We start from the raw sequence: 69,517 nt of genomic DNA, 5'->3' as shown, positions 1-69,517 counted from the left end.
ATATATCGGGGTTCCAGAAAGAATAGAATCTTGCATGGCTCTAGCAGCTGCTAATTCCATCTCCAAGTTTGAAATTGTTTTGTCTAATGTTCTGTAAAAAAACACTAATTTAACATCGAACTTTTTTATGTAACAAAGGGTATTAAAAAATATGTAAACAATGAAGCTTACTGGATGACATTACGCGTATTAGAAACTTCCCCGGTTATGTCTTTAGGGCCCTTCCTTGCATCCTTCTAATAAAAAACAACAAATCCAAAATAACTTGATTTTATATGTTCTAAATAAATCTAGGAATGGGCTGAGGTTATATGCATAATTACTCACCGATGATGTGTCACAATCATTTGCTATTAACTTTAGCTTTTCAGCTTCAATTCCAGTTAGTTTAGATACGCCTTTAGCTTCGGGCTCGGACCACATTCTATCACCACAAGACAAAAGTTAATGAATATTACATACAGATCTTAGCTTTCACTTTCACTGTTCGGGTCAAAATTACTTCGAATATATACATATTGTTTGAAAGAACCTCATTCTTTAATGGATGCAAATTCTTTAGATAACATTCATTTTGGAAGATAAAAGTAGTAAATTTTCAAGAACAACACGAAATTCACCTAAGAAATCAACACAAACAGCCTAATTTGAACTAAAACAGCTTAAACTGAACATAAATTGGCATAATTTGAAAACAAAAAGTAGCATAATTTGAACTAAAATTAGCATAACTTAACTGAAAACTGCTTAATTTGAACTAAACTTAGCATAATGTAAACTAAAATCAGCATAACTTGAACTAAAATTAGCACAGGTTGAATTAAAGTAGCATAATTGGAAGTAAAATTAGCATACCAGTTATCAAATACATAAACATTCAAATCAAGAATTATAAATTAAAATCAAATTATTAATGAAAATAAAGCCAAAATCAAGTGGTTTCAAGATTCAAGAACCTAAAGTAAAACATTATCCATCAACATTCAACACACATATTATGCAGCATAACAATAGATGATTATTAACTATATAACTTCAAATAACCAATCTTTTAATTAAAAACCTGTCAGTAAACAGCAACCCAGCAAAGAAGCAACAGATACACAGAACAACAGTCATCTTTCTTGACACTAAATTTCTTGAACTCTTCCAACCCATTGATGTAAGCTTTCTTGTATTATTACAATTTATGCTAATTTAAGAACAGACCCATCTGAGATATGAAGGGCCAGAGGTGATTGATTTGCAGAATAGAATCCAAATATTTAAAGCCTTAATAAATTAGTTAAGGATGTGTAGTCTGGCTTCTTGACTTCTGTTGTTGATTGATTACAGATGGACCTTGAGCAGTTGTTAAGTGTCAACGAAACGGATGGTTGTCTAATATTGTCGAATATATTGGGAACTGATGCACCGACACTATATTTTCGGTTTAAGACTTTATATTTGTTTCACTCAAATGTAATGGGACTTATGGAACACGATCAAATTTGTCATATGACGGTTTGTAGAATCTCTTGTTACGTGTTTTTAAAATAACAAGATTTGTCATTCTAATGATCTATTATGTCGGCTGACTGATCTATTATGTCAGTTCTTTGTTTTAAAAATTATCATTTTTTGACATGTCCGATCCAATAGATCAAGTCGGATGACAAATCTTGTTGTTTAAGAAAACATGTCAAGATCATGTTGGTTTCATTAACCGTCGGATGGTGAACGTTATTGGAATAACCATTTTTAGTATTTGTAGAACTAGGGGATAGTTAAGAATTGTTCTTGGTTATATGGGTATTTTTTGCTTTTCGTTTATAAATATTAAATTGATTAATGAGAATGTAACAAATATTGGTCACAAAGTAACAATTGAGCCGACACATATATTCACTACTACGAAAATGCAATATAAGAGTGAAGTGAATATTTGAGTAATCTATATCCCTAATATCGCTCAAATATCTCCCCTCTCTAATGGGACTATGAAATCGAGACTAGTTAAGTCAAGGACAACTATCATATTATTATTGGATTTGATACGTGAGGGTAAGTAGTTAAGTAACGAGTAGGTAGAGTTCAAATGTTCATTGTAATTTGTAAGTACATATAATACATTTTATTAGAGTAATGAGTTGTGAGTCGTCTCATATGTTCATTATATACATGATTAACCTACGTGTTAAAATCTTATTGGTTCATATTAATGTTTATAAATAATTAGAAGTAAACATTTTGATCAAAATATGTTTTTTTTGTTTTTCCTATTTACTATTCCATAATTCAATGTTTCTCAATTTTGAGTCCTGGGTTTTCTTTATCTTTTGAAAATCGTGTTTATATCAATCTATTTTAGAATCAACTTAAATATCAAATAGAAATTTAAGAACACAAAATTTTAATATGTTTTATTATCTATCTATCTATACTATATATAATACATGAGACATGGGCAAATTAAGACACCTCATTTTTAAGTAATTTACAACTTTTAAAGCCTAAGGTACACCTTATACATCATGTAAGAGAGAGACAAACTTGTCATTATAAAATATGTCTTGAAATAGTTACAACATTGTCCCTTCAACTTTAAGCAGTAAATTTTAGGAATAGTTACTATTTTTTATCTTTATCTTTACCTATATATTCATTTTAATTTTAATTGTAAATAACTTCCCACCAATGATTTTCCAACGGCCATACCTTTTTCATACGTTTATATTTTTTATATAAAATTACACCATAAAAATGAGCATTTTATTGTCTTTAATTTGGGTATGGTATTGCTATAAATTTTCAAATAAAAAATTAACATATTACGTATGGGTGTTCACAATTCGGTTTTAACCGTTGGTTCGATTTTTTGTTATTGAGAACCGAAATTGAACCGTAGAAACTTTAAACTGAATTGTTACCGTAATGGTTTTGGTTTCACGCATTGAGCTTCAATAATAAGTTTACCGTCCGGTCCGGTTTTATATGGCCAATTTTCTGTATAAACCATAAACCAAACTGTTTGCGATGGTTTGAACATTCGGAAACCGGCTTACCAAAAGTAATGATTGGTTCAAACGTTTTCAATGTTTCAAACGAACCTTGAACATCCACAATTGTTACATGATTAATATGATTTTTGTTCCCCGTCGCATCGCGGGTCCCCCACTACCAACCGGTGAACGGTCTCACAATTTCAAATGGAATAATGAACTTCCATAAATTTGTTACATGATTATCAAAGTATGTGTTTTCTGCTGCATCGCGCGGGCACTCTTCTAATAATAAAAAATACTTGATTGTGGGTAATCATGTATCGCATCAAAATTAAAAAGTTGTGTGGGTATAACCTAATATAATATCTACCGTATATAAACCATATAAAATTGTTAATTAATAACATATATGGTCTTTACCCGTCCCAAATATTTGTAAATTTTAATTTTCTCACAGGATGCAAGTTTTCACTCCATGTGATTCATCGCTTAACTAGAATATTGAAGTCAGTTTGCAAGTTTTCACTTCATGTTTTCACTTAGATCATCTGTAGTGGAGCGTTTTGGGCTCCATAACTCTCCCCAAAACGCCTCCCACACCGCCCCTCCTAAGTTTTGGTAATGCTAATTTGTGAGAGAAAATGAACTAAGTGGAAATGATTGCATGATAGTTATGAGTTTTCTATCACTAAACCATTTTTTTATAAAACTGACTAGACCGTCACGTGTTACAAAACATCCAAGTGTAAAAAGTTATGACTACACATAGTGTTAGTGTTATAATATATTGTTTCGTAGGGTCAAGAATTTTGAGGCTTATGTGTTAGCATTAGACGTAAACGTGGGTTGCACATGCTCGTGCTATAGATGTTCCATGCCAACACTATATGTTCCAATTTTCAAAGTATCAAATAATATTTTAAAGGTTAGATACAAAATATTACAAACGACTTTTAGTTCATTGATCAAGTTAGGAAGCTATAAAAAGTTTATTTCTAGAAAAGTTGTATATATTTAACATAATAATTCAAGTTGATTGTCGTTATTTATGATCAACTACAATAATGTGAAAAAAGCATTTGTAATCAAGATAAAGATTTGATAATTTTAACTACCCATACTTTTTCAGTTAAACTAATTAATTAAAAAAACCATTTTCATGAAAAAGAGACGGGTTGTTTGGCAATTGCTGAATCATTAAGTGTTGAACCATAAAGAGGTCTGAATGGTTAAGAGAGTCTGAACCAGTAAGATCTGAACAAGTTAAAGTCTGTTTGACTGGACATCTAAATAACTATACAAAATGACTATCTTACCCTCTGAATTGTTTTATGCTGAGTGAAATGTATATGTTTGTTTAGAACTCCGAATGATAAATACGTATAAAAAGAAAATACAAAACATCATAGAAAATCCAAATTACACATTATTACTCAAAAGTAAAAACGTTATAGCTAGCACCGCGATGCGGCGGGTAAGCCTGATAGTTCTATTTTAAAATTTTGATTTGGCTGTGACTTATGTATTACCTGGTTGAGGGTTGGGATGGATCGCATATGAGAAAGGCCTGTTGACCGGTAAGCAACACCGTCGATTGGAAGGGAGGGATATCTTTAACTCACATACCCATACAATAAGCTAACATTTTAGACCTGTTACACAGCCGACCAACCTGTGACTCTTGTCTGGTATGCCAAAACAAACATATGATCTTCAAAGGGCCAAATATGAAGCAAAAGTTCTCCATGGTAGTATGTATGTAGCATATCTTTACCTCACAAAGGTGTTTGATATCATAATCATAAACCAACATATTAAACACCTCATTATAATCAAGTATAATACATACATTAACATAAAAATGCTAATTTGGGATGAAGATAAATGCTTGGCATGAATTATGAAATATTTATTATATTTAATAGAAATGAAACATTTATGTTTGCAAATGTTACAGATACATAAACAAATAATAAATATACATCAGAACCATAAATAGCAAGTCATTAAATTAACAATTAAGTAATTGGGTTACGAAACTATCATACTCCGTAAACCTATAATGAACCTTCGGTCTCTTCAGATCATAAACTCCATCGGCTATAACTTGGATCACCTTCTTGAAAGCAAAGTGCAGGCAACTCGAGAATACAATCCACCAAGCACTTTCATATACAAAGTCAAAGGTTGGATCAGATGCCTAAGTTGGCAACAAATAGCACCATCTAAAGATGCATTACAAAATCCATTTTAAAGATAACAAACCTTGTCATCGGGAGACCCATAGTTAAAGTAGATATCAGGAAACGTAAGTGTGCCACTAAAATAACTAATATGACATCCACACCTGCATATACAACATGAAAAATATAAGTTAGACTGTAGAAACGAGTAAAGAAAATTAATAGATGAACACATAAACAACCAAACAAAATTAATATTCATAGCCCAAGTTCACACACAAAAATATATTATAGCTAATTAGTTTTGAGAAGGGACAGTGACCTTTGTAGTCTAAGTATTCAATAAAATTTTGTACACGAAAGCATTAAGTAAAACATCACACCCAATCAAACTATTAAAACGAGAATGTAGCGCCTAAGCGGACACATAAACAGAGCTGTTTCATTTTATACCGCCATATTTTGACCCATTTCATTTATGTATATATAGTTTGGCCCGTTTCAGCTACACATACATGTTAGACTACACCTAACCTTCATCAATCACTTAATTTCCAAATGAAAAACACCTAATCAGTAATGTATTAGTTACACATAAAATAATCTGCAGCACTAATTATGTTTATTATCAATAATCAAAAGTAAAGCATGCCTTCACATCTGTATATAATTTGGAAAGCAATTATGAAATTCAAGTCAGATTCAACATTCTAGCCTCATGAAGACAGATGTAAAACATTCTACGACACTAATTAACACTAATTATGAGAGACCAAGAATATTTTGTGGCATAAAATAAACTTTGAAAAATTTAGGTACTGCAAGCTATTTACTAAATTAGCCACTACCTATCAAATTTCTAGCAATTTCTCGGCAAACAAGTGTAATTACAACAAAACCAACACTAATTACAAAACATTTATTTCTAGTCACATATGCAAATAATCGTAATCTATGGCATTCAATTAAATATTCTAGGTTAGATCTTCTTTAATTCAAATATTAGGGTTTCAAGAAGACGTGCCTCATTTTTTTTTATCTCTAACTACATATTAGACATTCGAACCAAATTCTCAAAATAAAATCAAGATTCAACCAAAATCGAACATCAATTAGCCATTCGAACTATAAAGCCTAGGGTTTCATTCAGAGCCTTTCCAAACAGCCCCTAAAACTTGGTTTAGACAGAAAATGGTTATTTTTCTACTAAATTTCATTTATTTTATTTTTATCACAGTTAATTCTAAATTTTCATATTTTGTTTACCATCAAAGTCGAACAAACCTCATGAGAAGAGACTAAACACCCCTTTTGTTTACCGGTCGATTATCAATTCTCAGTTGATTGTCATTTAAAAATCTAGTCCATTCATTCCGTTCAAGGTTGATACTCAATACCTAGAAATTTACAACTTATTTCTTAGTTCTCCCACTGATTCACAATCAATTTAATTCTCATAATCCAACACGTGGTACTTGAAATAGTTTGGCCTTTTGGGACTTTATGATAACTAGGGTATAGGCCCGCGTGACACGTGGGTGGAATAATATGTCACTAAACATAATCAACTTAAACATCAATTTAAACAAACATATATTTCTTTAACTATTAAAACTTGATAAATTTACATTGTCACTAAACACATCACCATACCAACCAAAAATTAATAGATTTACATTGTCTTAATATTAAAACTTTCAAATTACAAGAAGTTAATTTAAGCATAACAACCAAAACACATCAACAAAATAACTAATAATGTTTTTTGCTATTAAACCATCATCAACATCTTGAAAACTTCAACCAAAAGAAAATCACTTTTCCTAACACACCTGAAAATTGTTACAACACAATAGCAGATTATATAAAATATAAACCACACAAAACAACATGTATAATAATTAGTAATATATAAACATTACTAAAGTTGTTATATGGAACCAATAAATCTTAACTTCCAAATTATAGTTATTAGAAATTGTGAAGAGGTGTTGACCATCTATTACTTTTATTAAATCTAACAACAATATCTAAGGAATTTATATTTTACCTTAAATTCTGAATATAACTGAAATCTTAAATGTTATTAAAATTATTAAATATTGTCTAAAACTTTTTACACATATAATTATAATTAAAATTATGTAGTAACAACAATTATATATTGTTGAATAAATTGTGTAAATTAATATTATTATTTACAAGACATGCATCATATCATTGATTTTAATTTGAACGGAATATTTTATTTCAATTTTGGCAGATATTTTGGGTTTGAGAAATTATTATGACTAAATTTTTAGTGCAATAATGTATGGTATAATCAGGGAATTTAAAGATAAAAAGAATATTACATGGTAAAATCTTTTGTGGCATATTATAGGGATTCATTCAACATGTATACTCTTAAAGATCAAATATGGAAGTTGTAATAATGTTAATTAAAATTGTGTAATAAAAAATAATATATTTTTTTACTGTGTTGATTTAGTTAAATCATTAGAAATTATGATTATTAAAATTAAACTCTATAATTTATGAATTAATATTATTTTGAGAATCAGAATTTGATATTCGGTTAGATATACATATTTTATTTTTCACATCTAGGAATAAATATATTAATGAATTTAGTTGAAAGTGACATTAAAATCATAATAACTTGAAATATTTTGATATGGTTATTAAAAATTATTTTTTTATTTAAGACATGAATATTGAAAAAATTATAAAATGGTTAATTATTAATTAAAATTCGATTATTTATAAACTGATGAAAGTCAAACTGTATAACATATTTTTGTAAACTTTATATAAATGGTGAGAATCCGAATTCGAATGGTAAAAATCGGTTTCTAAAATGTCATATTAAATGTGTATTATTTAAAATGTAAAGTACGATAATATTGGAAAGTATAATAATGTTTTAAATTGCGTTGACATTGATAATTGGTAGTGATATTAAATTTCAAATGAATCAAAATGATTAAAATATAATAAATGGACTTTGACCCAATAATACAAGATTGATTATATAAAAATCAAATAAATTACATAAATTGTGAAAAATACATGAATAATAACAAAAATATACATCAATATTAAACAAAAAAATAAGAAATCGTATCAACAAATTCTTAATCCATGAAATTAACTATATCAAGTTGGAGACATAACATGAAATGAGAAAATTAAATATTAATATTAATATCACAGTTAACTAAAATATTTGAAACATAAAAAAAGTTGTTAAAAGGGTAGGAGCTTACACCGTTGTAGAAAATTTTATTATGAAAAATATGATAAACGATTATGTGAAAGGTTCGTATTATATAGTAGGATGTGAAGAATATACATTTTGGTAAACGTATTATATATAGAAACTTTCTAAACATAAGTTTGAATACAATAAAATCGGTTTATTGTAAATATTTTTTTTCCTAAAATAACCGATTAATTATATTGAAAATGTATATTTAGAATTGTTTACTATATTTACGGTTAATCAAAATCAGTTAACAAAGACAATAATAAGTTGCTTAATTTAAAAATGAAATAATAATAAGAATAATATATAAACATTAAACTCTCTCCTTAATTATCGTTTTTATAGTCAAACATTATAATATATTTGAATTTCAAATTAGTGAAAAATAAAAAATTAGTGTAAAATAAAGGATTAACATTTTAGAAACTTCTAAAATATATTATATTTGGAAAAATAAAAAGATTGATCAGAAAACAAAGTATATTTAGAATCTATGATTATATACTATTATATAATTTTATTTAATATTATATAAAAACATAAATTATTTCCTTAATTATAGTTTTTTTAGTCAAAACTTTAAATATAGTACGTAATAATTTGAATTTGAATTTCAAATTATAGTCAAAAGGTCAACTAATAATGGAATCAGTTATCACCATTAATATTTGTATAAAATTCTATAATAAAATTTATTTGGAAGATGAATATTATAATTTAATATGTATCTTAAAGATCAATATTATAATTTAGTTTAGTAAGTTTAGTATATTTATAATTTACTAAATGTTAATAAAAAATTAGTAATTTTTAATTAATATTTCAGGTATTAAATTAAAAATTAAAGATCATAACCCAATAAAACGTTAAACAGTACTGAAAGAAAACCGGCCGGAAAAATATAAAAAATTGGACAGAATTTATGATTCTTAATATTTAGTAAAGAAAAAATAAAAAATTGGATGGAAAAATAACATAAATTAGACATAATTTTAAAACTGGAAAAAAAAACAATAAAAAGTTGGGCCAATTTGAAAAATAACATATTTGTGTTATAACATTGAAATTATGGAAGATTATAATTACAATTTATAGCCGGATAATTTAAATGCATCTTACCGGAGGTGATTTTTTATTTAGAACCTAGAAGAGCAACATGTAAAACAAAAAAACAGGAAAGAAAAATATAAAACTTTAAATAAATATAAAACAACAATTGTTATAGGTATAACAAACAACTGGAAAAACTTAACGGAAAAACTTACCGGAAAAATTTAACGGAAAAACTTACCGGAAAAACGTAAATACGTCCACATATTAGCTTCATCTCCGTTTTTGATTTACAACCTAAACTGATTTTAATAAAATCAGTTAACAATGAAAATAAAGATAAAATGTTAGAGGAAACAATAACCGGAAGAAAATATAATGTTGCCGAAAATATATATATCAACAATCGGAAATTTTTTATAAAATATAAAATTAACGGAAAACGATTAATACAAATATAGATCTAGATTAGTCGGAATATTTGAGAGGAAAGAAAAATATAAAACTTCAAATAAGTATAAAACAATCATTGTTATAGGTATAACACATAACCGGAAAAACGCAAATACATCCACATATTAGCTTCATCACCGTTTTTTATTTACAACCTAAACTGATTTTAATAAAAGCAGTCGACAATGAAAATAAAGATAGAAAGGTTAGAGGAAACAATAACCGAAAGAGAATTTAATTTTGCCGGAAATACATATATCAACAATCGGAAGTTTATTATAAAATATAAACTTACCGGAAAACGATTAATACAAATCTATATCTAGAGTAGCCGGAATATATTAGAGGGTGAAAAGAGATCCGGCTAATAGACTCAATGACACACCAGTTATTTTAGTAAAGTTTGGAAAAGAAGTATTAATTAACGGCGGTTACAGTCTCACACTGAAACTTATAACCTTAATTGAGTTTTTGGTTCAAACGATGATCAGTGAACCTACAAAATCTTTCAAATTGTATCTTATTAGACCTAAGTATTGTCGACATTGCATCTATCCACAACTATTTTGAAAATGTCAACTATTATATTCATCCATATCGATTACTAATAAAAATAAAAAATAATAAAAAAGAAATGTCATTTCAGCTGGCTCATTATCCATCAAACAAAATCATATACATCTAGTAATGATGAAATTTCAATTCTACAAATCCTTGACTGGAATCTAAGAGATAAGGGAAACAAAAATTGGACTTGAACTTATTTTTAGAGATGCAACGAAAATGCAATTTATAAAATAGTCATAGAACAGAATTCTACCATTTAGGTTTATGTTGCTTTGGGATTAGATGATAAAATCATTGTACTGTCATATAGTATAAGTGTACACAAGTTTTACTAACAATCTTATTTTAAGTTTTGTTGAACCGTGGAGTAATGTGTTGCAACTACGATCCTACAATTGGGCCTTGAAAGCCGACATCAGGCTGATCTTGTAACATCCTAAAATTTATAATGTTAAATAAAGAAAGTTACGTTTAGTGATTTCGCGTTATTAATTAATTAATGTCGAGTAAAGAACGGATCATGGACTTAGATTAATTAATATGGGTTAAATGAGAATGGGCCTTAGGTCCATGGGCTTTAAGGGATATAAATATCCCCTAAACCAACCTAAAACCCTAAACCCTCATTTCATTTCCATCATAATCTCTACACACTCCAAACACACACACACACACCATAAACGAGCAAGACCCGAGAGAGAGTAAACGTTAGTTGGTATTAGATCTTGTTACACGAGATCTAGAGTGCATAAACAAGCTAATCAAGATCGAACGAGCGCTAAAGGTATGTTCTTGACCTTTAAAGTTTACGTAGTATTGAACGTTTTTACTTAAAGGTCCAAGCTTTATAGTATATACGGGATATATATACGACTGAAAACGGTTAGGGAATGTAGTGGGTGATGTCGAACCATAACAAGGGTATTAAAATCGCCAAAATGCTTGATAAAAAAACTAAACCCGTAGCTGAACTAGGTAACTTCGCCTGCAAAACCATAACTTCGCCTGCAAAAGCTTAACTTCGCCTTCAAAGCATAACTTCGCCTTCAAGGCTTAACTTCGCCTTCAAAGCATAACTTCGCCTAACTGGTAACTTCGCCTAAGGCCAAGTTCGCCTAACTGGTAACTTCTCCTAAGGCCAAGTTCGCCTAACTGGTAACTTCGCCTACGGCCAAGTTCGCCTAACTGGTAACTTCGCCTAAGGCCAAGTTCGCCTAACTGGTAACTTCGCCTACGGCCAAGTTCGCCTAACTGGTAACTTCGCCTAAGGCCAAGTTTGCCTAACTGGTAACTTCGCCTAAGGCCAAGTTCGCCTAACTGATAACTTCGCCTAAGGCCAAGTTCGCCTAACTGATAACTTCGCCTAAAGCTAAGTTCGCTTAAGGTTTAACTTCGCCTAAAGTTAAGTTCGCTTAGAAAATAAATTAAAAACCTAATGGAAAATGTGTTAAGACAGTTAATGTAAATAAAATTTTTCCAAGCTGACCTGGCAGTTCGACCCCGGCCAGGGGCTCTGCCCCTTGGACCCTGCTAGGGGCTGCCACCCCTAGACCCCGCTGCCAGGGCGCTGCCCCCGGACCCCCGTTCGTTGTGGGTACTAGTTAAGGTTAGAAAGATGATATGAGTAGTGATAGTTAATTGATACGTATACTTGTTATACAGTCAGCCTGAAGAAAGGGATTACTATTAACGGTGAACGTAACCGTGTTCAGGTGAGTTTCTAGCCCCAATTATGTGTTATGTTTTCGGGGCTGTGTGCATACTCAATATGTTTGTTAATACGCTTATCCTAAGAGATAAGTGTATGCCTTATGTGGATAATGTGAAATGTACGAATGATTGCTTGATGGTACGTGAACGATCTTCGGATATTGCACGTACTGTCAGGTTATAACGCTATGTATAAGGTAAGCATGATATGTATGCTTATGTGTATGAACGTGATAAAGTTAATAAAAGAAGGAAATGATGGTTGTATGGTTGTATGGTTACGAAAAGGGTACCGAGCCCTAATAATACTCGAGGTATGATGTATGGTTGTATGGTAACGAAGAGGGAATCGAACCCTACTAATATTCGAGAACTAGGGAACCGAACCCTACTAATATTCGAGGAAAGAGGGTACCGAGCCCTAATAATACTCGAGGAAAAAGGGTACCGAGCCCTAATAATACTCGAGGAAGGAGGGTACCGAGCCCTAATAATACTCGAGGAAGGAGGGTACCGAGCCCTAATAATACTCGAGGAATGTAGGGCGTAATGCTCTTTATAACGTAAGATATGAAAACAAGTTAATACAAAAAAAAGGAAAGTAAGAAAGTATGAAATTATGAATGAAAGAATATAAGTTTATGTGTATTGTATAATGTATGATTAACTAGAACTCACTCAGCGTAGCTGACTTTTAGTATGCACGCAGGTGAGTATGATGAGGCAGCTCGCTTGAGGAGACACGTGGCACTGAATAAGAGGCTGGCATCGGAAGACTCAAGACGTTTAAGTTTATTGTTTCGTTTATTTTGAAAGACAAAATGATGTTTTAAGACAAGACGTGTTTTGTTATGAAATGTTTTATGAAAGCTTTTATATTCCGCGAATGTTTTAATTAACTATGATATTTAGAACTGCGTTTATGAGTAAATCCAACACGAAAGTAGGGCTACCGGTAACGGGGCCTTACAGATCTCTACAATTGCGAGTCTGGATTGCGTTGTAATCATAAAGGGAAGTTGTTAGAAAGTGATATGAGTCTTAGGAAACACCCTTTGATGATTAAAACTACTATCGGTACATTGTTGTACAATAATATTATGTAACGGGTATGCAACATAGAGAGTAGTTACCATTTACCAATGAAAGAGGAAGAGGCCCTCTTCAAAGAGGGTTGTCATTTGTTAAGAGAAGATTAGGCCAAGCCCAATGAATTAATTATGTTCGGGTCCAACACGTATTTAGAATTTTAGCCTATATGAAATATGATGCATTGGGTATTGTGCATCAAGTCATCAACAACGGGTATAAAGTGTAATAGTTTCACATAAATTAGTATGTTGATAAATAATAAGCCGTCAATATATAATTTATTATAATATTATTATATATTAAGTTTTGCATTTGAAATATGTTAGTTTATATATAATTTATAAAAAAAGAGAGTTCATGTGTATTTAGTCATAACATGACAATACTGTATATTTTATAACTAGTTATAACCATTTAGACTATGATTCCATGTCAGAGAATTTTCAAAGGACTGAACATTCCAAAAGTTTTTATTAATCGCCGCTATCGTGTTGTTAAGCTTTAAGTTGCTGCTTTGTAGTTTTTTTTTGTATGTTGTTTTGTGACTTTTTATTGGCTTCTTAAGTTGTCTTATGTTTATGTTAGAAGATTTACTTTATCAGTTAATATTTTGCCATCCCTACCCAATATCATCTTAATTAAGCTGTCAAGATTGAAAATTTATAAATTTAATAAACATGACAAATTTGTCATGTTTAGTAAATGGCCAAAACTATCATGTTTAGTAAACAGGTCAAAATTATAATTTTGATAAACTGGTCAAACTAATCGTTTTTAGTAATTGGTTCAAACATATCACGTTTAGTAAACGAGTCAAATGGTATCGTTTTTAGTAAATGAGTCAATATTGTAAGTTTACTAAACACGCCAAAGCTGTTATTTTAATAAAGGGGTAAAAAAATACCAGGTACGTCTGAGTCGTGATGCATATACTACTTCAACACTTCCAATTACAAACAGTTAATTGTATTTTAGTTAAATAAAATGGAATGCTATTGTTTGGAAAGAGCAGTTTCAAAATCCACTACAGGTTTTTAGTTCCGTTGTTAAAAAGGGTGTTGATACACTTTTTGTATGGATGTATTGGGCCATGGTGCCTACTAATTCTTAGTTTTATTTAATTAATACATTCGTTCAAATACAAATATAGATATAAATCTAACATCAAGATGAGTTTGATTTTTATATATCGGTGTCCCTAAAAATAATCAACATAAACATATTTTTTTTTGAGTGAAAAACTTGACTAAATGTGAAGCAATTATTTACCACTTAATTTCGAAAATATGAATCTGCTCTTTATTTCCCAAATTAAATATACAAACTGAACGTTGTTATATAGATGTGGTTTACAATATGAAATGGATTAACTGCAGAATGTCGGTGCACTAGTGTGTTATTATTGTTAAATATTAATTTCCAGTCATATGTTATGTCAGGTTTGTTAATTTTGAGTCATTTAGCAAGTTGTTTGGGTTTATTTGGGTCATCTTAAATTTAGTCAACGGGTCATAATTTATGAGCAAAATGAGCTTTGGTCAAAACGGGTCATTTAATAAAAAAACGTATTAGTTTTGTTGATGTCAACTTTTTATTATTATTATTATTTTTTACTCAAACCAAACTAATACTTCTTTAAAAGTGTCCATGTTAATGTGAACCTATTTTACCCGCAAGTGTCAAATGAGACATTATCTTGACTTTGAAATATTTGCACAGGTTTGAATTTATATTTTGTAACATTGAAGACACGATTAATGAACACTATTACATCAACAAATATGCCATATGTGATCTTTTATTTTTTTTCATACGTTTACAACCTTTTTTTTTTCATTTGATTTGTTTTTTTTTCTTGCTTTGTAAACTTATTGATTTATCTGTTTGCTATGTTCCTTTGTTTACACAATTGTTTTGTTTTATAATGTAATTAAGAAAACTACTTACACAATTGGTTCTCATATATTGAAATCTTGATTTAAAACTTTTATAAATTGACAACTTTATTACAATTAATGTAGTCGTTACATTCATGTGTTGATGTTCCCGTCCACCGGAGATGAAAAGTACTAGTTTGATATAGTTACATGTTGGAAATATTAGAATATTTGTTTTTTTTCCTTTACAAATTAATGGTACATTTACTTGATCTTTACTCAGTTTTTCATTTCTTATAGAGTCATGTCTGAGTTTCCAAACCAGTTTTCATTTGCTTATATATTTTAACCTCTTAAAGTTAACATGTTAATTAGGCTACACATAATCCAACATGGATTACATGAGTTATGCGAGTTACATTAAAAAATGAAGAAACAAGAGACTACAACAATCTGGCATCTTATATTAATATTAACCAATATTGATTGTTTTGTTCGGTAGAAGCTCACAAATTCAATTTTAGTTACTTGAGATAGAAACTTTACACAAGGTTATCCAATAGAATATTCTCATTTTAACTCATTTAAGTATTAAAGTGTAGAGTTGTGAAGAAACACTAAGTGACCCGGTACAGATTATAGATAATCTGGGGGTTAAGTAATGTTTCCCACGGATGAGGTCTAGCTGAGAAGGCTGTTCTTCAGGAGACCTGCAAAACAAACACCGTAAGCTCGTCACTGAGAAGGGGGGGGGGGGGTTCCTCCTTGTGACCACCCTCCGGCGTGAGAATCAGACTAGGTTGCTCTGAATATAAGTGTATATTAAGAGATTGCTAGATAACTGGATAGCAGATGATCTTACCATTCCAAGATGTTGGAGTATTTATAGCCGAAGGTAGGTTTCCTAGAAGGTACAGCCGGCTGAATAGTATTCCTGTTCTACCAACAGTGGACTATGCACAGGCCATACTGGTTGGTGGATAGATTACGGCCAACAGTAACTATGTCGGCTGCACTATTCCTCCAACTGTAGATTATGCACGTCCTACCTACTGTGGATTATACGCAGGCCATGCTGGTTGGTGAATAGGTTACGGCCAACAGTAACACTATTTCACCAACTGTAGGCTGCGCACGCCCTACAGTAAGGGTTGGTGAGTAGGCAGCGGCTAATAGTGACAAACAGTACTAGAGGGTGCTCCTCCTCGCACTGTTGTCGGTGAGCTGTCACCCTGTGATTGGCTCATGGGTTGTTCTGGTCAGATCGTCTGTCCTATCCATACCTTGGTAGGTATAGTACAGAAGATCTTTCAGAATCATACAGACTGGCTCATTTAGGCGGGATTGTTCCCGCCTTGCTCATTCCTTCATGTGACTACTGAAGTATCTATTGTCTTGTGCGTGTAGCCCTGCTGTCCGCGGGTAGCCTTCCCTGATGGCTTGTATCCGCAACTGCGGGAACAGGCGGGGTACTTCACCATTGGGAGGCTTTCCCTGCGTGTACAGCTTGCGTACTGCGCGTAAGGTTCTATGAGCATGGTGGGTCCTGCGGGAGCAGATGGTCTTTGCGCAGACGTCCCTGTTTAAGGTGAGTCTTGCGGGACCAACTGGGCTCTGCTGGGACCTACCTCTTCAAGTCCCCCCAGTCCAATGTTCTTCTCATGAATGTTTAATAAAGTGAGGTGAACTTTTGGACTTTAAGCAAGGGGTTTTGAAAAGGTTTTTAGTTTTAAGGTTCTCCGTGGAGATTCTTCCCGCGGATTTCCTAATGTCACTTGCAAAAATTCCCGATTTTTTTTTTTTGCTTGATCTTTGGGTATGATGCGGGTAGGTATGTAACCTTCTCGCAAGTAAGGAGCGTTGAGTCTCACTTGTGTGGATTCTCCTTGAGGTTTTAGTGGTTTTGAACATAGTGATCAATTATGTTTAAACCACCAATTCCATCATGGAGCCTCAAAACAATGTATTTCTCGACGTTCCCGCTATGCGGGGATGTTATTTCCGTTTCCACAAGCATTGCCCAAAAGATCCTTCTTGGTTTCAATTCCCTGCGGAGCGCTAGGTATGTGAAGGGTTTTGCCTTGACACTGTACCCGCGTTCGTCTTACAGTTACTTTACTTTCAAGGTACCTCTGGCGTCAATTCCCTGCGGGTGCTAGGTATGTGAAGGGTTTTGCCTTAACACTGTACCCGCATCCGTCTTATGGTTACTTGGTTGCCAAGGTAAGGGGTATTTTCCCACTTACTTTTGAATCTTTTTGAATTTTGAATTTTGAAATTCGAGAGGTTGGTAAGGATAAGAACAGTCCAGACATCTGAAACGTCGTGCGACGGTTTCTTCTGACTGTGTCAGGACGTGCAGGAAGTTATGGTGACGTGACAGAACATGGTCATTCCAGTCGCTTTTTCAGGCGCGTGGGCTCGATTTTTCGGGCGCGTGGCCGCGAAATTACTGGCACGCGTCCTGTCAACAGCTGTTGCCAGCTTGCTTTTTGCCACGTGTCATAGTTTCATTGCACCTTCGATTTCTCTCTCCTCCGCATTAAATTCACCGCATTAATTGCGATTACTATATAAAGGGGGAGAGGGTTATTTGCAATTCACACTTTCCACTCTTCTCTTCATCTTTAAGGCGATTTCCGGTGAATACTCCTTTATTTAATCGAGCATTCTCTCGAAATCGTTTTCTTCTTCCTCTGCAAGATGTCTTCACGTGATGCTGAAGCTGTGGCCGACGACAGGAGTACTGCTGGCGAGTGCCAGTGTGCTCTGCCCGGCGATCAGTACCGGTATGTTGTCAGGAAGTTCATGCTCGATCCCCTCGAGCCTGAGTTTCCTGAATCCCACCAGACCGTGTACGATGCCCCCAGAGGCAAGATCGGGGTTTATGCTGCGTTTTTTGTCTATGGGAATCTTAGATTCCCATTGACAAAATTTGTTTACCGTGTCCTTGAGAGGCACGGTGTTCATTTGACCGAGCTGCACCCCATGGCGATCGCCAAGATTCGCCATTTTGAGTGGGTGTGCCGGATTTTGGGCATCGAGCCCCATGTGGACCGCCTGATGACCTTCTATACCTGGAGGTGCATCCAGGGGTGGTACACCCTGACGACCCGCATTAAGGGTCTGAAGATTTGCGACACCGAGCGCAGTCTTCGCGCGTGGAAGCAGGAATTCTTCTACATTTCTGCCCGCGCCATCCCCCTAGCCATGAAGTTTAAAAATGGCCAAGCGATACCGAGCCTTCACGCCCCCAACTACCAGGAGGCGGAATGGTTTTCGAAGATATCCCGGATCCAATCTCCGGTTTACCGGTTTGCGGAATCCGGGATGGTTATGTTAGGGATGAGCCGGGTGTGGAAAGATGCGTCTCAGGTTCCCATCCTTCTCGAATACGGTTTGAACTCTATTCCCTATGGTATGTCTTGTCTTTCTTTTTGATACAAGTTTGTCTTCTAACTGTTTCTTTTCTTTCAGAGGGAAATAATTTGGAGTCGCTTCTGTTCCCGCGGGAAACCGACGGTCCCGCGCGGATGGGTACTCGTGCTCTGGACGAGGGCGAGTTGCCCATCCTGGAGCAAACGGCGGATCGTTTTGTGGAGGTCTATCCGCTGGGCCACGAGATCCTGAGCCACCGGCGGCCAGGTAAGGCGATATTCTTTCCTCAATCCCTTAATGCTGTACCCGCTGTTGGAATTCTTGACCTGTCTTCTTCTGAGGAATCCTCAGATGCTCCTCCACTGGTGCGGAAGAAGAAAGCTGCTGCCGGCGGGAAAGGGAAGGAGAAGGCCTCCACGGCTGGTCCGGTGGTTCTATCTGACTCGGAGTCAGATAGTGAAGAGGTGGCGGGGAAGCCCGGTGGTGAGAAGACCACTGCTCCGGAGGCTACGTCCGTTACCTCCGGAGAACCGACGAAGACGACGGTGACCGGTACCAAGAGGCCGGCTCCATCGGGTTCCTCCCCGCCCGTCCGTACGTTCAGGGTCAAGAAAACCCGTAAGTACAATCATAGTTGTCTTTGTAGATTTATTACTTCATAAATTTATCTAACACTTTCTTCTTTATGCAGGCGTGGATGTTGACGCACTCCGGGGTAAAACGCAGGGGAGTACCTCCCCGCCAATGACGGTAGGCTCGGTCAGCCTTCCTGAGGCATCGACCCAGGCGCCTGCGCCTGCATCCGCTGGTCCAGTTGCTCATTCCTTTGAGCCAACTGTTCCGGCCGAGATGACGTCACCGCCGGCCGTGAGTGCGATTTTTACAGCATCCTTCACGGAGCCGGCGGTTACTGCTGCTGATGAGGCGGCGACCGCGGCGGCGACCACAACGGCGACCACGGCGGCTGCCACCATGCCCGCGCCACCGGCACCGACGGCCGGACCATCAGGTACGCGCAGGGCTTCCCGCCGATCTTTGCCACCTTCCCGTCTGCCTGACCTGTTGGATGGATTTCCTTTAGGTTCAGGTGATGGGTTTGGCGGCTATCGGCCTGTCATTGACCCTACAGGTGCGTAGGGTTCCTTTCTTTTTCCCTTATGTTTTTTATCATCTTTTCCTTACTGCTTTTGTTTCTTTTGCAGTGTCGGATTCCAATGAAGTGTATGTTCCACGATGGAACATTCGCCGAGGAACAACCCTTCGCACACCTGTGGAGTGCGTGGACTGGGCTCGCCACGCTGCTCCCCCGGGTGCGTTGGGGGAAGCCATGGTTAGCTACCAGGAGGGTAGGCTAACCAATGAGCTTCGGGTTCTCCAGGCCCGGATGCAGCCGCGCGTCGAGCTGCTTTGTCGTGAAAACGACAAGTTGAAAGCAGCTCGCGCCAAGGACGTATCTGAGGCGCGTGCTCTTCGGGAGGAGAACCAACAGCTGGCGGCAGCTGCCGCCGACAAGGAGAAGGCCTTCAAGGCCCTCGAGGTTGAAGTTCAGGCGCGACTCGAGGCCCGCTCCAAGGCTGCCCAAGCTGTGAATGAACAGCTTCGGCTGGCCAGGGAGACTGCGCGAAACGCAACCGAGAGGGCTGGCAAGGCTGAAGCCGTTGCTGAGCCTTTGCGTGTGGAGAATGAGGAGCTCAAGGCCAAATTAGAGGCTCTCCAACGCGCTCATGATGCCTTGGCAATGGAAGATGCCAAGAAACTCCAGGAAATCCTGGACCAGAGGGGGGTGCTTGACCACACCGAACGGAAGCTTAAGGGCGTCGAAGAGGCTGCCGCAAAGGAAGTTTTACTTGCCAACCTTAACAAGAGCGAAGCCGAACGCGCCCATGACGAAGCTCAAGCTGCCCTCCAATGGCTTCTTCGAGAAGCGTTGCCTCAGGTATGTTTAGCTTTGTCCTCACGCTTCTCTGTAAGAGAAAAGGTTCTAATACGTTGTATTTTTTCTTTGTAGGTTGTGCGTCGGGTCTTTTCAGAGACCTCTTACGATGATGCTATGAGCGCAGCCCTCAACGCTTCTCATGAGGATGGGGAAAAGGCCGGCTTCTTGCTTGGTCTAGGGTTTGTTGAGAAAGGCGTCCCGCCTTCCAACTTCCCTTTGTTCAATGTGGATACCGAAGCCATTTACGACCAAGCATTGAACCAATACGCCGCTTTCCCGCATCCGGTGGTGGAAAAGGTGGACGAAGTAGCTGTTGCTGATGATGGGTTAGCTGTCCTCAAAGCTTTCCTCGAACCACCCCGTTCTTCTGACGGAGCGGGTCCAAGTGGAAGCGGCCCTGAAGCTTGACCCTGAAGATCCCTTTCCATTGCTAAGATAGACTTGTATAGATTTACTCTTTCAGGCGGGTAGTAACCCGGCCATTCTTGTAATATATCATTGAAATATAAATCTTTTTGCGGATAAGATTGTTATTTCCTTCTTTGGATTCCTTGCTTTATAAACTCATGACTTAGTTTAAGTTAGCAATTTTCCAAGTTTTTTAGAATAAGTTAACCTGTTGAACGTGGTTGATGATGGGTTAAAGTTTCGCTTCCTCTTTCGTGATTGTGCGGGTAGAACCGTCACTTGCACTTGGTAGGATGGCTAAATTTTAACCTTCATCTGACCTGCGTGTAGGTTTTCCTCATTTTTCCTCGAAATTTCTAAGTATTTAGGATAAGTTAACCTTTGAACGTGGTTGATAGTGGGTTAAAGTTTTGCTTCCTCTTTCGTGATTGTGCGGGTAGAACCGTCACTTGCACTTGGTAGGATGGCTAAACTTTACCCATACCTGACCTGCGTGTAGGTTTTCCTTATCCTTTTTTTTTTTTTTTTTTTTTTTTTTTTTAGGATAACCTTTGAACGTGGTAGATGATAGTTTGAAGTTTTGCTTCCTTATTTGTGATTGTGCGGATAAGACCGTCAGTTGCACTTACAAAGATGGCTAAACTTTACTTACATCATACCTGCGTGTAGGTTTCCCTTATTTTTAACGTTGTGTTTATGCGGGTTTTGCCGCCTTCCACACGCAACGACTTATTTCTCCCCATTTATGCGGTAAATACCGGCACCAGTGGGGAGTTCATAAGGATAAAGGTCAACACATTATGAAAGGAGAATCATTTCCATTAGAAGTGGCTCTTGGTCTTTTCTTTACAAGTTTTGGAATTGATCTACATATAACATTTGCGTAATTGAGCTCCATTCCATGTTCTTGGGATGGGAGTGCCATCGAGCCTTTCGAGCCGGTATGCGCCCTTTCCCAGAACCTGTTTGATAACGTATGGCCCTTCCCAGACCGGGGCCAACTTTCCTGGGCGTTCTTGGTTGGAAGCCTCGTTGTTACGCAGTATGTAGTCTCCTTCCTTGAAGTTGCAGAGTTTTACCCGCGTGTTGTAGTACTTTTGCATTTGTCGTTTGTAGTTCTCTTCACGCACTGCGGCTAAGTCTCTGCGTTCCTCGGTTAGCATAAGATCCAACCGTCTTTCCGCATCATTGTCTTCTGGCTGACTCAAGACCCTTGGTGAGGGTAGACCAATTTCGACCGGGACCATGGCTTCAGTGCCATAAGTGAGGCTGAACGGGGTTTCTCCCGTACTGGCCTTCTTCATCGTTCTGTTTGCCCAAAGGACGTGCGGAAGCTCGTCCACCCAGCCGGATCTGTGTTTCAAGAGTCTTTTCTTTATGCCTTCGACGATGCTTTTATTTGCTCTTTCCACCTCACCATTTCCTTGCGGGTGTGCCACTGAGGTAAAGGTGTGGGTGATTTGAAGTTCTTTTAGCCACTGTTGTAGCTTTTTGTCAGCAAAGTTGGTGCCGTTATCGCTCACCAAATTCTGTGGAAGTCCAAAACGACAAATTATAAATTCCCAAATAAATTTTTTGATATGCTTTGCGGTTGTTTGGGCTAAAGGTTTTGCTTCTATCCACTTGGTGAAGTAGTCGATGGCTACCACTAGGAACTGAACATTTCCTGCTGCTGTAGGAAATGGGCCTGTCACATCGATGGCCCACTTCTGAAATGGCCACGAAGAAGTGACTGGAACCAGTTCGTTTTTCGGGCGATGCGTGTTAGGTGCGTAAAGCTGGCAAGACCTGCATTTTCTGATGTATGCCAGTGCATCCGTATGCATCCCCGGCCAAAAGTATCCCGCGTTGTTTAGCTTGGCTACAACAGCGCGGGGACCTGCGTGTACCCCACAGATGCCTTCGTGTACTTCCCTTAGGAAGTAGTCGGCATCTTGGTTGTCCACGCATCTCAAGAGTGGGCCAAGAAAGTTACGTCTGTAAAGGATGTCATTGACGAGTTGATAATTCAGTGCTTTACAGCGTAGTTTTCTTGCCTGTGTTTTTGACTCTGGTAGTATTCCTGCTGCAAGGTAATTTATTATTGGTGTCATCCATGTTTCTGTAATGGTTTGGATGACACAAATTTCCTTGTGCGGGACTGATGGCGCTTCGAGGAGTTCAATGCGGATGTCCTTTCCCAGGTGGGTGAAGGCTAGTGATGCAAGCTTGCTTAACGCATCCGCAGATTTGTTTTTACTGCGCTTGACATGTATGACTTTACAATCACTAAAATCACGCACAAGGGTTTTTGCCTGGGCGAGGTACAGCGCCATGGTGTCGTTCACAGCCGTGTATGTTCCATTTATTTGGTTGGCCACCAGCATGGAATCCACGTGGGCTTCCAAGTTTTTCACTCCCATCTTACGCGCAATTCTCAAACCGGCCAAGAATGCTTCATATTCGGCTTCGTTATTCGTACTTGGAAAGTCCAGCCGAATAGCGTAAGTATATTCTTGGCCCGCTGGGTTGGTTAATTTTAACCCTGCGCCTGAACCCTCGTTACTGGCTGCTCCATCAGTGTAGAGTCGCCAGACATCATTGACGTCCTGTGCTGGGGAGGGTTGAGCCTCCTCCTGGCACTCTTTTTCCCGCGAAGCGGGGACTTCTGCAATAAAATCGGCCAAGACCTGGCCCTTTATGGCTGGTCTTGGCTTGTACTTAATTGCATATTCTCCCAATTCAATTGCCCATTTGGCTAGACGTCCCGATAATTCGGGTTTGCCTAGAACATTTGAGAGTTTGAAGTTGGTGAGAATGGTGATTGGGTGGCCCTGGAAATATCGTCTTAACCTGCGTGAAGCGTGTATAAGTGCTAAGACTAATTTTTCAATGGTAGAGTACCGGGTTTCTACGTCTGTTAGTACACGGCTAACATAATAGATTGGCATCTGGATGCCCTTTCGTTCTACTAGCAGGACTGCCCCGGTTGCTCTATCTGTTGCGGAAAGGTATAGGATTAACTCCTCTCCCGCTTGTGGTGCTGTAAGTGTTGGGAGTTCGATCAGGCGTGACCGAATCTCCTGAAAAGCTGCTTCCGCTTCTGGTGTCCAGCGGAAGTGCGTTTTCTTCAAGCAGTTTCTCAGTGTTGACACGAAAGGAAACGACTTATCCGCATGGTTTGCCAAGAAGCGATTAAGTGCGACTAGTCGCCCATTCAGTGTCTGAGCCTGTTTGATGGTGGTAGGTGATTCCATTTTAACAATGGCTTCGACCTTTTCAGGGTTCGCTCTAAAGCCATCTTTAGTAACAATGACTCCCAAGAACTTCCCTTCTTCCATCCCAAATGAACACTTGCTCGGGTTGAGCTTCATGTTTATCTTTCGGAGCGTGTTGAAAGTTTCTTCAATGTCTTTCAACATCGCCTCAGGCTCGAGGCTTTTGATGACCAAATCATCCATATAGACTTCCAAGTTTCTCCCGATTTGGGCATGAAACTCTTTGTCCATTAGTCGTTGGTACGTGGACCCTGCATTCTTAAGTCCGAATGGCATCATTTTATAACAAAATGTACCATCGGGCGTCCGAAATGCGGTTTTGTCCTGGTCATCAATGGCCATGTGGATTTGGTGGTACCCCTTATACGCATCCAAGAAGCATTTAAGGCGAAATGGTGCCAACGAATCCACTTTGAGATCAATTTCTGGTAACGGATAACAATCTTTGGGGCATGCTTTGTTCAAATCTTTGAAATCTATGCACATGCGCCATTGTTTGTCATTCTTCGGTACCATTACGGGATTTGCAACCCATGTTTGATATCTACTAACGCGTACGATGCCCGCGTCAAGGAGTTCCTTGACTTGGGTTCTACACGCGTTAGTTTGTTCAGGCCCCATTACTCTGCGCTTTTGTACGATTGGCGTAACAGCCGGATCGCATTTGAGCTTATGCTCCGCCTTACTTCGGGGTACACCAGTCATGTCAGCTGGTGCCCACGCAAAGATGTCAGCGTTTTTCTGCAGTAAGCGCTTGAGTAAGGTGCGGATGGGATCAACAATTGTTGGTCCAATGGTAACGGCCTGGTCGGGGTATTTGCCATTGAAGGCCCATTTTTCCGGTTCAGTGATGGTTGGTTTAGCCTTCTTCGGTTTGGGTTTAGATGAGACAGATGCGATGCATACCTGGGGAATGCCAGAGATCATTGCTACACCCTCAGCCGTTGGCCATCCCATCATGCCATGGACTGAAGATACCACGGCGTTGAATCTTGCCATCCCGTCTCTTCCGAATAGGATGTCGTACGTATGATGTGGCTTTTTCATCACGACAAAATCCACGTCTTCTGTGCGTGAATGATTCCCATCAGTAAGAGTAACGGGGAAAGATAGGATACCCAGGGGTGTTTCTGTACTGCCGTCAAACCCTTCCATTGAAGCGTAGACCGTTTCCAAGCGTTCTTTGTCTTCATCATCCAGCTTATCAAAGAACTGCCTGTACATCACTGTCGACGAAGCGCCGTTGTCAGCAAGAGTGCGGGAAGTGATGTAGTGCCCCAGCTGGCTTCTGATGACGATGGGGCCTTCTTTGCTGGGGCCTCCTGGCACTCGCGGGAAGCGCACCTCAGCTTCCTTCCACGCGCATGGTTCTATCACCTGTCTTTTCCTTCCTCTGACCTTGCCATGAATCATGTTGATGCTGATGTCGACGGGCTTTCGTCCGTTACCTCTGTACCGGTTGTCATTCCTTCCTCCCTTCCTGATCGATGCCACGAGATGTGCAAGCCTTCCATCCTTGACAAATGTCTCAATAATATCCTTCAAAGATGTGCACTCTTCAGTACCATGACCCTTTGTCCCGTGGAAATCACAGGATTTGCTTTGATCCGCATTAGGTTTCTGCCGGATCGATGGGGCTTTGGGCCATGGCAATTTTTCCGTGGCAAATATCTCCGTGACGCTCTTCGTGAGTGGCGTCCACCGGTGTTTTCGATTTGAAGGGTGTTTGTTGTCCCTTCCGCCAACAAGAGGGCGAGAGCTGGATGAGGTGTCAAAGTTTACCCTTGACTGCCAAATACCTAGCCTCCTCTTTTTGTTCTGCCGGGCGATCCGGACATTGTTCTCTCTTGTCCTCTGCGTGTAGAGGTGTGTATTCTGGGGAAGATCCCTTCCCAGTTGCTTTTCCGTCTCGGCAAAGCGCTTTGCCGCCGTCATGATGGCATCCCAAGTTGATGGCATGCCATCCTTACCCGTCAACGTGCGGATAAGTTCTGGGTATTCGGCGCCTTGGATGAAGGCGGCGCGAACCAGATCCTCACTTATGTTGCCGAGACTAAGCTTTTTGGAGTTGAAGCGAGTGATGAAGTCTAGTAAAGATTCATCCTCCTCTCTCACGCAGTTGAGGATCGTCCACTGCTCTTCAGTGTACTTCCTCTGTTGGCTGAAGTGCTGGCTGAACTTGTTCTGAAAGTCCGCCCAGTCATAAATGTGGTGGATCGGTAAACGATCGAACCATGCCCTGGCCGCTCCGACCAGAGTCATCTGGAACATGTAGCACCACGTGGGTTCCGTCCAGTTGCTGACGGTAGCCCCCGCAATGAACCTGTTCAGATGGTCGTCTGGGTCGGATAGACCATCATAAGTGCCAATGTTGGACATTTGTTTGGCACTTCTCGGGGCAATTGCTTCCGCAATGTCTCTTGCGAATTTTGACCTTCCTGCATTTGTAGCAGTTGGTCTAAAGGTTTTGGAGAAGTCACGCGGGTTTCTCTCCGCGATTGGTTTAAAGGCTTCCCCAAAATTCCTTTTTGGTTGGACGTCCGTGTCCTTACGCTTCCCTTTCGCCTTATGGCGAGGGTTCGCGTCGGTATCGGACTCTAACTCGTCTTCTGAGTACTCGCAGTCACTGCTCATATTGAGGTGTTGGCGAGTACTGGTGAATTCGTCAGCCTGTTGAACTGAACGCAAGCGTTCATCCAATTCGGCTTGGAATTCTCTTTGCCGTGCTTCGGCCCACGCCTTCACTTGATCTAGTGTTTGGCGAGGGACCTTCGTTCGTTTTTCCGGTTGGGTATCGGTGAACCCCAATGGAATATTTACTCCAATTGCCCCGGCTTGGGTAGTCGGGGTAGTGTTCGTAAGGATTGTATAACCGCCGGTGTTCCCCCCAGTTGCTGGGGTTGTTACCGGGGTTTCTTGGTCGGTTACAGGCCTTTGGACCGGAGTAACGTTAACCATTTCTTCAGAAATTGTGAAAAAACTAAAATAGTTCTAGCTTTTATGCACGGATGGCGCCAATGAAGAAACACTAAGTGACCCGGTACAGATTATAGATAATCTGGGGGTTAAGTAATGTTTCCCACGGATGAGGTCTAGCTGAGAAGGCTGTTCTTCAGGAGACCTGCAAAACAAACACCGTAAGCTCGTCACTGAGAAGGGGGGGGGGGTTCCTCCTTGTGACCACCCTCCGGCGTGAGAATCAGACTAGGTTGCTCTGAATATAAGTGTATATTAAGAGATTGCTAGATAACTGGATAGCAGATGATCTTACCATTCCAAGATGTTGGAGTATTTATAGCCGAAGGTAGGTTTCCTAGAAGGTACAGCCGGCTGAATAGTATTCCTGTTCTACCAACAGTGGACTATGCACAGGCCATACTGGTTGGTGGATAGATTACGGCCAACAGTAACTATGTCGGCTGCACTATTCCTCCAACTGTAGATTATGCACGTCCTACCTACTGTGGATTATACGCAGGCCATGCTGGTTGGTGAATAGGTTACGGCCAACAGTAACACTATTTCACCAACTGTAGGCTGCGCACGCCCTACAGTAAGGGTTGGTGAGTAGGCAGCGGCTAATAGTGACAAACAGTACTAGAGGGTGCTCCTCCTCGCACTGTTGTCGGTGAGCTGTCACCCTGTGATTGGCTCATGGGTTGTTCTGGTCAGATCGTCTGTCCTATCCATACCTTGGTAGGTATAGTACAGAAGATCTTTCAGAATCATACAGACTGGCTCATTTAGGCGGGATTGTTCCCGCCTTGCTCATTCCTTCATGTGACTACTGAAGTATCTATTGTCTTGTGCGTGTAGCCCTGCTGTCCGCGGGTAGCCTTCCCTGATGGCTTGTATCCGCAACTGCGGGAACAGGCGGGGTACTTCACCATTGGGAGGCTTTCCCTGCGTGTACAGCTTGCGTACTGCGCGTAAGGTTCTATGAGCATGGTGGGTCCTGCGGGAGCAGATGGTCTTTGCGCAGACGTCCCTGTTTAAGGTGAGTCTTGCGGGACCAACTGGGCTCTGCTGGGACCTACCTCTTCAAGTTGTATCATCCACGGTTATCACGTGTAAAACGGTTTAATGATTTTTGAAATAGAATATTCATTATGGACCTGTATATATATTGTGGGCCAAAATTACATTATGTACGATTTGCTAAAGTCTAAAGATCTGAAAAAGATTTCACAATAAAGCAGGAAAGCCAGCATAGATTCCATCACCATCAAAAGCAGCAACAGAGACCCAGAGATGTTGACGACCGATGTTAGAGATGTTAGACAACCGATGCTAAGAACACGTGTAGTCAAAACGTCATACCCTTAGGCGTTTTGCGTTAGGTGGCATCCCCATCATCAATTGAACGTTTTGCAAAAAGTGGCGTAGTGGATAAAACGTCATAACTCTCCTACAATAATTACATATATTCTTCTCTCTCTCCCCTCTCCACACACAAAACGCTATTGCCAAAACGTTATGTACAAAACGCCATGGCCAAAACGCTGCGTGATAAAGCCGGGAAGGGGGGGGGGGTAACCCCGGCGTTATGGCTCCGAAACGCCATAACTTGGCTGCACCATGGATGGTCTTAGAAGTTTAACGAGTGTGGAAAAAAAAGATTTTTCCAAATATCATCAAAACGTTTTACAATAATCGTTAAGAAAAAAAATTGCTTACAACAAGTTTTTAACTCATGACCTACACTTTATGGGTGTTAGGGATTCCTTATTTAGTTATTTTGTCTCCTTACAATTTTTCATTAAGTTAATAAGTTACAAAAGTGTAATTTTTCCATTCATTACAAAAGCAATCTCAAACGCCCCCTTTATTAACAACTAAACCTACCACCACACTAATACATTACTTTAAATTTACTTTACACAATATAATATATCTATATGTAATGTTTTTCTTAAATTTGGAGGTCTTAATTAAGTGTAGGCCTAAAACCTTAGCATGTTGTTGTTGCCCACGGACCGACCCTCAGACGTATCACTATTGCCTCACGGATTTGCTTTTGGTTGCCTAGGTGGAGACTTCCTAGAAGGTCACTCATCCTGATACTATTTTCGCCTGAATACGCTTAACTGTGAAATTATCCTCTCATCCACTACCATTAAGTACCCAAACGCGTTATGATGGAGAAAGTATCTACCTTCTTATAAAGAATACTTCGTACTTCTCCCCAACCGATATAAAACAACACACTGTTACATATTTATCTAATTTATATTTAATTTAAATTATAATAGTTAAGTAATGATTATAGGGGTTCAATCCACTATATCCATTTTTTAACAAAAAGCACCTATAATGATGTGAGTCTGTGACGTCACATGATGCAAAACGCCCCCCCATAAAAACTCCATTAACATCAACTATACATTGTCTTAATACGCGGTGGCTGGAATTGTAGTCAACAAATGGAATACACAACCTTTATTGACTACAACATAATTTTTGTATTTAATGTAGGGATATTGGTTTTTAATACTCCCAACTTTTCCTTATTGGTAGATAACACTCCAACTTTTGATTTGTCACTCACCACTTCCAACTTTCACCTTATTTTTCTGTACCACTCCCCGTCTAAATTAACACTAACCTCGTTAATGTTTTGGACTAAAAATATCATTCAAATTAGTTGAGGGGGTAAAACAGAAATTTTATTTTTAACACACAACCTCCATTTCCGGTGACCTCGTTTTTCCGGCGACCTCTTTTTTTCCGGCGAATTTGCTTTCCGACTATCTCGTCTTTCAGAAAATGGAGATGGTTCAGAGGTGTAAAAAGGTGATGGAGATCATAAAAATTGTACATCGATGGAGATATGATGAAGATGGTGCTTGCCGGAAACCTGCAACTCGATATTCCGGCACGTAGGCGATCCCGGAAGGTGGCTGGGTGAGAAACTAGTGGTGGAGGGGGGCGGGGGTTGCGGTTTTGGGGCGGTGGGCGGTGAAACGATGGATATGGTGTTCGCCGAAAACCTGCAACTCACCGGAAAAGTCAAATTCATATGTGAAGCTCGGTGAAATGATGGATATGGTGTTCTGAAAGACGAGATAGCCAGAAAACTCAAATTCTTCGGAAAAAACGAGGTCGCCGGAAAAACGAGGCCACCGGAAATGGAGGTTGTGTGTTAAAAATAAATTTTCTGTTTTACCCCCTCAACTAATTTGAATGACATTTTTAGTCCAAAACATTAACGAGGTTAGTGTTCATTTAGACGGTGAGTGTTACAGGAAAATAAGGTGAAAGTTGGGAGTGGTGGGTGACAAATCAAAAGTTGGGAGTGTTATCTACCAACGAGGGAAAGCTGGGAGTATTAAAAACCAATATCCCTATTATACATGAAATAGTTATTTGAACATAACTAGGTTTTTACCCATCGCGTTACGGTGAAACATTTGGTTGGTATATGTTAAAATCGTTACGATACTAACAATACATTGATTAATTTATTTGTCAACGTAGAAGACAGTGGTGACACTCATATAGCTTATGATAAAAAAAATAATTAACACACTGGAAAAAAAAATATTTAATGTTTAAAACAACATGAATTCAAGGTAACGAAATATAGAGACCGATCTCATATCCTAGTGAGTGAGTAAGAGAGAGAGAAATCACATATTCTGATGATCATAGCTTCGAATACTTCATTCGCATGTTTACTTGATTGTTTTGTAACTTGTATCTTCTTTTTCTTTATGTCTGGGCTATTTGCCGCCTCTTATAATTGATCTCTCTTTTTTTAGCTTTTAATAAAATTGCGGTCTAAAACGGACAAAATAAAGTTTGAGAATGGGTCAAGCAAGGCCGGTACCGTGGAATTAGGTTAAACCGGAAAGAATTATGGTAATACGTTTTGATTGATTAGTAGTTTGAGTTTAATGGGGTTAGTAGGGCTTTTATTTATTGAATGTCAATTATTGAATCACCTCCTCCCGTGGAAAACTTATGTGTCCCTTAGTTTAATGGACATATTTGCACGTTCTTTTTATTTATAAATGCATCGATGTGATGGGAAGGAACGATGACAGTAACACAACAATAACAATAATTTACATATATTTTTAAATATTATTCCAATTCGTATGAAATTATAAAGAATGGAAGATATTAGATATAGCTTTCAAATTACGTACATGACCACACCAATACTTTTTTTTTTCGTCTTCCAATGCCCATGATCAGATGTCACTAACTTTTTAATGAAAAACATATAACGGTTTAACATTATAATTTTTTTTATCTAATAAAACCATGAAAAACCGATTTAATTGGATAGCAACGAGTCTGGGCCCATACCCACCTTTCTTCAAACCCACAACCCAATGGCGCTCTTGCCCCCGACGTTCCTCAAGTCCTACCCGTTTTAGCATTTGACATCTAATGTGGTTAACATAGTCAAGGACAGTAGCCCATAACAACTAGTCTTATGGTGGAAGAGGCACTACCTATAAGTATATGAATATACCTTTCAAACAACTAATTATTATCACATCATTTTTAGTTTTTTACTCGAATGTGTTGTGACGATGTTCCCAAAAGAACCCAAACCTAAATTGTAACACAAACAACCTTTTACATTGTTTGAAAGGTGAAAGTATATTTTACTTTCATAAATGTGGAATACAGTGAATACTAGAGTAAATCATTTAAACAGGTTAATGGAGACTTTTATAAATCAAAATTTAACAATCTATTTGTTACAAAATGATTTGTAACTAGTGTACTATACGCAAGCACTCTCCCATTTCTTTGTCATACTTCTTTCTTATCTCTCATCTAATTTTTTTACGTGAGGTTTTCTTTTATTTTTACTTGCCTGATTGTTTTATTCTCCTCGCATATATTCCATGTTTTCCCATTCCATTAGAATGTTAATCTATAGTGGTAAACCTTACAACTCATTAATCATCTTTATTTGTGTTGATTTGAGATGATCTTAACTTGAATACGGGCTTTCCTCTCGATCTTTGTATCTCATATCTTCACTCCTTTTCATCTAGAAGCTATAAAATATAAAACAATAGCAAAGAATTGGACATGATTTATAGCAATGATGACGTAAATTTTTAGAAGACCATGACACAAGAATTATATGGAAAAAACAATTCGTTTGGTCAATTTAACCACCCTAAAGACCAAGGTTGCTATAGCCACTTGTATGGATCAAGTGGATAGCATTAAGTGCAAATTCAAAATAGCCTCATGCTTCTGTTCGTTTTATGTAGCCATTTTCGTTGGCTGATTCATGTAGTCATTTTCGTAGGCCGTTTTCTGTGTACATCTGCTTTTCAAAATGTAAAATGTGGTTTTATTAATTTAAATAATATTAATATTAATAACAATAAAATATGGTCAAGTACCCTTCTAGATTTTTCTTTCATTAGAGCATTCTCAATCCATTCTATAAAGTTGTTAAACCCATATAATTTAAGGTAAATTTTAAGAAAATCATCAAAATCACCTCTCCAATCCATTCTCTATTATATGGATGAGTTATATGGCAACTAAAGTAAATCCCTAAATATAGGGACTCATTTTTTATCCATACCATATAATATATCACGTATCTCCCAATCACCATTTACTATATAATAAAACAAAAGAGAAAAAAATAATAAAAAATTAATTTATAGACATGAATAGGGAATAAAATGTGAAAGAATTTTGAAAATGATAGATAAATTTATGAAATTATGTTTTTTAGCTAAATTACAGGAAAAATATATGGAATGGGATGTGAATGCTTTTAACTCCATTTACCTTTATTTGTTTTTTTATATAATTTCAAAATAGCTAAGCTTATTCTTATCAGACATGGTGTAGTGGGTTCGCGTCTCACTGCATCTTGTCACTTTAACGCCTTTATTATACCCACTTCCGCACACATTCACCTCCCAATCACACCCAACCTCACCCACCAACAATGGCCGGAATCCACCTCCCACTCTTCCAAACAAATCTCACCCGTCCATCCTCCACCCACCCACCATCCGCCTACACCAACACCACCACCCAACACAGCCTCTCATACTGGGACACCATCCACTCCCAGATCGAATCCCACTTAAAAAAATCCATCCCAATCCGCGAACCCTTAACCGTCTTCGAACCCATGCATTACTTAACATTCGCGCCCCCGAAAACCTCGGCTTCCGCTCTATGCGTGGCCGCGTGCGAGGTTGTCGGGGGCGCGCGGGAGGACGCGATTGTTGCCGCGTCAGCAATACATCTCATGCATGCGGTTATTTACACCCATGACAACCTCATATTATCCGACCGGGACGCCTCCCGGTCTGGCGAAATCCCGCACCGGTTCGGCTCGAACATCGAGCTGTTAACCGGTGATGGGATTATGCCGTTCGGGTTTGAGTTGTTGGCTGGGTCAGTTGGTGCAACGAGTTCCGAAAATGTGTTGCGTGTGATTGTTGAGATTACACGTGCGGTTGGTGTGCAAGGGATGGTTGGGAGTGCGGATAGACAGCTGCACGGTTGTGGGGCCGCGTGTGGGGCGATTTTGGGTGGTGGGAATGTGGAGGAGATTGAAAGGTTGAAAAGGTACGGAGAGTTTGTGGGGAAAGTACAAAGGGTGTTAAGTGAAGGGGGTGAAATGGAGTTTTTAGAGAAGTGGAGGGAGTTGGCTTTGAAGGAGTTGGAGGGTTTTGATAGTGAGAGGGTTGAGTTAATTTCGAGTATTGTTAAAGTTTGATGATTAAATCAGTTGATATTTAAAATAATTAAGTTGTCTTTTGGTTAGAGTTAGTTTAATAATCGAATGTCGTGAGGGGTATGAAGTCGATTGGGTTCTTATGGATTAAAAACCAAGTAAAGTGGAGGAATTAACGTGGGAGACTTGGCGAAGTTTTAATATTTGGTTGTTGTTTACTCGTTAAAATTGATAGTGTACTGATTGGTTGGTGATTCGGTGCGTTCGTGTTTGTAAAGTTGGTTAGTTTAACTTTCATGTATAATATACATATCTTTAGAGGTGCAGAAAAAACATGAATTTGAAAAATACCTGGAACCGGTTTTTTATACTTGAACCAGTACCCCCGACCCTACCCGTGGGGTATAGATAGGGTATGCATTTTAGTACCAAAACACGTACACGCACCTGATCCGATTTATACCCGAAAACCGGAGTAGGTTCTATCCCGAAACCGGGTTTTTCAACTACCCAGTCTATACCTTAAACTACCCCTAAAAAGTGTAACCCTTTAAAAAAATTCAATTTATGCCCAAAAATACCCTAAAAGAAGCAATAAAAACCCTAAAAAACCTTTTGACTAAATTTAATAAGAACAATCACAATAACATTTCATGTATAAAAATACTCACATGTGCGTCTAAAATACTCACGTGTGTCTAAGTATAAAGAACACATGCATGAGCTAATATTTAAACCCTACTTTAAAAAAGTATAAACGTCACACCAAATCTTAATTTATATTTAGTCTCATACATTTTTTTACGGTTATTATTAGGATCACTGACGGACCATTAGTTGATCAGATCATCTCCAATTCTCTTAAAAAGAAACTCATCATAAAGTGAGAAAACTAATTAACATGACCTGAAAGGCTGAAACTCCTACATTTTGTCCGACTTAAATTAAATACTTACCCCTTTTAAATAAAGTCTTTTGAGAGTTCGGGTGACCGATCCTCACCTCAAACTTTGAACTGGGGATCATTGATAGGTATCTCGTACATACCAATATTATTTATTTTGTCCACGTAAAGTTTATAACTTTGGCTTTATACACATGTCGAAAAGATTTCAATGGATCACCCATTCTGGAATTAGTTCTTCTAAATATCATAAACCTTATGAACATTAAGGATGGTGCTATACCCTAAAAAATGCCTGCCAACATCCACGCCAGATATGTTTGTGTGTGTTTCTTTTTCTTTTCTGGATCCTCGCACAAATGCCTGATCCAATGTTTTTTTCTCTCTCGAATGCGGCACCTTGAAAAATCATTGTAGTAGCGATGGACGGAAGGTTGTGGAGTGCCGGCAACAACAAAACTAGAGTGAGCAAAGAGCAAATGACATTAAGAAATACTCATTTTATTTGTTTTTTGTAACTTACATTCGATAGATTAAGAAATACGTGTAATATTGTTTATGGGCTCTCTGTTTATAATTTTGTTAGTTTGGCGAAAAGACAGACAAGCTACTGTTTTCATGTGCTTTATAGGAATTACTTTTATATTACCACACTCAACTATTAGTAATTTAGTTATACCCTTATATGTGCTTTGTCAACAAAAGGTCACTATTTTAGAGAAAAAAAATATTTTATTTTGTTAGTTTAAGCAAGCTCAAATTGAAAGAAAGCATTTAAAAATTGGGTATCTTTCTGTAAAAAGAAATCATATAAAAAATAATAGTTTCTTTAAAGTAAAGCTAGCTTTAGGTATTAATCACATGTTAAATATTAGTATTAAAGTATGAGAAAACTAGATTTTAATAACTTAAACTACATAATTGTCCCTAATAATACATACAGGCAATTTGACTGCCGATATTCATAATTTCTACTTCAAAGTAGATACCATACCAAAACACCGATACTGATATAAATATCCTATGAATACCGAATCAATGCATTCGGCACGATATCCGTTACCCAATTTTGTTCAAACTCGTTAGTTGTAACACCTAATGCAAATCTCACATCACCTGTGACTAGGAGAGATTCAAGGTTAATAAGAAATGGCTCTGCCTCAAACATCACCAACGCGTTGTGACACATTGATTGTGGTATGAAAACAATATTTACCAGGATGAGTGACCTCCATTAAAGTATTCACAAACGCAAACAAAAAAAAATTAAGAGTTCTTGGATGGATATTCCATCAGGGCATGCAAAACGAACAATTTTGGAGGTACGAGGGACAAATCTTAAAAATTATATCAGAGCGACTCACGAGCCGTTCGCAATGGTGGGGCAAACCACTTCAAGAATGATGAGTCCCCAGGGGGTGTCCATGAGAACACCTTGAGCAAACTAACATCCATATATTTAGATGGTGGAGCAAACCTCATCAAGGACAAGAAGTCCATAAGGGGGACTGTAAAACACCCTAGGAAAATCCATATCATATGTGGCAATGAGAGATACATGGTTAATAAAGAATGTCTCACCTCATATATCACCAAAGCGTATTGACGCGTTGGCTGTGGAACAGATGAAAACTTCATGTGCCCAAGTGGGAGTAGTACTAGGACAGTGGTATCCTAGGAAATCTCCACTAAGGCAAACCAAACAAAAATGCGTGAGTTCTTGGACGAACGATCCATCGAGGGCAAAACAGACAATGTTGGTGGTACGAGAAGCCAAATGCTATAATATCGGTACTTTCGATGCCAGACGAGATTGAGGCAACAACAACTGCTGTCTACCATGGTTTAAGAAGAAGAAAGCCATGAGCCTGCCCAAAAGAGTACGAAGAGAATTAGTTTACCTATATGAAGGCAGTGAAATTGTACAAAATCCCACCAATACCTGCCACAACCACACGTGTTCTTCACTTATCGAGGGTGTAATATTCGTCAATTTTCGGACTTGAAAACTTGACCCGTTATAAGTTTTTTTCCTTTTCGGTCTAGCGTTATTAAATCAAATTAACAACTTCATTATTTTTTGTGTCTGAGATCATTTATTGTATTTCATGACCTCCGGATCAGTTTCATTTATTTTATATAATGTTATAACTATTGCGAATGCACAAAACCCACCCTTAACTTTAGTTTTCCTCTTTTGATCAACAACCAATAGCCAAGGGACCTAATTGCAAATTCAGGTGTTTGTTCTCATATTTGGCCGAGCCGCATAATTTTACAAATATTTTGTGGGGCTGGTTTTTTTTGTTTTCAAATACTTGGTTGGGCCACATAAAATTTTGAAATATTTGGTCCCCATTTTAGATGACTAGTGTCATCTTTTTTGTTAAACGTAAGGACATGTAGTACCAACTAAACGGCATATCTACAAGTTTGATAACTTTGATTACGAGATTGTAGGAGACAATTATGGAATTCATTCTGTGGGCACAATTTTTTAATCTCTCTCTTATAAAAGAACATTTGTAAATTTTCTTAAGCAATAATCAACTAAAAACACCAATGGATTTATGTTACTTTAACATCATCAAGTATTTAAATGGTTCAAGTCTAGATATTATTAAGATCATGTCATGTAAAATTAGACACGTTATTTAGAGCGTTTGTAAAGAGATGGAAAGCGAAGTTATAATTTGGTGTTGACAGCTTAGACATATTACAAAGAACGTCAATTCATATTTAGTTACGTGTTTAATGCAAATATCATGCTTCCCCCTTTCACCTCAACACAATTATATGTATAGTCTTTGACAAAAGACAACATACCAAAGCATTCACTTTTATTAATTTACAACATGCTTATTTTCTTTTTAACGTTGTTGTTATTCAATAACGACTTACAAACCGATCTACTTGTATCCCTAAAGTACACTAATAATATACGTCATGCCAGGAGTTAAACCGAAGATTTTCTCCTCAAGAGGCAAGAGCCTCTAACATTCGGCTAAGGCTGGAATAGCTAATATTAACGTATCTAAATTAACCTTTTGTTTTTCTTTTTTTCTTTTACTATAAAAGCTTAATTTTTTTATAAGCATCATGTATATGTTTATTCTTAAGGCTTTTTTTTATTCTTTTCTTTTTGTTAGTAAATATTTTTTTCTTACATGTTTTTTTTTCTTTCTAAAAACATCTTCTACTTCAATAGACACATTTCTTTAGTAACAAGTTTTGTATTTCATTATTTTTAGAGTTAAACGTGGATAGTCTTTGTGGTTTGAGAAATAAACATAGTTGGGTATTATTAATGTTTAAAACTAACAAGCTTGGGATGTGTGGTTTTGATTTTGTAACAAGTTTGGGTCATATGACTAAATTAATGTTAAATTTGGTTAAGAGGTTAGTCCATGTTAGTTTTAACTTAATATTTAACCCTTCAAAAGCATTTTACTTACTATTACTATTATTTTAGTCATCATTATATTTATTTATTTATTTTATCAGTCATAATAGACACTTATAGATACAATAAATACACATTTTGTTATTATTTAATAATCCAAAAACATGTATACATTATCTGAAAACATTAAATAGTTCATTAAAAAATCTTCGTATAAAATTACAAAAATTAAATTATTGCACTCCACTCTTGAGCTGAATCAAATAAAACAAAACGCATATGTGCTTTTAGTTATATTGGGCTAAATGAAGAACCTGAAATGGGGTATGACTATGGATTTGGGCTAATAAAACTAAATGAGAGTGAAGTTGTTTGCCTGTTTGTTGGCTGTTGCTACTTGCTAACATGTAAATATGTAATAATAATAAGAAATATTAAATTATAAAATTGCAAGAAGCTTAATCAAACATGAACACTCTACCAGGAATAGTCTAAACTCTAAAGTACTCTAAATGAAGTTCTAGCAGAACACGAAACGACATGGAAATTTTGATTATGATAAACGAAGTGATAGGATGGCCTTGACCAATTGGACACGTTTAAAGTATATAAGAGTACTTCTTTGTATATCATAGGGATACTTAAATGACTAGTATAATTTTATTATTCCAAAGAACTAACATGCAGAATATTATGCTTAAAAATCAACTTATTATTTATTATTGGCACATGTATTCATATATGTAAATCGAAGGATGGCATTCCTCTCCTTTAAATTAGACAACTAGTAGATAGGAAAACAAAATCCAATAAAAAAACTAGTTTTGAACGAACTGGTTTTGATTATGGTCAATAAAACTCAAAGCCCGTTCATAGTAGAACCGGTTTCTATATTGGAAAAATAAAAAATGAAGCGTGTTGGAATTGAGTTAGGTTCGAAACCAAACTAGGCCGGGTAAAGAACATGTCCCATAACTAAGTTAAAAAACACTAATATTTTAAATAAACACAATACATTAAAAAAACATAAATTGAAATACATTTAAAACAAAAGGATCAATAAAAACATTTTATATTTCTTGTTTAATTGTCGTCACGTCATCGCTTGGTATTTAATCATTCTCATTTAGTAGTCATGGCTGAACCTAAGCTATTACATATATTTCTTCATCGGTAAGTTGAATAACCAAATATCGGGATGAAAAAAACCGGTTTACAAACTTAAAAAATGTATAATTAACAAACGGATTGGATTGGTCACAACTAAACTGGTTTCGTGTAGACTTGTTTTTCACAGGAAACCGGTTAGGTCCCAACCCCACCTTGGGAACATTTAGAGCATGTTTGGGATTGAACTTGAAAAATGCTTATTGGTTTTTTGATGTGTTTCAAAAAGCCAATAAGGCTATCCGCTATGGGGCGCGGATTGTGAGTTTTTTGGGGCGCGGTGGGCGGCAAACACCACAGAGGGGTGCCGTTGAAGGCTGGGCAGTGAGGGTGGGATCGTTTGAACGGTCGGCGCGGTTGAAGCCCCACTCTCTCACACACACATACATACATATGCATAATATATATATATGTATATATATATATGGGCGCATTTGGGCATTGAACCATAGTGGGGCGCCTTTGGTTGGGTCTTCGATGCCCGCGATACTTACGTGGCGCTGACGTGTCACGATGGAGGGGCTTTGAAGCCCTCACCATAAAGAATAGCCTAAGTCAAAATGTGTTTGACAATCACATAGATTATTTTTATTTTAACTTTTTAAAAATGTTAAAAAGCAATTTTCAAAAAACCTAAAATCCATGTTGTTTAAAATGACTTTTTGAAAACCAATAAACCATTTTCCATACACAATCCCAATCATACCCTTAATAACACCAAATCTGGTAGCGATTACTACGACTTGGATCATAGTTCTTGTTTGATTGATTTGCCCTAATTATTTATATTTCATCCACAGCAGCTAAGCTAGTGGGAGAAGAAATGCCAAAACTATGGTCTCGGTTATCAGGGTTGTTCAGAAACCGGACGTATATCGGAGCCGATAAAGCAGGAAATCAATATTATGTTCGTACTGAACAGATCGACGGTATCAGTAAGTGCGTCTTCTTTCTTTCTTTCTTTACTTCTTACAAAATTTCATCTCAATAAAAATTGAATGCTGTATGATCTGTGTGACTCATGTTTGTTCCTAAATTGAGCTAATTGTTGATTACAGTTACCTAATTTACAACATGTATATGCAACTCGTACTTGTACTCAAATCAATCTTATTTTGTTGTTAATCAATCTAATTTACAACACATATGCAATTCGTACTTGTACACATATGCAATGCTGTAGCACTGCGATAAGAGCCGCTTCATGCATAGTGACCGAAAGTGTGCCTTGACAACCTACACGTATTTATACCATTTGCATTTGATACTTTTGGTTTCATCTCACCTGAGTTTGCGGAGCTACTTAGTCGGGCCCAACAATGATATGACAGATCTATTTGTAATTTTTAAGTGACTTAGTTTTGCTATCTAAAAAGGGCTAGCGACGCAGTTTATTACCTGTTTGCCTTCTATTTTGATGTAAACACTACTCGTTTAAATGTACAAGTCTTGCAATAGAAAAAGAATATAAATAAAGTAATTTCAAAGTGTTTGCTAGCTATTTTAGTAAACTGGAGACATGAAGTGTGTCTGCGTGTGCCTTCAATTTTTTTGCTTATATACAATCTATAAGGTATTATGCTGTTTGTGGGAAGAGTATAAACTCAATTGCATCTCAATATTGGTAGGATAGAAATGGTTTATATTCAAAAATATTATTGACCCACCTGTATCTTATGATATGTCAACATGCTACTTGCTAATTAGGAAATTGGTGCACATATAAATTATAATCATCATATTGCAGACATTTTGTAGAAATACAATATACAAATACATTTTATAATCTTGTATGATAATATCTTTTTGTTGCGACAGTGAAGGAGAAGCGGTGGGTAGAATTCAAAGGGGAAGTTGATTCAACATCCGTTCCAGGTAACTCTGGATTTCAAACAACAGTTATTATTGTTTTCAGGCATTTTATATTAAGTCCTCTTATAATTATAAAATTGCTGCAATTATAACTGCTTAAAGGGATAGCCACCAGGAACTTATACCCTATGTTCTGCAACTTTACCACTTTCTGTTATCATGTAGCATCAACCTACTGTGCAACTAGCATATTAGTTAAAGTTAAGTTTATTATTTGGTAGGTTTTACATCATACCTTACATGTGGTTTTTAAATTAACAGTTTGTCATGGTCTTGAGAAGTATGTGAATCTTTTTCATTTATTAATGATGTATCTATTAACAATAATAATTTACTTGAATACCTGCATGCTTTTTGCACTACCATGATCTCGTGTTTCTGTTGCAAAGTAGAAGCTTTTTTGCTTACGAAAGTATGAATTATTGGGCATGTTTAGGCTTTAATCGAATAAGGCTGTCATGTAAAGCATTGTTTGTGACTTTCTTTCTTTGTAGTTGAATGGATATGTTGGCTGAATGGGCAGCGCAAGATAGCTCCTACACCAGAGGTAAATCTCAGCCTTTGACTGTGTTGGCCATGTGAATCTTTTTGGCTGTTTTTACTCTTATTGGTCTTTGTAAGAAAGAAGACAAAGAGCGGGTGAAAGAGCAGAAAACTCAGCTCAGTAATAACGATATCTTTATTTACATTTGACAAATTCTTTTTTAAAGTGATCCTAGACAAAAACAAAAGCGAGGTGCTGACATTTGGCTCATTTTGTTTGGACCGATCAAACGGGTTACATAATGATATTTTGTTCGGCTAAATATGCTAAACAAAAAGTTTTGATCATCTCGACCATTTCTTTTTTGTGTTTTTTTCAGTACATATGTAAAATAATTGAGTTATATTGTTCCCAGGTTCATAGATTATGGCCAATTCTCAATAATTTTTAAAAGTAATACAAATCTTCACATTCACATTGGCCTCCCACAACTAGTCAACTGCCCTTCTAATGGTTTGGAATTAAGATACTCTCTTCTTCCTATGCAAAATCATAAAGGTTGAGAGAAGAAATAATAATATAAAACATACTAATCTTCCTAGAAGTTCATTTAGTACTCAAATTTCTCTTCTAGTCGTCCCCTTCAACTTGTTTCCTTTCAAAGTTTTAGATGACTTTACATATAGGTCTTACACCATGTTGGACTTTACCACTTTCAAAGCTTTAAGAATGTTAGATTATCAATCTTTTATTACAAATTACAGCTGATACTTAATTGGCAATGTCCATATTGAGTATTCAATGAACTTCTAGGTACATTATTTTGTTTTATGCTGTTATTTGTTCTTTGAGCCTGGATGTTTTTGCATGGAAAGTAGAGAGTATCTCAATTCCAAACTGTTAGAAGTAGAGGTACTTGACTATTTGTGTGAGGCCAATGTGGATGTGAAGGATTTTTTTATTTCTTTCATAAATCTGTTAAGTTGGAACAATATAACTCAATTATTGTTAAATATTCCAAGAAAAAACAAGACAAAATTGATTAATAAATTATCGTTATTTGACCGGTCCAATTTGACTGGTCCATTTTTGGTTCCCTATAACAAAAATCCTGAGTCTGCCACCGGATTGAGTGAACCCTTTAGCTACTAATCTAGCCTTGAACCTGTTCACACTTCCATAAACATTGGATTTATGTAATTTTTGGCTGCAAGTGTATACGATATATGCTCTTAAGCAGGTTTGATTTGGTGGTTGGAGAATCGCATTTATAACCAAGTTTATGAAGTACACTAACTGACCAAGGCTCGACTTTGTTAAGATTTGGTGCTTTTTTGTAATAAAATGTTGTACAACAGAATATTTTGAGTGGAAATTGGATAGAATCTGGATATGTAGATAAGACATGGTGAGGATTTGGTGGTGTGTTTGGAATTTGAGAAAATGAAAGGGTAATCATTTATGAGGTAGGTCGTGGTCAATACAATTTCTCACAAAATAACTGGGTTAAGGGTTATGTTCTTAGAGATTATCACTTCCTAAACACTAGTAACTACCATTTAACTAATTTTCATAGAAGATACCTAAATCTTGCATGTGAAGATGTATTCTGGATTTCGTTTATTATCTATTGACAAATTCATCATGTTTGTTTTCAGGAGATGGCTATCCTGGAGGCAAGGCGTCAACGTGTTAAAGAAAACGTCGCCCGTAGGTGTCATCTAGCCTTTGCTCATATCCTAATACTATCTATTATTATTATTAATTATTATTTCATACCTGATTATGTGAAATCTTTAATTAATAATTTCTTTTGTATGATCAAGTTCTCAAGAAGGAAGAGGAAGAAAGGAAAGCCAGGGAAGGCACTGGTCGTAAAATAACAAGCATGGGTACACTACATTTTTTCTTTCTTACTTTAATTACAAACTTACAACTTTAACTGAAAACATATATTTACATTTGTACAGGTAAAGGCGATGGTCCAGACCTAAAAAGTTTTATTCAGCAACTCCCAGTTGATAAATCCGCGGAAGCATCTGAAGCGACAAGTAGCAAGCGGTAACTCAATTGACCTATCGATAAATATTTTGTCAATTTTAGCTCATTAGCATATCAATCTTTCTTTTATGTTAATTAAATTTGAATTTCCAAACACAGGAGTACCAAGATACAAGAGGAGAAAGAGGTTAAAAATGAAGCAAAGCAAGAACCAGAGTAAGTGTTCTATTCTTTTCTAAAAGTGAAAAGCTGAACTTTATTTGGCCAGTTATCACCTCTTAACTATACTTATACTTGTTTACAGGTCAGCAGAGCCTACAGGATCGGGTGCCTCGTTTAGACCAGGGACATGGCAACCGCCTACATGATTATAATCCCATGTTTCAAATTTTGCAGACTCTTGTGGTTTAATCAATCAATGATAATTGCAATATGCAGAGGGGCCGAGGGTGGCTCGTGATAGTGTGTTTGTAAACTCGAATTTATAAATCTAGACATTCGGTGTTGTTGATTCTTGCAAGCACCATGGACCCATGAAATCATGTATGGCTTTGGCCAGACTTGAGTGGTGTTGGTTAAGCATGCTTATTATTATTTTGTGGATTACCTTTAATCCTTTTCAACTTCTTTTACATATTGAAAAAAAATTCTCTATATGACTTTGGACACCTAAGCCACTTGTGACAATATGGGGTAGGTACAATATATTTATGTAAGATATAATAATAATAATAATAATAATCATCATCAAAAGTGTAATTATCAGCTTGTATTAAAATATAAATAAAGTAAAAGAGCATAGTTTAATTGAACACCTACCAACTTTTTTTTGAATAATTATATTGATACTCATCAAATATTTCTATATTGTGATATTAGTATTTTTTATGTTCACTTAAATGTAACAAGTCACGCTGTCACGGTGCCTTTTTTTGCGGATAGCTTTTGGACTGTAAAATGATGTTTGTACGAGCATCAGGGTCTAGCCATAACCAAGTGGTTGTGTGATGAAAACAAGAGGGGCAAGACAATGGTGATTTGGGTGATCGAGTTGTCATGAAAACAAGGAAGAACAGGATGGAATTTGGTGGGGAGTTGTTTTACAAGGATATTTTAGTCATTCATAATACAAAGGTTTTTTTTTTTTTTTTTTTACCGTTTCTGGTATTGAAAAGTAAAAACCATCCATGTCATAATGTGCAACTTTCAATACCTGGAACATAAAAAAGTTAAAAACAAAAAAAGACAATATAATATCCTTGTCGCTTTTATATAATTTAAAACACGCAAACCAATGTGTTTATCATTAAACTAATATTATTCATACTATGATTTACTTTTTTGAGTTAATGGCCATTTTTGTCTATGTGGTTGCTACTTTCGCCACTTCAGTCCAAAATTTTTAATTTTGTCAATTTAGTCCTCATAGTTTTAAATTTTAGCCAATTACGTCCCATCCGTCTAACGGCATCCAGCTATGCCGTTAGTTTAAGGGTATTTTTGTCTTTCTCCTTTTAATTTTAAGTTAATGGTCATTTTAGTCCCTGTGGTTTGATATCTTTGCCAATTCAGTACAAAGTTTGAAAATTTGTCAATTTAATGTTCAGTTTAATTCAGTTTTTTTTATTTTTTATGTTTTTTGTTTATAACCCTAAAGAGCATAATTCAAGCCCAAAACCATCGAGCAACCTCAAATACTGGTATGCATTTACTCTGTTGACAACAGTAATCGTACCCCCCCTTATATTTAGTTTCTAGACATTTCCTAAAATCTTCTCCATGGTGGAATTCAATGGTAAAGTGGTCAAGGTAATTCCCCGAAATCGAATTATACACAAAAAACTAAAAATTGTTTTGTTGATTAATGTATAATAGTTGATTACGACCCAGATTTTCGTTATGATATGTTAATCTCTAAACCCTAAATATTATGCATTCATCAAAGAAACGATTTTTAGTTTTTTCCGTACAATTCGGTTTCACGGAATTGCTTTGACCACTTTACCATTGAATTACACCATGAGGGATAGTTTAGGAACCGTCTAGAAACTAAATACGAGAGGAGAGGGTATGATTACTGCTGTCGACAGAGTAAATGCAGACTTGTTTTGGGCTTGGATAATGCTCTCTAGGGTTATAGAAAAAAACTGACTTAAATTGACAAAATTTTAAACTTTGGACTGAATTGGCAAAAGTATCAAACCACAGGGACGAAAATGACCAATAACTCAATAATAAAAAGGAGAAAGACAAAAATACCCTTAAACTAACGGCATAGCTGGATGCCGTTAGACGGATAAGATGTAATTGGCTAATATTTAAAACTATGAGGACTAAATTGACAAAAATACAAATTTTAGACTGAAGTGGCGAAAGTAGCAAACCACAGGAACGAAAATGGCCATTAACTCTGCTTTTTTTATTTTAACAAAATTCAAAAATTATGCCATAATAAATGTTTTATTATACAATGAAAATCCTATTAATTACGATGGATACATCTAATATTTACATGGTATGTATTTAAGTTTAATAGTATAGAAAGAAAAAAAATGTCCATACAAGAAAAAAATAGAGAATAATAAAGTTGTTGCATGATACATAATATTAACAATAAAAAATATAGAAAAAAAAAGATAGATTCATAACAATAAAATAAATACGTAAAAACAGACACCATGTAACTATAGTGGATTAATTACTATATCTTTATTAAAATTACGTTAAAGCAAATTAACACAACGGAATCTATTTATTTATTTATTTATGATGATGATTATATAAAATAAAAAGTTTCCTTACATAATCTATAAAGATATTTTTCATGATCTTTTTAAGAAAAGATAATGTAAACTGGAGTGTGCAACCCACAAGGTCACAATCATTCTATTTCTAGCCGAGCCGTGCTGACCCAGCCGACCTTATCAGGCTTCAGACACGAACAACCCAATACATCCCCACCGTCAATCCACAAATCCCACGGTCCATTTCACTCACCCTCCCCTACACCTCTCCACACGCAGCCATGAAAGACTTTCATCTCTCTCTCTCTCTTCATTTCCAGTCTCTAGGGCATATTATTTCTTTTTCTTTTTATTTTATTTTATTTTTACCACTTCGTAATGCATAATAATATTATTACCACTACTACGACTACTTCACCAACTTCTTCTTCATCTGCTAATAGTAAGATATTTATTCCTCGTTTCTCCTCATCATCATATTATTATTCTTCTTCTCTCTCTAAACCCTCACTTCCGTTCAGATCCATCCGTAAGTGGACTCACTTGAGATCTCCGGCTAGGGCTCAGATCGGATCCGTAGCTCCAGTTGTTCAACGAAACATCACTTCCATGGGTATACTTATTCACTTTTATTACTCCGTCCATTATTTTATTGTTTTTCACGTCGTGAGGCTAATCGGATTGTAATATAGCGGTGTTGACCTTTAATTTATTATTAATTTGTTGTTTTATTCTGTTAAGGTGCTGCTAGGGCTTCATAATAAGATCGGACTTGTTATGCTTATGTTGATTTGGATTTAATTGATGTAACTAGAAGTGTGTAGTTGTTTCGGTCGTTGAAACCGAGATGTATATGAATATTGACTTTTTTGGATTATTTATCTGATTCTCTTTTTGTTACGAGCTTTAGGAATATGTTGCTTAGAGACTTTTGTATTTGTATTGTTGTTTTATTCTATTAAGGTGCTACTAGGGATTAGTTATTGAGATCGGGCTTGTTACGCGTTTGAATTAACCTTGATCTGGATTTGATTGGTTAAACAAGTGGTTTTGTTATACGCGTACTTGCTACTGTGTTAAATCGAAGTGTGATTTTTTTATTGTTGAAATTGAAGTGAATATTGACTTTTATGATACTGATTCTCTTTTGTTGCTTACTTTACAAATATGCTGCTTGGGGACTTTTTCTATTTGGACAATTGGATTGCTTGGAATCAAATATATCTGTTTTTATTGGATATTGGAACTTTTTCTTGATATAATGGGGAATGAAGGGAACAAAAGTTGTTACATTTTGGTGCTTGAAGTTTGTTGCATATTCTGTACCAATTTTTGTTGAATTATTTTCAGCTTCTGAAAATCCTTTTAAGGGCATATTCACTACTCTCCCCAGGCCTGGAGAAGGCTAGTTTGGAAAGTTCTACAGTCTTCCTGCTCTAAATGATCCCAGGATTGGTAATAGATCCTCTGTTGCTATAAAACAGAACATATTCTTTTGTCAAGTTTAGTTTTTTTTTAATGTATACATCTCTGCTTTTGAATATGTAAAATTTACATGTTTGCAGACAAGCTCCCATATTCTATCAGGATTCTTCTGGAGTCTGCCATTTGCAATTGTGATAACTTTCAAGTTACCCCAAATGATGTTGAAAAGATCATTGACTGGGAAAATACTTCACCAAAGCAAGTGGAAATTCCGTTTAAACCTGCCCGTGTTCTTTTACAGGTGAATATCATTAAATTCACTTGTGTAGAGTTTGCAGTCGTTTATTAGTTGTTACTTTTTAGTAATTCATGATATTTCTGTAGGATTTTACTGGAGTTCCAGCTGTTGTTGATCTTGCTTGTATGCGAGATGCCATGAACAAGCTCGGTGGTGACTCTAAAAGATCAACCCTCTGGTGAGTAATTTCCATTTCATGTCAATTTTCAAACTAAATTATTCATAATTTGAAAGTAATGACCCATGATGTCTCATTCTTTGAAAAATTGGTATTTTGCAGGTGCCAGTTGACCTTGTGATTGACCATTCAGTTCAGGTTGATGTTGCAAGAAGTCCAAATGCTGTTCAAGCAAACATGGACCTTGAATTTCAGCGCAACAATGAGCGGTTTGCCTTTTTAAAATGGGGTTCACATGCTTTCGACAACATGCTTGTGGTCCCTCCTGGTTCTGGTATTGTTCACCAGGTGAGGTTTTGAACATTCAAACTACATGATTCTGAACATATATGTTAAAACCTTCATTTGAATTTCTAATCATTTTCTTTTCACTGATCCAGGTCAATCTAGAATATCTTGGATGGGTTGTTTTCAATACTGATGGCATCTTATATCCTGATAGTGTTGTTGGAACTGATTCCCACACAACCATGATTGATGGATTGGGAGTAGCTGGTTGGGGTGTAGGAGGAATTGAAGCAGAGGCAACGATGCTTGGACAGGTATACATTTATATATGTATAATACATTTGAAGTTGTTCAATTTATGTGCTTTTGTAAAGTGCAATACAATAATATTAACTGGCTGACTTCTTTCTGATATTCACAGCCCATGAGCATGGTGTTGCCTGGTGTGGTTGGATTCAAGTTGTCTGGAAAGTTGCAAAATGGTGTCACAGCCACTGATTTGGTGTTAGCTGTGACCCAAATGTTAAGAAAGCATGGCGTTGTAGGCAAATTTGTTGAATTCTTTGGTAATGTCTTTATAGTCAGTCATCAAATCCATTTTAAGCTAACCATTTTTTAATTGTCACTTATGTCACACTATTGATTGACATGCAGGTGAGGGCATGAGTGAACTGTCATTGGCTGATAGAGCAACTATTGCTAATATGTCACCTGAGTATGGTGCAACCATGGGATTCTTCCCTGTAGATCATGTTACACTGCAGTACCTTAAGTTAACAGGAAGAAGTGACGATACTGTAAGTTTTCTTTTTCGATTCAGAAATTTTATCATTATTACTTGGTAAAACTCTTGTCAATTTAAAGGTCCTATTTTTCTTAATTGTTTCTAGGTTGCTAATATTGAAGCGTACCTGCGAGCAAACAAAATGTTTGTTGATTACAGTGAGGTTAGTGACCATGTTTTATTATTTTCTTTTATAGTAAGTTTTTGAATTTGGCAGTACCTTTTTCTCACTCGTCTTTTATGATCATGTCAAATCAGCCACAACAAGAGAAAGTTTACTCATCATATCTGGAACTGAACTTAGGCAATGTTGAACCCTGTATTTCTGGTCCCAAAAGGTATTGTTTAATGTTGGAATTTTGTATACTTTTTATTCATGTTCTTAAATTCATGATTGTTCTCATTCTAACAGGCCGCATGATCGTGTTCCCATTAAGGATATGAAGGCTGACTGGCATTCATGCCTTGATAACAAAGTTGGATTTAAGGTTAGATGATAAAATATTATTTTTTTGCTTACACTGTTGGTTCTACAATTAGATAATGATAATCAATAAAGGTGGAAATAATGGATTTGCTCTTTGTATAATTGGCCTCTAATTTTCCAAATTTGTATGCAGGGTTTTGCTGTACCAAAGGAGGCACAAGAAAAAGTTGTCAGCTTTCCATTTCATGGACAAACTGCTGAACTTAAACATGGTAGTGTTGTGATAGCAGCCATCACTAGTTGTACAGATACATCAAACCCTAGTGTCATGCTCGGGGCAGGTCTTGTTGCAAAGAAGGCTTGTGAACTTGGTTTGGAGGTTGGTATATTATTCTAGAACGTTCTTTACTTGAGTGAATATTGATGAAGGCTGGTGGATATGATATGAATGGTGTTTTGCTGTCAGGTTAAACCATGGGTAAAGACAAGCCTTGCTCCTGGATCCGGGGTTGTTACAAAATACTTGCTTCAGAGGTAAGTGCAAACGTGTAATTAGTAATTTAATTGTTTTATATTTACCATCTATAAATAATTTTTGTCTTTCATCATTTTATAGTGGCCTGCAAAAGTACTTGGACCAACAGGGATTTAGTATAGTGGGCTATGGTTGCACCACATGTATTGGGAACTCAGGAGATCTTGACGAGTCAGTTGCTGCTGCAATTACAGACAACGGTACGGGTTATATTCATGAATTGTTTGAACAGTTTTATAAATTGTCAGCCTTGTAGTAGAATTTTTTTTCATCGTTTTCTGGTGTTCTTTTTTGTAGATATTGTTGCTGCAGCTGTGCTTTCTGGAAACCGAAATTTTGAAGGCCATGTTCATCCATTAACAAGAGCCAACTATCTTGCTTCACCTCCTTTGGTTGTTGCATATGCACTTGCTGGCACGGTATACTGAAATAATTCTGAATGTTCAAAGTTCAAAAGAGAGCTGTACAGGTGGCTTTAAAAGGGTTGCATGTTGTCTTTTTAGGTTGACATTGACTTTGAGAAGGAGCCAATTGGGACAACTAAGGATGGAAAGAGTGTGTACTTTAGGGATATCTGGCCCAGTACTGAAGAAATTGCTGAGGTACTCAAGTCTTACAATCATATGCTCATTTCAATCTTGGTCAAAATAAAGTCAACAGGACTGATAACATGTTCTTATCTTACAGGCGGTTCAATCAAGTGTGCTGCCAGATATGTTTAAGAGTACATATGAAGCCATCACACAGGGGAACCCAATGTGGAATAAGCTATCTGTCCCATCATCCAGCCTCTATTCATGGGATCCTAACTCAACCTACATTCATGAACCACCATATTTCAAGGACATGACCATGGACCCACCAGGTCCACATGGAGTGAAGGATGCTTACTGTTTGCTCAATTTCGGCGACAGCATTACCACTGACCATATATCGCCAGCTGGCAGTATTCATAAGGACAGCCCTGCTGCAAAATACCTCCTTGAGCGTGGTGTTGACCGTAGGGACTTCAACTCTTATGGTAGCCGTCGTGGAAATGATGAAATTATGGCCAGAGGAACCTTTGCCAATATCCGCATTGTGAATAAGCTGTTAAACGGGGAAGTAGGCCCCAAAACCATTCACATTCCCACTGGCGATAAGCTTTCTGTGTTTGATGTAGCAATGGTATGTAACTGTTACAAAAGTGCAAAATCATTAACATCTTTTGAGTTTATTTTGCGAGATCTTATATACTTATTGTCATCTGAATGTTGCAGAGGTACAAAGAGGCTGGACACGACACTATTGTTTTGGCCGGAGCTGAATACGGAAGTGGAAGTTCACGGGACTGGGCTGCTAAAGGTCCAATGCTACAGGTATGTAGTGTAGTTCTCTGATAGTTTTGGGTGATTAATTTAATAAAGAAATTATAACTTTGAATTTGTGATGACTTTCCAGGGGGTGAAAGCGGTGATAGCCAAGAGTTTTGAGAGGATCCACTGGAGCAATCTGGTTGGAATGGGTATCATTCCTCTTTGTTTCAAGGCTGGTGAAGATGCAGATACACTTGGTTTGACCGGTCATGAGCGTTACACCATTGACCTACCTTCAAAAACTAGTGACATAAAGCCTGGTCAAGATGTTACCGTTACCACTGACAATTTATCCTTCACGTGTACAATCAGATTTGACACACAGGTATGATGTGTTTCTTTTTCTATTGTCTACTTGAATGTTTTATTTGGAAGTTGTGATTTTAAACTCTTTGCTTGTATGTATTCGCAGGTTGAATTGACATATTTTGATCATGGTGGCATCCTTCCATACGTCATTAGGAATCTCATCAAGAAATAAAAGACGAGTCTGGTGTTCAAGTTCCAAAATGCTAGTGGAGTTTTTTTTTTTTTTTAAATTTAATAAAGTGAAATTCACTTTTGGTTTCTGATACTGTTTCTTGTGGATAACATGATTTTCTGGGTTATGGATGGATTTTTGTAGCAGTTTACATGTGATCCTGGTTATCATGGTTGTACTTTGAAACAATGCGCATATCGTGTTTTTCCAATAAAGTGATGCTCCGTAGCCAATAAAGTGATGCAACCTACGGAGCGTTGTTTTCAGCCATTATTTACTCTAGTAGAATTGCAATCGCAGGCAGTATGTTATCTTGCATTTTGTGACATAAGATACCGAATGAATACACAACCTGGTTCTTGCCCACCATTATGAGACTTTTTGATGGTTACTAGATAAATCATGAGTTAATATAAAGTAGGGATGAGCTCGGGGCCGTACCGGTACCGACCGGTACCGGTCCCGAAAATCCCGGTCTCGAAATACGTGAATTCTTGGTACCGGTAAGGGACCGGGATTGAAGGCAAAAATTCGGGAAATACCGGTCCCGTACTGGTACCGAAACTTAAAACTTTGGTACCGACGGTACCAAATCGATACCGATTTCGGTACCAGTACCGATTTTGCTCATCCCTAATATAAAGTATAGTATTGTGTTAAAACGACTTTTACTTGAAGTGGCACGTTTAAAATGCGAAATTGGATTTTAATAATATATTCCTTTTATAGTTAGCCTACACTTTTTCTTATTAGACATGTTAAAATAAAAATGTTAACTATGTTAAGTTTTATATTTGAATTTCAATCTAATTTTTTGTGTAATTTGATTGGAAAAGGATACGATTCAACTTATGTAAAACTTCAAAATGGTGCTCCAACACATGTTTAATTAATATCATCATTTTTAAGCACTAATACATGTTTAATAAGTGGACACATGATATGTTTAAGCAGTCCAATAATATGATGACCAAACATATCTAAAACAATTACTCATTATGACAAGTTATGAAATAGTAAGACTTAACTAAGGCGATAAACATGATAAGCAAGCATGCGATAAACAAGTTATGCTTGTTGATTTGCTTAGATATGTTTCTTATCGTACGTGTCGACTTCTTTATAATTTGAAACCACTTACCACAAACAATTTAAGGGTGTTTACCGATTTGGTTAAAACAATAAAACCAACCCATATCTCTTTGGCAGACCAAGCAAATCCGACAACCTAAACGGGTATAAAGTCTTGAATAAAGATTTTGAAAATCCAAATATGGCGAAAGTGTTGGAATCGATCTATCCAAGACAAATATTTGAGTTGATGTGGCTAGTACGTTATGTTCCAAGTCGGGTCATACCCAATAACAAGCTAGACAAACACCACGATATTTATTATTAGATATGATCTAAGTAATAATTATCAACACTTATAATATTTGAAAAATGAGTTTTCTAAATATTTTGCATTTGTGTGATAAATAAATTATGTGGATTTTTTATATTATGAGGGATGTTATTTATTTGGATAAATAACAAGTATGTTAAAAGAAATAAACAAAAATGATTTTGGTTTTTAGTGGGGAAAAGCCCCATGGTGGCCGGCCCCTCCACCTCTCTTTCTTTCCTCTTTTGTTATTTCCAATACATGCAAGACTTTCAATTGGGAGATCATTATTCTTGAACATCTCACAAGGCTTTCTCTCTCTCACACACAACTCTCTCTTTTCTCTCTTTTCGGCCGAAAGGAAGAACAAGAAGAAGAACAAGGAGATTTTGCAAGTGTTAAATCCTAGCAAAGAATGTGTTTGTTGGAAAGCTTGTGCGGGTATACAAGCTTGAGGTTTTCTACATTGAAGACTCTTCATTCAAACCATTCATCCCTTTCGGTGTTCTAAGACTTGAAGGTATGTTTTAAAACACCCTATGGTATGTATTTGATAGCATGGCAATTCGTATTTGGACCGGGCATTGGGTTAAACATAAAACGGGTTTTTATGTGTATTGGTAAACAAGATTTAAAACTTATTTTCCGCTGCGTTTTTCTATATAATGGGTTATATGGACTTTGATAATCTTGTAAAAACCCAACAATGGCATCAAGAGCCGCTTATACGATTACATGCTTCAAAAAATGGGATCTAAAGTGTTCGGGTTTCATGGTATTTCTTACCATGATAACCAAAAACTTTAGGCATATTGGTTGCCCCTTGGTTTTTCAAGATTGTACCATACATGCATGTGGTAAATCTGGAAAAATTGGCCATTTGGATGACAAAATTCTGTTTGGGCAAAATCTGTGTTCTTCAGCTCTGGCCGAGAACTCAATGGTTGGAAACCATGGTTCTTGGTCTGGCCGAAAACACAATCAGACCCAGTTTTCGGTTTGACTGAGAACTCATGGTTGGAAACCATAGTTGTCGGTTGGCCGAAAACAGGTTCTCGGTTGACCGAAAACTCATGTTCTTGGTTCTTGGTTTTGGCCGAGAACTCTAGGTTCTCGGCTGACCGAAAACTCCGGGCCGAAAACTCTGAAGCTTTGGCTTCTTGGCCGAGAACTCCATGTTCTCTATTTCTGGCCGAGAACGAAGGGTCAAAGGGGAACCATTCTGGTCAAAGGTTGACCTGATTGGTCAAGGGTTGACCTGATTGTTTGGATGTTCATAACCTAGCCATGACCTTGTGTATATTGAAGTGATATGTTGTGGTTTATTCATTTGGTTGTAATATTCTTTTATTCGGGTTTGTAATCTATTTATTCATTTCAAATTGGTTTGTAATAATAAGTAGAATAGTTGTATTTCTTTTATTAGAAAAATGTATAAGGATATATTTTGTAAAAGAAGATGCAACTACAATACCATTTTGGTTTTAGGCCTTAATGGACCTAATAGTCCAACATTGGATTTTAGCCCAATAGCCCAAGCCCAAGCCCAAAAGAGGCCCAAAGAATCAAGGAGCTTAAGTTGGAGCCCAAATGGAAGCCCAAATAAAGAGAAAGAATCACAACAAGAGGTGGACACTTGAAGCATATGGATGCGGAGTCAAGTGGGAGTTCACCATCACATACCTTGTGTCATGCTCGTCCCTTAGGAGAGACCTTATGACACACTTGTTTCGGTCAACAAGTGTTGTCAACTTTAGGTGGCTATGGTTATGGACTTGTGGTTATTATTTATGCTTGTGTGGTTGATTTATATTTTGTTTTATCATATTTGGGTACGGTTGTTAACTATTAAAATCAACAACTTGTATAAAATTGATTCCTTTAGAAATTATTAAGTAATAAAATTGGTTTTATTAACTATTAATGATTTCATAATAAAATGGGTTTTATTAAAAGGAATTGTGAGAATTGGTTTTCAACAAAGCACCATATATTTGAATGCATGCAAATGAAAGGTACATAAAATAGTTTTCCAATCTAGAATTTTGAAAACTTAAAAATCCATTTTAAAACAAGTTGAACACCATCTTTTTATATGACACTCGAATCACTTGGGAAAATGTGGGATAAATATCACCTAACCACATTTAAGAAAACTTGTTACAATACTTGTGGGATAAATGTCACCTAACCATTTGTATGTGTAAACCCACACGTGTGTGTAAGTCGGACGACTTGTTTTGGAAACCATGTGAATAAGGTCACCGAAGCATGGCGTACAAAGGTGTTGATGGGATTAAAAATGCCAACTAAACATATGATGTTTAACCGATCCCATATAACTAGAAGTTGCAAAGGGTTGCAATCGTCAAACGTTGACTACCTTGTTAATTCGAATAGTAGGATAAAGGTCACATAACTACTATTTAAATGAAACGTTAGGTTCTAGATTTTAATCATTAATTGGAGACATTAAAGGGTATTAACGATTAAATTTATTAATGATATCGAAAATACTAAATTGAACTTTGTTAAATTTATAAATGGTCGTAAAACCCACCGAACGTAATAATCCCACCTGTGCATAATCTATCACTGAGATCCATTCTGGATAAGGATCGTTCGAACTGTAATAATTTTATGGATTGGTATCGAAACTTGAGAATTGTTCTCAAACAAGAGAAGAAATTCTACATTTTGGACGATCCTATTCTCGATGAACCCGATGTTAATGACTTGGATGCCTACAATGACTGGTTAAAGTACACCGAGGATTCGGTGCAAGTTTCTTGCTTCATGTTGGGAACAATGATTCCCGAGATCCAAAAGGATTTCGAGAATCATGGGGCATATGACATGATCACCCAGCTTAAGGAAATGTTCCTTAATCAGGCTAGGGTGGAACGCTTCGAAACGGTTCGAGCGTTTCATGCATGTCGTATGGAAGAAACCCAATGTGTCTCATCTTATGTTCTTAAGATGAAAAGCCACATTGATCGGCTTGAATGGCTTAACTGTCCCGTCTCAAAAGAGTTAGCCACAGATATGATCCTAAATGGCTTAACTAAAAGGTTTGAGACATTCGTTATGAATTATAACATGAACGGATGGGACAAAAGCATTGGTGATCTTCACGCAATACTTAAAACAGCCGAAGCTGGAATGGGTAAAAAGGTTTTACCCGTTCTTGCGATCAATGAGGGTGGGTTGAAGAAGAGGCATCATCCAGAACCCAAGGCAAAGGTTGATAGTGGTAAAGGGCAAGTCAAAGGAATTTTCAAGGGAAAGGCAAAGTCGGAACCAAAACCGAAGAAGCTAAAGGTTAGCGCTGAGGATCCGTGCTTTGGTTGTGGAGAGATAGGCCATTGGATGAGAAATTGTCCAACCTATCTCAAGGAGTTGAAAGCTAAGAGGGATGCAGGGCAAACCTCAGGTACAACTTTCATGATCCATATTGATCTTAACATTATTTTATCTAACACATGGGTATTGGATACCGGATGTGGAACTCATATATGTAATTCATTGCAGGAGTTCAAAAGAAGAAATGATTACAAGAAAGGAGATATAAGTCTCTTCATGGGAAATGAAGCAAAGGTTGATGTCCAAGCCCGAGGAGATTATGTTTTAAAGCCTTCAAATGGTTTGGAAGTTATTTTGAAAAACATTTTGTATTCTCCTAGTTTGACTAGGAACATTATCTCTATTTCTTTGTTAAGACAATTTGGTTATGATTTAAAGTTTGTAGACAATGGTATTTATGTTTTCATGAATGATGTCTTTTATTTTAAAGCAATGCTGTCTAATGACATTTATGAATTAGTTCATGATAATACATCCATTGATAACTCGTTGTACCAATCTAGCACCAAAAGACTCAAATTGGATTTGAGTAAGACTTTTCTTTGGCATTGTCGCCTTGGTCACATAAACAAGGATCGCATTCATACACTTCAATAGAATGGTCTTTTGGAATCAAATGATGATTCATTTGATAAGTGTGAATCTTGTTTATTGGGAAAGATGACCAAGGAGCCCTTTAGTGGAAGTAATGAAAGGGCGAAAGACTTATTAGGTATCATACATACGGATGTATGTGGTCCTTTTAAGACAATGACAAGGAATGGTAAAAAATACTTCAGTACCTTTACCGACGATTATAGTCGTTATGGGTATGTGTTCTTGTTTAGACACAAAGATGAAGCCTTTGAAATGTTCAAAGTCTTCCAAACTTAAGTACAAAATCAACTCAATAAAACAATCAAAGTACTTCGTTCCGATAGATGGGGTGAATACCTCAATGATCCGTTTCTAGATCCGCAACATAATGGTGTGTCTGAAAGGAGGAATCGAACTCTATTGGATATGGTTCGATCTATGATGGCTAGAAGCACATTACCTCTATCATTTTGGGGTTTCGCATTGATCTCTGCAGCCCGTATTCTAAATATGGCACCAACCAAGAAAGTGGAAAGGACACTGATGTGCGTGAAGTATATATATTTTTAATAATGATTTTACACACAATTGGGTTTTAAATTTATAGAAATGATTTTCACCTCAAAACTAAACCACACACACTTAGGCAAGTGTACCTATCGTATATGTAGTATAGTATCGGTAAGAACCAAGTATCGATCCATGGACATGATAGTTCTTGTTACTAAATCTTTATTAATGTCTAACCGACTAAAACAACAAGTTGGTTGGTTTTAACTAATTTATCATGCAAAATATAACAACTAAGCTAAAGAACACAAAAGCAAACGATCAAGGAAGAATATCACTTTAATCTTGAATCCGTTTAGCTCACAAATGACAACAATTATGGATACATGGCAAGACCACAAAACGCAAGTAACTAGAATCTCGCCAAAGATATCTAGTCATGTGACTTGTTGGAAAGTTAGAATGAAAGATACAAACTAGCCACCTAAAGTCATTCAAGTAGGACGGATGATAGGATTATGTCAATGTTTCATAATGGTATGGACTAGTTTCCTATCACGGGTGACTAATCCAACAACTCTTTGGAAAGATAACATGAAAAACACATAATCCACCTAAAGTTGATTAAACTAAGCAATAATCATCCACTTCTTCAACTTATGATGTTCATATCAAGATTACATAAATTAGATGTTCGTGTCAACAAAAACTAGATAGACATAGCACTTAACATGACAAATCATAACAAATACTTTGTCTTTCCAAACATAAGCATAAGGATGCACATTCAAGAGTGTATCATGAATAATCAAGACTTCATTCACCATTCCTAGTTCAAAAGCCATAGACTAGCATAAAAATATACAAATCCATGAATGGATGCTTAAATCATGAGTTTTCCAACATTACATAACCAAACAACCACAAGTCTTGAATATCATGACATAACAAACCTTTAAATACACAAAACCATTGAAGAATAATAATGAAATGGCTATAACATTAACACAATCCTTGCCAATAATCCATAAATACCATCAATTATTACTAAACTTCATCTAAATCAAAGTGATAACAAAGAGCTTAGCTCATCATGAGCTCAAGAACAACATACAAGCTTGAAAAGATAACTAACTTCATGGTAAAATCAAGAATAATCAAACCAAGAATCCAAGCTAGATGATGTAGATGATGGATGATGCTTCTCTTGATGTTGGAATCCTTCAAAGTGCTTGCAATTCGATGGAAATCACCAAGGTTTAGAAGTTAAAAAGTGGGTTCAAAACTTCTTGGGACTCCCCTTCTTACTGGGAGTTGTTATTTATATAGATAAGAGAGACATGATCATGTTTGGAGCAAAACATGATCATGTTTAAACAAAATACCAGATCTAGCATCCCATTGGTTCATTGCAAGTTACGAGATGTTAAAGGAGTGTACACACTAATGAAAAAACTGGCCAAAGATGAATTTGGAAACCACGAAATCCAAGAAAGAAAAGTAATGGCCGAGCTTTGCTTAGTTGAGGCATGTGAACAAGGTGGAACATGATCATGCCATTCCAAAGGCATGGTCATGTGTGAAAGTGCCCAGTGGGTAAATAGCAGTGGGTAAAGTATGAAGACATGGTCATGTTTATTTGTGAACATGATCATGTTTTTGCATTAAGGCCAGTTTCTTCTTTTATCTTCACAAAATATCCAAAATCTTATAAATCACCAACCAAGTCCTAGAAATTTACAAATAGATAAATAAGTATATAATTTCACGATATTTCCAATATACGTGCATGACAAGGGGATAAAATCGAGCAATAAATATGTGTTATTTTAAGCACATTAAACATCCCCACACTTAAACTTTGCTTGTCCTCAAGCAAAAGAAAATGAAACAAAACTCCCAATGGCAAAAGGAATTAAGAATAATCCGTAAGCATTAATAAAGTATCAAAATTTTGAAGGATTTACAAGAAAGCAATCAATAGTTAATGTTTCACCAATCAAGCCTATAAAGATGAAGACATAGTCCAAAAGAATGACATGCATTGTCATCACATGCAAACTTTGCAAACCTCACAATGTTCACACACTCGGTTATATTTAGTGATCATACATGTAATGGTGTATGTTGAGAACACTCTATGCCAAGACGGTGATCAAGCAAAGCATAGGCTTGTTTAAGGGTCAAATCTCCACCAACAACGACACATACAAAGCATAAAACATGAGTACTTGAGTGTTGTAATGTTGGCTTATGGTTGGGGTGAGGAATTTTTGGGGTAAGTGACTAAAAGGCTAGAAAATTTGGAACTAAGTTAACTTAGAACACAAACTAAAAAAAATTGAACCAAGTGGTTTTACAAGTCGAGAGCTAACGAACCAAAAATTGCTCCTTTGATACTAAACTTCACCTAGTTGTGATGAAATAAACTTCTTATTTGATTGCTTTTCTTTTCTTTTTCTTTTTTTTCTTTTTTTTTTTACTAAAGATACAAATAATACAAACTAAAAATACACTTTGGGAGATAGCATCTAGGATTCCCAAGTGACAAATTACATAAAAATGAAACATAAACAACAAATTAAATTTAGTCGAACCGGATTTCTAACACAAAAATGGGTGAAAAGTAAACGGCTTTATGGCTAAGTGGGGTGATAAAATAGGGCAAAAAATGAAAAACATGGGAAAAGGCAAGACAAGGGCTACTAGGGGATAATGTCGGGTATGGGAAAATATAAGTGAAAATGGCTAGAAATGGGGTTTATCCTAAATTCCTCAATGCTTTATACAATGTATATGTCTATGATCTTGAAATGCATGCCAAAAAGCAAGTTCTACTTTGCAATAACCACCCGGCTCACTCAATTGCTCGCAAAAACATGAGCAAAAACAATTGACGAGGCTAACTCACGGAAACGGGCGAAATGGGTGTAAATTGCAAAGTAATGCATGTGAATCCTTTTGTTTGTCATTCTTAAAGGTATGTCTTTTAAATATTTTCGGACTTGATTTGTTTTCTAAAGATGTTTGGTGCTTCAGGACAATACAATTAAACATTTGAATTTTAAAGAATGCTTAATAGTTATTTACTTAATTTAATTGCCACAAAAATGTTTAATAGGAGTTTTGCAAAAAAAATAATATTTAGTTTGGACAAACAAAGCTTAAATTCCTTCGCCACACTTGAATTGTACATCGCCCTCGATGTAACATAAAAATATATAATGCAATAGGGAATGCAATGCAATGGAACGGAATGCGAAAGAGAAACAGAAAACTCCCCTATCGAAGATCGTCACCAAAATATATCCTAAGTACAATAACTTGATGTCTCACAGTGCAGTGCAGGGCAAACCAAGCATCCAGCCAACGATTTCCCAAATCAAATAAGACATGGTCATGTCTGAGCTGATACATGATCATGCTTGTGGTTAATTGTGGTTAATTTTGAAAAGAAGCATGATCATGTCTAGTCCTAGACATGACCATGCTTGGCTCACATCAAACATTGTTCAGCTGTATTTCACCCAGCTCACAATTTCACCCCTGTAATGCTCCAATGCAGTTTCCAAAGTGTCCCACGCCTTGTTTATTTACGATTCCTTAGCTTGACTCGACCCCGTATTTAGTTGTCCTTGGGGCAAACTTTCATGAACGGGTGGATCTTTGATATTGAAAACGTTGTACGACCCGTTTGTTTTTTTTAATCATATTTACCGTTGGTTAGTAATATCCCAATGGTAAACATAAAAAATATATATAAAATAAAAGGCGGGTCATGCCACCAACACTTGTATTTTCCCGGACCAAACTTGATACAATTCATATAGTGAAGAAGGCGATCATCTCGACATTTTTGTGTATCTTTGTAGTATTCATTTGACCATTGATACGCCTTGAATTTTGGTTGGTCCGGTTTTCTTCTCTCTCGCGGCCTTTTTGATTTGAGTGGCGATCCACCATTATGTTCACCTTTTTGATTTGGATCAGCTTCAAACACTGTCCGAGGGTCTTTCCCGTTGCTATCTCGCACCTATAGTACGAGTATAACCTTTTGGATCAGCTTCAATATACTGTCTGAGGGTCTTTCCTTCTTCTTTGTTATCTCGCACCTATAGTATGAGTATAACGTTTTGTTAGTCGGATATACAATCCAGCTTAAGACCTCTAGTCACTTTTGTAAAATCTTTACCTCGATTTTAATTTATTTTTGAACCTTTAGTTCAAAACATCTTTTCTTTATTTTAAACCTTTAGTTTAAAATATTATTTCTTTCTTTTCTTTTTCAAGTTAAACTTTAGCTTGTTTTTCCCTTTTCTTAAACTCTACGCTTCTTTTTCATTATGAAACATATACTTTTACTTATTATTTAAGAATAATAACCTTAAATAATTTTATCAACTAGAACTATTTTTTATTTTCATCTTTTCCTTTTCTTTTATATTATGTTTGAACCTATAGTTTAAATCATATACTTTTTATTCTTATGTTTGGACCTTTAGTCTGACATGCTTTCTTTTCTAAAATCTACGTTTCTAGAACGTGTATACACACACACACATTATTTAGTTTACATGAATCGTATAAACAATATATATATATGATTCATGTAAACTAAATAATGTGTATATATTCTTTTACTCGTTATTCAAAACACTTTTAAATAATATTTCTATCTTTATTTATTAATAAAGATTATTTCATTTACTTTTTCTTTTATTTCTTTTCTTCTTTTATTATTATCTAAGATCATTTAAATAATAATTTCGCTTTATCTATAACCAATGGTCATATTTATATCTTTCTCTTTATATAATTTCTTCGCTTTTCTTTTATTTATTTTTGAGTTATTAACTATACCCTTAACTAGGGTCTAATCCTTTATTATTTTTTCATTATTTTATTCGGGCATTATGCCTACCTTGTTTGGCTTATTATTTTCTAAACTTTCGGGCATCACTTCGACGTTGGCACGTATATCGAGAATCTTGATCAACACCTCATTGGCACGCCTGTCTTTAAGTAACGTCTGCACACACTTCGAGGCGGGTCGTCCGGGGTGGTCTCGGGTCGGCACGTACTTCGAGGCGAGTCGTTGGGTCGTCTGGGATCGGCACGTACTTCGAGGCGGAACGTCGGGTCGTCTCAGGTCGGCACACACTTCGAGATATTGTTGTCAGTACTTCTGGGTATCGTTGGTTTAATGGCATGGATTACGAGATATAATGACGGGTTTTTGGCACGTAAAACGAGGAGGTTTGTGGCACGTTTATCGAGTTGATTTTTAGAGAGAGGGAGTATATTCTAGAGAGAGAAAGGTGTGTGGGAAAAGGTGTGAGAAATGAGATGCCATAGCCTGCTATTTATAGACTTCTCCCGGCACCCATCGCGATACGCAATGGTCCCTTGATCATGCCATCGTGTATCGCGATGCAGGCATGATGAGTCACCCACTAGGGCTGCCACATGGCGGACGTGATGCCACGTGGTGACACGTGGCAACACATAATGCCACCAGGTGACACGTGTCACCTTATCATGGCTTTATGCCACGTGGTGACACGTGGCAGGACACGTGTAACCTTGTCAGACCTCGTCATCGCGATACACGATGACGTTTGGTTTATGGCCGTCGCGTATCGCGATCAGGCCTGGTGACAGATTTTCCATTTTTGATTTTTAAGTTTAAAACTTGTCATTTTTGATCCTTTATCTTTTTGAACTTGGTATTTTTGACCCGATACTTTCGTGATGTTACACTTTTGGACTTTAAAATTTTGTTTTGTGGTATGTCGTTTAGCACAATCTTGAAAAACAACCAGCTTTCAAGCCTAAACCTTAATTGTATTGATTGTTAGTGTTGTGTTTACTTGATAACAAACACTCCTATTTATAACCATACAATTATTTGTTACACAAGAATATGAGAAAAACTATCTCAAAAACCCCTATATTTGTAAGTATGACAACTAGGTCCCCACACTTACGCAAGATTACACTAAGAATCACCCTTAATATTGTAACATCGATGAAGCTACGCATCTCGTTGTACTTCAATCGTGGCAACACTTTTGTAAGGATGTCTGCTCTTTGTAAATTTCCACTGACATGCTCCACCTTGATTTGTACTTTCTCTCAATGGAATCTCGAATGAAATGGTACCATGTGTTGATGTGTTTACATCTTTCGTGAAACAAGGTTCTTCATTAAGGCAATAGCCTACGGTATATTACATGGGTATAGTGATAATAGCGGTGGATATGGAGGGTCATCTCGGACAAAAAACCTCGAAAGCCATAAGGCTTGACATGCAGCTGATGTAGTTGCCATAAATTCAGCCTCGCATAATGATAACGTCACTGTTCCTTGTATCTGAGAAACCCATGATATCGGTGATGTACCATAGTAGAAATTAAAACCCGATATACTCCGGCCATCATCCATGTCCACCGCGTGACTATTATTAATATACCCATGTAACATACCGTTTCCGCCTCTCGAGTAAGTAATACTGAAGTCTAGCGAACCTCTTAGATATCAAAGAATATATTTAACTGTTTGTGCATGAGCTTGAGTTGGTGATTTCATGAAACGACTCGCGTAACCAAACGAGTAGCTCAATTCGGGTCTCGTATAAGTTAAATAATTATATACAGGTTTTTATATAAGCTTTCCTATGATAAATCAATACCATATTTGATAATTTATGGCTCATTTTCGCTTAGAATTGATATATCACTAACAAATTGTAGGTCTTGGGTGCGATAAAAAGTCGAAAAGGAGCTTAAAAGAAGTAAAATGAAGAACAGGGACGTATCGAGGTTGAACCAAAATAAACCAGTAGAATAAACGGTCGAACCGGAAAAAAAACCGGACTAGATGGACATAGCCGCGTCACGCGACCAGAAGGAGGAACCTCGTCGCGTAGCGCGACAAGGGTGACTGTGTCGCCGCGTAGCGTAGCCAAACTCCACGAGCCCCTTTTTATAGCAGATATTGACGCATGGACGGGTTTTTTATCCTTAATCACTATATAAGCATCATTAACCTTAACCCTAGAAAAACATACAAATCATAGCCGAATTTGGAGTTTCTTGGAGCTTAGGATTGCATTATTTGGCGTTTTGAAGGCAATGAATCATCCGGTGAAATGTTGTTTGATCGAGATCGAAGACTACGGGTTTTATCGCCTTTAATCTTTCCAGTTCCATTATTTTTCACCATGTTTTCCTTTATTATTATTTTGTTTGATTTTCCGCTGCTAGGCTAAACGTTATAAACTACCTAGACTATCGATGAACCTTTGTTAATATTTGATTTTATTTAGATTATGCTTTTCGTTATGGTTTTATGAATAAGTAACTGGTTTGATTTTATTTTAATTGATGCATATGTGTGCTTGGTTTTGTTTGATGAATTTTATTGTTTCACAGATTCCTTGGTGATAATCTGTCATATAATAGGATTATGATAGGCCATTTACTATGTGTTCTTGACTAGTTTATGATTGATTTGCAATAAAATCATAGGAACAATATTATTAGTCAAACGAATAAAAGTGTGTTGCTAACCTAAAGAGCTGTAAAGTGATATGTTATTTGTTAGATCTTTGTTAATTAAGATTGCTAGATTTTGTTCTTCGTAAGGAGTCCATCTATGTTTGATTGGTTAACATTGTATATCGAGTCAACTGAATTTATTAAACCACCTTTGATTTCCACGCTGTAAGATAGGATTTCGTTATAGAGGGACTCGTTCAGAACTAATTAGATAATCGTAAGGGAGTCTAATATATAAAACTAGTGTGTCTTAAAACATATTAGAAATCCATAGGTGTATTCTTGATAAGGGTCATGGATCATGTTCGGGTTTTCTTTTAAGTGTATATTTCATGATCCCAGTTCCATAATGATGGTTGGTTAATTTGTTTATATTAAAGTTCGTTTAATAATTCGTTTTAATCGTTTATTGCAAGAACTTCGATACTTCATACGTGTCTATTTCTTTTCAGGTCACAAGTGTTAAAGCAGTTAATTTGGACCTGTTGAGGCACGTGATGAAGACCCGGGACATCTTGCGCGCGAAACGAGAAAGGTTAAAGAAATATGGTGGTGACAAGACCCATCGCGATACGCGATGGGCATGCTTGAAGACCCATCCTGTATCGCGATGGGTGATTTAATGTAGTTGACTTTTGGTCCATCGCGTATCACGATGGGTGGCTCAGACGGGAAAGTTATGGTTTTGAAATGAGATGCTATAACAAACCACAAATAAATGATAAAAAGATAAGTGAAGGAAATTCCATCCCACATTGGTGGAGGAAAGAAATGGAGAAGGAACCACCATAGTATAAATAGGTTTGTGAGTTCTTGTCCCACATCGCTAGATTAACAAACTAGTGAGCTCTTTATAAGAAAGAAAATTTCTATGTTAATGTTCTTATAAGACATATCACACCCAGTGGTCCTAGCGGAGGGTGCGAAGCACCCGAACGCGCACGCACACGGGCTCGGGCGAAGTGCGTTGGGCGCAATGTGGCGCTTTGATGGCGCACTTCGCACGCTCGCATCTCCGCGAGCCGCATTAAGGGCCGCCGTAGTATTTTTGTTGGGAATTAAGATTTAAAAAAAATAAAAATAAAAATCCTTCCATCGCGATACGCGACGGGTTTAGACTACCCATCGCGTACCGCGACGTGGAGGTTACACGGATGACACGTTGCATGCCACGTGGCGTGCCACGTAGCATGCCCAGGGCTGACTCAGCGAAGCTATAAGATTCTTCGCGATACGCGACGCCCTTTGCCCATGGCTGTCACGTACCGCGATGGGGTCCAGAATTGGCTATAAATACATTGGAAATGAGACGTTCATTCCTTGCTCAAAACTTTCTTTCTCTCTAAATTTTCACACACATATATATTAAGATTATAGTATAATACCCGAGTGTCGTAACGATATCCTATCCGATCGAAAGAAGCTTATATACACGAATCAAAAAGCTCTGCCTGTTAAGGTAAGACATTGTGCCATCGTGTAAAGTTTCTACTCTCGTGATTATCGTTATGATTATTGGTTTTATACTAATATAGTTATACTACATTGTGTTTATCCTAGGTGCTTAATACCAGGAGATGTTATTTAATTGTAAACTTACAAGGTGAGACATTCGAGTTTTTGAATTACTCACATTTGCGTGAGACAACTATTTTTCCGACATTGTCATGATGATTTCAAAACCTATAAAACTCATGGTAAATGGTCTAAATGTTTTCAAATCTATTTTTAAATTATTTTAAATACATTACAGTGATTAAGTCTCTGCAGACTTACGGGATGGTTACTACTGGTATTGTGGGGTTTTGTATACAAGGCTTGCCTACTGGGCTATTACACGTTACTTATTGGACAAGTGTTAGCCAATAAGCAGTATGACCACAGTCATAGATACGGTCGAGTGACAAGTACCTTTCGGTAATTTGTAAGCAGTCAGATGTAAAAACATCTTAATGTTGTAACTGTAAAATGTGTCATTTACAAATGAATGCACTCACCAGTATTTCTTGCTGATTAATATTGTTTAACATGTTTCAGGTGACTTGTTAGAGACAAAGGAATAATGCCTGCGGGCTTTCAGCTTAAATAAGTGGCTTGTCACCAGAATAAAGAAACGTGTTTTGTAAATTAGGGTTTAACCCTATAAAACTTATGTTTGTATCAAAAGGGATTAAATTCCCGGTTTATCATAATAATAATCATGGTGTTTCTATAACTCTGATCATTTTTTCCTAACTACGGTTCTGATGAAATTTTCCGCTGCAAAATAATTTAATAAACACCGATACCACCAATCAATGTTCACGGCTCCCCTCCCGGGGTATAGGGATCAAGGGCTGTGACAGCTGAAGTGGTATCAGAGCCACTGGTTTAAGCAATATTGGTATTTTAATAATACCTAATCTTAATAAGTAATGTTAGGAAATACATGCATTAACCTATGTGTTAACCATAAAAATAAGATTTTAACCACACGTGAAAATAAATACTATTTTCTTTTGGAATTCATTATTTTATTGTTTTTAATTTAACAGCATGAGTGAGCTAGTTGATGCTTTTGAACACATATCCATTAACTCCACAGATATAGAAGAAGGAGAATGTAGTCAACAACAACCTGAACCCATGATCTTTCAAGCCCAACCTGTAGAAAAACCAAAGCCTAAAAGAAGAAGAAGGCTCAAAGACTGGCAATGAGGATTGAGAAGAAATAAGAAAGGAAAAACCACAGTCAAACAACCAACTCAACCACAACCCGAACAACCAACTCAACCACAACCTGAACAACCAACTCAACCACAACCAATAGAACCACAACCAACTTTACCACCACCCATGTCAACAATACCAATGGAGGAGCGACTAGGCAGATGCCTAGATGAATGTGAATTTTTTCAACCAATATTCAACGATATGGGTGCAGTAAGTTCCAGCAACCCTAATATGCCATCCCAGGACCCAAATAATACATTGCTACCTGATGATATTATCATCCAAGCTCAAATGGAATAATGGTGGACGAATGATTGGCAATATCAAACAATGATGTCAAATCCTTATGCACAATTCCAGGCTGAAACCGCAAACTACCCCATCATGACATCGGAGATTACAACAGAACTCCGCCACTATGGGGATGAATTAGTGGATACCGCCAATAGATTGAGGGATGTTGGGGAGACCCTACGCTGGAAGTACTATGACCGAGAGCCTTATATATAAAGCCATATATATATATAATATTTATATGTTTATTATCGTAATTTCTTTGATAAAAAAAGAGTGTATGTATGTAAGAAAAGTGTGTAGTGACGCATATATATAGTGTGAAGATGTATAATATAGTGATGCATATATATAAAAAGAGTAAATGTCGCAAAGATCGACGATTTTGACATATTTTGTGCCTATGTGTTATTTATGCTTATGTGTTATTAATATCTTGCTTACTATATTATTTAATTACGATATTAATAAATCCTTTCTTGTATGTAATTCAGATGTCAAATGAAGCTAGTTCTAATCACGAAAACGACCATAATCACGAAAACGAGCACAATCAAGAAAATGAGAATAATCATGAAAATTCCAATCAAGAAACTCATCTGAATATGAATGCTATTGAAAATATGATAGCTCAGAAAATCGCGGAAGCAATTCCTTTAATTGCTGATGCTATTAAGCAACCCATTTATGTAATAAGGCATAAGACCGAGAGTAATAAGCGAAAGTCTAACACTGTGGCTAGTAATAGTGTGAATGGAGGAGGTAGAAACCCATTATTCAAAAAGCAAAATGTTCGCGGTTGTACTTACAAGGAATTCTTGGCTTGTAAGCCAATCGAATTCTCTGGAAATGAAGGATCAATTGCAGCATTACGCTGATTAGAAAAGACGGAAGCCATTATAAGAATCAGCAAGTGTGCTGAAGAAGATATAACATTATATGCTTCTAATCTCTTCGTTAATGAAGCAATTGAATGGTGGAACACAAT

The 69,517-nt window shown here is 36.7% G+C and overlaps 1 protein-coding gene and 2 pseudogenes across 2 annotated transcripts; all 3 read left to right on the top strand.

Moving 5' to 3' along the window:
• The first annotated feature begins 33,052 nt into the window (after positions 1–33,052).
• Positions 33,053–33,915, top strand: LOC143599902 (heterodimeric geranylgeranyl pyrophosphate synthase small subunit 2, chloroplastic pseudogene; annotated as a pseudogene).
• Positions 33,916–40,131: 6,216 nt separating this feature from the next.
• On the top strand, positions 40,132–44,296 carry LOC143599899 (uncharacterized). The gene is made up of 8 exons (XM_077077738.1): positions 40,132–40,254; positions 41,138–41,194; positions 41,686–41,738; positions 43,334–43,385; positions 43,502–43,567; positions 43,646–43,736; positions 43,836–43,892; positions 43,981–44,296. Exons 1-8 carry the CDS (start codon positions 40,143–40,145, stop codon positions 44,042–44,044), a joined length of 552 nt encoding a protein of 183 aa, XP_076933853.1. The 5' UTR covers positions 40,132–40,142; the 3' UTR covers positions 44,045–44,296.
• A 3,689-nt stretch (positions 44,297–47,985) lies between these two features.
• On the top strand, positions 47,986–52,347 carry LOC143599904 (aconitate hydratase, cytoplasmic-like; annotated as a pseudogene). Its single transcript, XR_013147377.1, has 18 exons — positions 47,986–48,146; positions 48,230–48,321; positions 48,424–48,609; positions 48,702–48,863; positions 48,971–49,115; positions 49,204–49,346; positions 49,440–49,496; positions 49,592–49,671; positions 49,746–49,821; positions 49,954–50,139; positions 50,227–50,294; positions 50,377–50,495; positions 50,593–50,714; positions 50,799–50,897; positions 50,983–51,462; positions 51,555–51,653; positions 51,736–51,975; positions 52,063–52,347. The product of XR_013147377.1 is annotated as an aconitate hydratase, cytoplasmic-like (transcript).
• Positions 52,348–69,517: the final 17,170 nt, after the last annotated feature.

Source organism: Bidens hawaiensis, unplaced genomic scaffold (genome assembly GCF_021521415.1).
Source record: "Bidens hawaiensis isolate Kalapana, Puna unplaced genomic scaffold, B.hawaiensis_p1.1 tig00053071_1, whole genome shotgun sequence".
Taxonomy (NCBI): Eukaryota; Viridiplantae; Streptophyta; class Magnoliopsida; order Asterales; family Asteraceae; genus Bidens; species Bidens hawaiensis.
Note: the sequence above shows the minus strand (reverse complement) of the source record. Positions and strands in the feature narration are given on the sequence as shown.

Bases quoted from the DNA above. Each gene is read 5' to 3' on its own strand.
- LOC143599899 (XM_077077738.1), top strand. From the start codon at position 40,143: ATGCCAAAACTATGGTCTCGGTTATCAGGGTTGTTCAGAAACCGGACG. The intron at 40,255-41,137 runs GTAAGTGCGTCT...TTGTTGCGACAG, and splicing joins TGAACAGATCGACGGTATCA to TGAAGGAGAAGCGGTGGGTA. The intron at 41,195-41,685 runs GTAACTCTGGAT...CTTTCTTTGTAG, and splicing joins TGATTCAACATCCGTTCCAG to TTGAATGGATATGTTGGCTG.